This window comes from Nicotiana sylvestris, chromosome 3, assembly GCF_000393655.2.
Source record: "Nicotiana sylvestris chromosome 3, ASM39365v2, whole genome shotgun sequence".
Taxonomy (NCBI): domain Eukaryota; kingdom Viridiplantae; phylum Streptophyta; class Magnoliopsida; order Solanales; family Solanaceae; genus Nicotiana; species Nicotiana sylvestris.
Genome location: NC_091059.1, coordinates 170768390 through 170839391, shown reverse-complemented (window position 1 = coordinate 170839391; position 71002 = coordinate 170768390). Strand labels below are relative to the sequence as shown.

The following is a 71002-nucleotide window of genomic DNA, read 5'->3' as shown; positions in this document are numbered from 1 at the left end:
CTTATACTAATTTCGGATTCAAGAACAATCAAACAAAGTATGGACATAAATGAAAAGATTCAACAACAATAACAAGCAAGTTTTATTCAAATTCGAATTAAACTCGAATTAAGCTTAAACAAAACAAATAAACATATTCAAATCACTAAACTTCAAATAATCAATTGATCTTTTTAAATTAAATCCAACAAAATTATAACAAAGATACATTGAATCAAAAAACTAAAAACCAAAACATAACTTCACATTAAATCACTGAATTAAAAACGAACTTCAAACAAAATGCACACGAATTAAATCTATATTAAACAACAAATAACGGATTCAAGCGATTAAACCAACATATTTCTATATTACAACTAAATTCTTTTAAATGAATGACAACAAACCGCAAGAAGAAACAATTGTGAATTTCAACTTGAATCCAACAACATTAACAATTTCTGAAAAAATACATAACAACACATCAAACAAACTGAAGAAATAATTAATTAAATTTCAATTTGAATCTAACGACATTTAAACTAACAATTTCACATGAACAAACCGAAAAATTAACAAAACGACAAATACGAACAAAACAAGAATCAAACATTTACCGATTTTAGATTCGAGAATATCAAAACAAAATACGGACAAAAGTGAAACTCGAAACCACTAACCGGATCGAAACTACGAAGAACTTAGATGAAAACAAATCTGCCCAAAAACCTTGAAACCAACATAACTCGAATCTGCACGGCAAATATCTTGGCGAGCAGGAACGGGGTTTGTTTCGAATCAAATGCTTGACGAAGCAGCAATACAACAGAAACGATGGGGTTTGGTTTAGAACCAGCTGCTCGAGGAGGATGGATGCAGTAGGAGCAGCAGAAGCAGCTTGGTTTGGAGGAGGTCGACGAGGCAGGCTGTTTCGAGACAAAGTGAAGGTCGCCGGATTTAATGGGGGGGGTTGCCGGACTGGTTTACGTGAGGTAAAGCAGAAACAGTCGAGGCAGTTGGAGGCAGCAACAAAGACGACGAGGCAGGCAGCATCAGGGTGTGTTTGGACGTAGCAGGAGACGCAACAACGCAACAGCACGACGGAGCAGCAGTGAAGGACGTGAAGGTGAGGAAGAAGACGCAGTAGCGAGGGGACAGCCATGGCAGCTTGAGCTCGAGCTCGACGCAGCTGAAACGAAGAGGAAGAAACAGCTGGCAAGGTCGTTTGGGACGAAGGCGAAGAAGAAGCAGCAGCCAGGAACGGCTGATGCGTGCACTGTGTGTGTGAGTGTTTTGTTGTGTGTGTGAGAGTGTATGTGTTGATGTGTGTGTATGTGGGGGGGTCGTGGGGATGAGGGGGTAGGGCAGCAACCATGGTTGCTTGGGGTGTTTGGGAGCCATGGTTGCTTGGGGTGTTTGGGATTTTGGAGAAGAAGAAGAGGGAGGGGGCAGGTAGTTTTAGGTGTTAGGGTTTTTTGGAGTGGAAAATGAAAAATGGGAAGATGGGGGTGGGTCTTTGGGGTTACGGACTGGGTTGACCCGGTTTGAAATGGACCGGGTCATAGGGAAGGTTGGGTATTTTTTGGGCATGTGGCTTGAATTTGAAGAAGAGCCCAATTCCGATTTTCTTTATATTTTTTGCTCTATTTTCTTCTACTTTCTAATTAATAAAACTAAAATTCTAAATTAAGTTATAAACTAAATTAACTTATCAAAAAAATACTAATTAATTCCAAATAACTATTATCGCATATTTAAATAGCAATTAACGATAAAATCGCACAATTTAGACGTTAAATGCTAAAATGCAACGTACATTATTTTTTTTAATGATTTTCTCATTTTTGCAAAACAAAATTAAATAAATACTAAACGAAAATGCGACATATTTTATATTTTTATTAATTTAAACAAATAAACATGCACAGAAAAAAATACAAATAATTATACAAAAATACCACAAAAATTCAAAAATTGCACACCAAGGAAAAATCGTTTTATTTTGATTTTTTTGGGAGTAATTCTTTCATAGGGCAAAAATCACGTGCTTACAGCTGCCCCCCTCTTTGCCCGAAGACACGAAGGGTTTTCGTGCAAAGATAAAGTGAGCGATTTTTGTCCATCCGAGTACTCCGTGTGAAGCATTTTTTTTTGAAAGCTTTGATCGAACCTTTGCTTCAGAGGTTTCCTACATATCCTGGGCTAAACAAGAATCAGGTCAATGTAGTTCGGGAAGTTTTGGTAGCTGGGACTACCGTGGGACTGCAATGTTGCTGCTGTTGCATGCTACTTTTACTGTTTGTTGACCTCCTTATTATACCATGCTTAAAAGAAAAATCAAGAAGTTAGGCTAGACTACGGATTACAAGATCCCATCTATCTTCCATTTGTTCTTGATGCCTTGCTTTCTTGTCGGCTCGCGTCGATTCCGGTGCTTCTTTCTTCCGAGAACTGACGGGGGTGACACCGACCTTTTGCTACTCTGAATACCAATTCTCACTGTCTGGTTCGGTCCGCTGGAGATATGACTTTCTTCATTAAGCTTTGTTATGCTGGGCATACAATGTTCATAGGCCGCTTCTTTCAAGATGCGTCTTTTCTCCCTTTTGACTCATGCGCTTGATTTTACGCTGGGATCTCTTGTTGCAACTTTCCGCTTTCCGGTGCTGGGGATTTTTATTATTTCCCGCTGGGGATTCCTGTTGGATTCTTCTGCTTTACTAACTTCCAATGTATTCCTCTATTATATGGGTGGGCTCCTAACTTCAACCAACAACTTTGAAAATAAATTCGCCATTCCTCTCTTCAGGCGGGCTCCTGACTTCATCAACAACTTTGAAAATAAATTCGCCATTCCTCTCTTCAGGCGGGCTCCTGACTTCATCAACAACTTTGAAAAATAAAACGTCTTTCCTTTCTTCAGGCGGGCTCCTGACCTCAACAACAACTTTAAAAATAAAATGTCATTCCTTTCTTTAGGCTGGCGAGATTTCAAAAATAAAACGCCTTTCCTCTCTTCAGGCGGGCTCCTGACTTCAATAACAACTTTGAAAATAAAATGTCATTCCTTTCTTTAGGCTGACGAGATTTCAAAAACTTTTAAATATAAAACGTCTTTCCTTTCTTCAGGCGGACTCCTGACCTCAACAACAACTTTGAAAATAAAATGCCATTCCTTTCTTTAGGCTGGCGAGATTTCAACAACTTTTAAAAATAAAACGTCTTTCCTTTCTTCAGGCGGGCTCCTGACTTCAACAACAACTTTGAAAATAAAATGTCATTCCTCTCTTCAGGCGGGCTCCTGACCTCAACAACAACTTTGAAAATAAAATGCCATTCCTTTCTTTAGGCTGGCGAGATTTCAATAACTTTTAAAAATAAAACGCCTTTCCTTTCTTCAGGTGGGCTCCTGACTTCAACAACAACTTTGAAAATAAAATGTCATTCCTTTCTTTAGGCTGGCGAGATTTCAACAACTTTTAAAAATAAAACGCCTTTCCTTTCTTCAGGCGGGCACCTGACCTCAACAACAACTTTGAAATTAAAATGCCTTTCCTTTCTTCAGGTGGGCTCCTGACTTCAACAACAACTTTGAAAATAAAATGTCATTCCTTTCTTTAGGCTGGCGAGATTTCAAAAACTTTTAAATATAAAACGTCTTTCCTTTCTTCAGGCGGGCTCCTGACTTCAACAACAACTTTGAAAATAAAATGCCATTCCTTTCTTTAGGCTGACGAGATTTCAAAAACTTTTAAATATAAAACGTCTTTCCTTTCTTCAGGCGGGCTCCTGACTTCAACAACAACTTTGAAAACAAAATGCCATTCCTTTCTTTAGGCTGACGAGATTTCAATAACTTTTAAAAATAAAACGCCTTTCCTTTCTTCAGGCGGGCACCTAACTTCTTCAACTTAAAATTTTAGCACCTCTATTCTCCAGGCGGGCTCCTGACTTCTTCAACTTAAAATTTTAACGCCTCCATTCTCCAGGCGGGCTCCTGACTTCAACAACTTCTTAAAATTTTAACGCCTCCATTCTCCACGCGGGCTCCTGACTTCAACAACTTCTTAAAATTTTAACACCTCCATTCTCCAGGCGGGCTCCTGACTTCAACAACTTCTTAAAATTTTAGCACCTCCATTCTCCAGGCGGGCTCCTGACTTCAACTCTAATACTTTAAAAATAAATCAAGCTCCTTTCGAGCTTTGGAGAAAGATTCATCGGACTAAGATTTGATATCTCAGGAGAAAATTTCATCAGACTAGGACTTTTATCCTAGGAGGAAAATGTAAAGATCAAAGGTTTAAGAAACTTACCTTTGTAATTCCTTCTTTTCTTTTCTTTTTCCCTTGCGCTGCTTTGTTCCTGTTTCAACTCTCAAGCAAAGAAAATTTTATCAGTTTTTTTTATGGTGGCCGATTTGTGGCCTTGCTGGGGGATGGTTATCTCTTTTAAAAGCTCGTGTTGTCTTTCCCCGAGACTGTTGGAGATAACACTGTTGGGGAATTATTTACTTACCTGTTGGGGAATAATATTATTGGGGAGTCTCCTTTCTTCCCCTTTTCTCCAAAGCTACTTCCTTCAAAACTTTTCTCTCTCAACATTGCTGGGGATAAAATGTTATCAGCCGGGGATAACGCTGTTGAAGATAACACTGCTGGGGGATTTTGATTCCTTCAAAACTAGTGCTTTACTCTTCTGAAGGCTGCTGTGAATGATACTGGCCTTTTGCTTTTTCTGAGCACAAGTTTCATCCTTTTGTTTTGTCCGCTGGGGAACAACTTCCTTTATTAAAACTTGTTATGCTGGGGGTAAAACTGGTTCAAAGACCACTTCCCTTGAGACTGGTTCTATCTTTATTCTTCCCCGAATGGGTATCTGACTTCCAGAAAATTTTCTAAATGAAAGGAAAATTTTCTGCCCCAGTTTGATAATCTTCCTTACGGTATGCCTTTCCGCCATCAATCCCATTTCCTTTTAAGATTCGACTGTGGTGGTTGGTTGTGATACTCCTACTGGGGATGGCTTTTCCCTTTCTCCTTCCCTGCTCTGCGTTCCAAAAATTTGTTGGGAACGATATTATTTGCTGGGAATGATCCCTTTCTGCTGGGGATATCCCTCTTCTTTTGTGGCATAGTTCGGAAACTGTCATTTTCCCGACCTTTTAGTCTCGCATGAATTTCCCAAATCATGCTCATTGCTCTTCTTGATTTGTCCACGGGCCTTGGCCTTGAGGTTTAATAACCTTTGATTTTGGCAAGGATATCCCTCTTGACACTCGTCAATCCTTTTGTCAATCTCCTTTTGCTGGGGATATCTTTCTTGACACTGGCCTCGCGCTTGTTCCTTCCTGACTTAGACCATTTGGATCTTCTAATCAGATCTGGTCTTGCCTAATTGGAAAGCTGATGGCAGATTTTGAAGTCATTTCTCACTTGTTCTGACCAAACAGACTCTACTGGGGAATTTTTCTATGAAAGGAGAAAGATAAACAAAAAGGGAACCGAATAAAAGACAAAGGAAAAAGATGACTCTTTAACAAGAGAAACTATAAATAAAAACCTACCAAATGCAGATACCGACTCTAATGGTCATGACATGCGCATGTGGCCTATCCTCTACCGTCAATCATCTTTCAAGATCTTCATTTGGCGATTCCCCATCTGATTCTCAATCTTATTCGACTTGTAGTGCCCGAAGGGTTTTCACTATCAAACCTCTCTCATTTTTTTTTTCTCAGCTTTCATCTCCTTATGGTGTCCGTGAAGATTTTCACCGATAAGACTCTCTCATTTGTATCACTTTCCAGTTAGGGATTTGGAGTGTTGCCGGTATGATTCTCTCTGCTGGGGATTAGAGTCCCTTCTGCTGTGGAACAGAGTGTTATGTTCACCGGTAAGACTCTCATTTGTCTGACTTGGCGTCTTTTGCAGACAGATCAGAAGGTCTTTCTTTGGACCGTAATGTGGGTTTTTGGATAGGCTAGAAAGAAAGGGTATTAAAGGCTCAAAAACAAATCAATTTGAGGTTCAATATTACAACCTTTGGAACCATATTTGTTTACAACAAGCGCAACCCTTGCCCCAATTTCTTGCTTGGGGATTATTTTTTTATTTTTTTAAATTTTTATTACACCATGACCGAGCCGTGAGGCGCCTACGTATCCTCTTTGAGGAATTAGGTCGAACGTAGTTCCCAATTCCTCTGTTTTCTTCTGACTTTCTTTTGTTTTTTTTGTTATCATTTTTCTTTTCTTTTTTTTTCATTTTTCTTTTGTCGTTTTGTTGATTCTTTTTTTTCTTTTTCTTTTTGTGTTTTTTTTTCTTTTTCTTTTCTTATCTTTTTTTATGTTTGTGTTTCTACTCTTTGCTACTGATTCCGAAAGAGGGGTATGAAAGAAAACAAATAAGGTTCAAAGGGTTAACGAAGGAGAAAGTGTTTAGATAGCAGAATAAAATGCCTTCGTCATTCCAATCTTCAAAACACGCCAAGCACAAACAACACCATTAAATATTCACCACATCTTCTGATTGTGCCGGACTTGATAACCATATGCATACATTTGCCTTTTTCTTTTGTCATTTTTAAAGCACCATTGGGCAATACTCTCACTTGATTTTATGGTTTTTCTTTATGTTTTATTTGCCCCAGTTTCAGATGGCTCGGGTTTCACATAATCTCAAACCGTTCTTATTTCCTTTAAACGTTCTGATCACCTTTCCGGGGTTTTATGATTAACTTTTAAGATTAGGCCCAAACTGTGTGCGCATGTCATGTCACGATAATCGGCACTAAACAAAAATGATAAAAGGATAAAACAAAAAGATGATTGGAAATAATAAAAGACCGGATTTTGCATTAGAATACCGGTGAAATGGTAAAAACAAACCAGAACAAAATCCTAAAACAACCTGGACAAAACTTAAACAAACCGCTATGACAAAATGGAAAGATAAGAAAGTTTGACACAAGACAACATCCGAATTACAACCCTAACAATCCGGACAACAGAAATGACAACAAAATAAGCCACCAAAAGCTTCTATCTTGCTAACCAAGGAACGGAGCGTCCTCCCACTTTATCAAAACTGGCATCTTAGCCACTGAGCTTTGCATCAATACTGCCAAGACCATTACCAGCTTCAACATCATCAACCTCCGTCAACAAGTTCTCGATAGGGTTCGAGTGCTCCATGTCACTGTTATTGATCACAATCCGCCCTTTTTGGATCATTTTTTCTACTTCCCTTTTCAGATTACGACAGCTCTCAATGTTGTGCCCTCTGATATTGGAGTGGTATGCGCATCGTGTTGCCGGATCAAAGTTTCTTGCACGTGGATCTGGAGTATATGCGGGGAGCGGCTCAATCAAGCCAGCATGCCTTAGCCTTTCAAACAGACTTGCATAAGATACTCCGATAGGGGTGAGAGCCTTTCCTCGTTTCAGCAACCTCTTGTTCTTAAATGCTTGATTGGGCCGGAAACCTGATCCAGGGGGCTTCCGGTAGGCTTGTGAGGGTGGATAGTCCTTCTGTAAAGCTGGGTATTTGGAAAGTGAAGCATGTCTTTGGGAGTCTCATGGAGAGAAGTAGTGTCGAGGAGGGGAGTAGCGTTGACGAGTGATGGAGCTACTCGGGTAGCTGGGAAAGCTGCCATAAGCGGGTTGGGAGGGAGAGTATGGGGGATCTTCCGTTATGGTATTGGGCGCTTGGGTAATGACAGAGTTCAAGAAGCTTGGCGGTGGAGGGGGTGGTGCTTTCCCAGTCATCCATGCCTGATACATGTCTTCCACATGCTGTCTCAGCATTTTCACTTCTTCTACCAACCCGTTGTTCCGTTCGACCAGTTGTTGTCGGTCATCAGTACCGACCCACTTGGTTCTGAGGTTCTGAGTCATTGTCTTTTGACTTTGCTTTGTAGGGAGGAGTTACCACAACCAACCACTTTTTGATATGAACACAGCAAAGTGAAGCCATCACATTAGTGTTAGGGCATTTGACAGATAATCATATATCAGAGATACAGTGCACCTAAGCAGTTAAAACGTTCTATCATGCCTTCACTTCAGTTAAGTGCGTCGTTCCGGCTTCTTGTAATTGTGCCCCTTTGAAAATCTCCCACACTTTCCTTTATTTATTTATTTATTTATTTTTCAATGGTGGTCGAATCTTATGGAGATTGCCTACGTATCATGACCCCGCATGAATCAGACCTTGCATAGTTCGGACAAAATGAAAGGTAACAACAATGAGACATTTTTTTTCTTTATCGATTTTCATAATAAAACAAACTGGGTTTCAAAGGTTGAAAGATGACCAACAAACTCAAAAATCAAACAACCCACATATTCTAGTCAAAAGATTTACAACCTCAAAACAAAAGGCCAGCTCCCTTTCTCCGTTTGACAAATGCAACCAAACGGTTATTTTTTGTAAATGTGACCCCTTTCAAATTTCACATGAATTTTGAGGCCGGGGAGGATTATTTTATGACACTTTACAAACTTGTCTGTTCTTTTACGAAAATAGCTTTTCGACAACTGAAAGATACTCTAAGGCTATTTCGGCAAGAACGATTTAAGACACTGCCAAAGTTGGCTCGACTTATTGTGACCAAAAGCCCAAACGGTATTCACCTGATCGCTGACCCTTTGTTTTTTTTTTTCAAATTACAATAAAACCTGGTTTGCAAACACGACCCTTTTAACGCCTCGGGGACGAAGATTTTAAGGCTGTGGGGGTCAACTGGACCAAATCTTAAACATGACCCAAAAAGTGGCTGTTTATGCAAGGTTAGCCTTCCTGCGTCCCTTTCGGGAACATTCGGCTATTTTTGACAAAACAACATCACTTGACTTATTTATGACAAAATTAAAATTTTGACATGTTTTTTTATTATTATTTATTATTTGTTTTTGGCTATTTTAGCAAAATGGGAGGTTGGACCCGATGAGGGTTGCCTACGTATCTCACATCCGGTGAGAATCAAACCCGCGTAGTTTGGGACATCACGAATAAAGTAAATAAACTTTTTTTATTTTTTTTATTATTATTATTTATTTTTTGAAGGAAAGACTTATAAAGAAGAAATGGAGCATTTTTTCAAAGAAGGATTTCTAAAGGAAATTTTTTTTTGAATTTTAAAAGAGAAACTTCTAAAGAAGAAAGAAAATATTTTTGGAATTTTACTTTCGATGAAAGAAATGCTTCTAAAAAATATTTTTGAATTTTGACTTTTCTTTTCAATTTTGAAAGAAGAATGAAAATATTTTTGGATTTTTTTGGAAGAAATTAAAAGAAAATATTTTTATTTTTTTTAAAAATTTTTTTAAAACAATTAAAAAGACATCAATAATGAAAAATATTTTTGGATTTTTTCTTAAAAATTGGGGGTCTAAAAAAAACTTTTATAGAAAGGAAATAAAGAAAAATACTTTTTGGATTTATATATATATATATATATATATATATATATATATATATATTGCAACAAATAATAAAACCACGTTCAACGCAAGACTCTTTTCATTTTCATTTTTGGCATTTTTATAAACAAATAAATAAATAAAAACTATTTTAAAAACAACTCTTTTTTCATTTTCATTTTTCATGGCAAGACAAACTGTTTCAACAAAATGACCAACCTATTCTTCAACCTAAAAATAAGAGACTCTTTTCTAATTTTTTTTCTTTTGCTTTTTGAGCGAAACAAACTATATATAAAAAATATTTTTCTTTTCTTTTCATTTTTCCCAAAATTTCGGTAGAATTTCGCCAATATTTGGACATTGTTATTTTTTCAAAACAGAAGAGTAACCCGATACACTACTATTTTCCTTTCTTTCTCTTCTTTTTTTTAAAATTTTCCCAATATTCAAAACCGGTCATCATGCAAGTCCAAAGCAAATAAATGCACAAGCAGTGAGTAGGATGCATCAGGATGGTCTTTTCTGTTTCAGGTTGCTATTCCTAGACGGACCCAACCCCTGTGTTGAGTCCCCTAAGTCAAAAATGCACATGATGCAGATAAGCGTTCCTACTAGGGATCCGACATGAAGTTGAGTTATTCTAGGTTCAGAACCTGGGTGTTTGTTCTAGACCTGGCTTACCCGAGCGGACAGCTCGAGCCGAGGGGGGCAGCGTACCGGGAATACAGAAGCTTCACCGGCTTAGCAACTTGTCCGAACCTCGTTCTAAATTGGGATTTGACACTATACAGAAAAGAAGTCGTACGAAGTACACCCTTCTTCATGATTCAGAAGACTCAGAGAGGAGATGGGTTTCGGCACAGTTTATATACAGTTCACATAATATCAAAGCGGTAAAAGGCAACCAATTAGCACATTGAGCCCAAACATGTAACAAAATCAGATAAAACCAAATATAACAATTTATATAAGCTCGAATTTCTAACCCTGAACCAGTGGTTCTGGGTCAAATCCCCAGCAGAGTCGCCAGAGCTGTCACACCTCCTTTTTCGCCCGCGCCGCCTCAAAAGGGCGCGGAAGGGAGTTTTTTTCCAATTAAAGGACAATCGAAACGGGATTTATTTATTTATTTCAGAGTCGCCACTTGGGAGATTTAGGGTGTCCCAAGTCACCAATTTTAATCCCGAATCGAGGAAAAGAATGACTCTGTATTACAGTCCGCGAACCAGAAATCCGGATAAGGAATTCTGTTAACCCGGGAGAAGGTGTTAGGCATTCCCGAGTTCCGTGGTTCTAGCACGGTCGCTCAACTGTTATATTCGGCTTGATTATCTGATATAATACATATTATAAACTTATGTGCAAATTTTATCCTTTAGCCGCTTTTATTATTTTTATTTATTGTTATTATTTTACGGAGAATTGCAACATTGTGAAAACGTATTTCAAACCTCGTCGCAATCAATGCACCCGTGGTTATCGACACATTTCGACTCCGTTGAGATTTGGATTTGGGTTACATAAATGTACACCCATATTTAAGAAAATAATTTGTTAAAGACGCGCCTAGAGCGACTAGCGTATTGTTGTTTTGGGAAAGGCCGTAAAATTTTACTAGACGGCCAACTTCGATGTTCTAAATAATTAATGCATACATTTGTGAGGGCCCCACAATCTGCATATTTTACTAGGAGGGGCTCGTCTCATTTATTTTAAATGGACAAATCTTAAAGCGACTACATTTTTTCTATTAAAATTAGTCTGTAAAATAAAGAAAGAAAATCCTAATTAATTACGAGCTTTTTTATTTATTTATTTAAATAAGAAAGCATGACATACTAATTGCTAGATTAATACAAATATTGATGAAAAGGAATTTTACTCAAAAATTCGAAATTATAAATAAAATAAAAATTCGACAACTAATATTCAAAAGAATCAAATATAGCTAGATTAAAACTCGCATTGTTATAAAAAAAACTATTGAGATTAATTATTCACAACCATTTGAAACTAGATTTAACCATAATTACTAATGCTTATTAGAAAGTTTATTAAACTTAAACGTTCTTCTCATCTTGTTTGAACTCAAATCGTGCATTAATGCCTAATTCACGAAATTCAGTTTAAATTCATACCTTAGCTAAATTTAGCTACTTGTTCACGATTAACCTACTGTTGATAATCTTAAAACCTTCATAACTAGTGAATTAACCCGTTTTGCCAAACTGATTCATTACAGACTAACTTATGTTATTTTCTCTTATTTCAATTATTATTCAGTAATACATGAAATAGCCTAAATACAATCAAATAAAAGGAACAAAGAAAAGCGACATTAAAACTTCAAAATTCAATTCTTCATATGTATTCATGCTTCCACATTATTAGTTTGCAATAGCTAGTATTACAGTGGTGTACCTGATATTGGAAGCAAAAGAAAAGGAAGATCAGCAGAAATTCAGTAGCATACAATAACAGCAACCCCAACAACCATTAACAACCAGCAACGAGAAACCAGTGACAGATTTTAAAATCAAGATGAAAATCCAAAAAACACCGACAACAATCAACGGACAGAAGCCAAAGGAATCTTTTCAGATTTGAAAGACTAATTAATGTTCAATCCTTAATTTTTGAATCCGTATATCAGAATATTTAAATTGTATATCGGGTGTATGCTACTCTCTCTTTTGATTTCCAGAATGTTTTTATTTTTATTTTTGGAGTCTTAGTATTTTCGGAATTTTTCTCTCTCTTAAAATTCAGCTCCTTTTTTTTCTCTCTCCCTATCTTCCTCTTCTTTCTGTCTTTTTTTCTGTCTCTCTTTTACTTATTTCCCATCCCAAACCCTTTAATCAATTAATAAAACAACCACTTTCTCCTACCAAACCCACTACTAGTTAAAAAATACAATTATTATTTATTTAAACAACTTTTCTTGAGCCCCACAATCCCACTATGTCTTGTTCCCCATGCTTACATTAAACAAATACATTATTCCCCACCATTATATCTAGTCCCCCCATTATTGATTATTTTAATATTATTTTAATCCTAATTGACAGAGCACTCAAAATAAATAATTGTTCAGAATTTTAATTCCAAAAATACCCCTCTAACCTTACTGAAATTACCATTTTACCCCTGAACGTACTGCAAATTACCAAACTACCCCCATCAGCTATAACCAATTCACCTAATTAATTTCAACCAAAATACAGCAAATATGACCAATTTCTAAACAATTTTCAACAACAAATTCAAACTAAATGATGAACAACAAAGAAACAACTAAAATTATTTTGATTGAACAATATTTTTTAACAACAAACAAACCTACTTTCAGATTCAACAACAACAACAACAAACAAGTATATTCAGATTTCTAAATTCAATAATCATTTGAACTTAAAATTAAATCTAACAACATTACAACCAACAATTTCTATATTAAAACTAAACAAGATCATGAAACAAACTGAAGAAATAATCAAAAATGATAATCAACAAACAAGAAGATCAAACTTATACTAATTTCGGATTCAAGAACAATCAAACAAAGTATGGACATAAATGAAAAGATTCAACAACAATAACAAGCAAGTTTTATTCAAATTCGAATTAAACTCGAATTAAGCTTAAACAAAACAAATAAACATATTCAAATCACTAAACTTCAAATAATCAATTGATCTTTTTAAATTAAATCCAACAAAATTATAACAAAGATACATTGAATCAAAAAACTAAAAACCAAAACATAACTTCACATTAAATCACTGAATTAAAAGCGAACTTCAAACAAAATGAACACGAATTAAATCTATATTAAACAACAAATAACGGATTCAAGCGATTAAACCAACATATTTCTTTTAAATGAATGACAACAAACCGCAAGAAGAAACAATTGTGAATTTCAACTTGAATCCAACAACATTAACAATTTCTGAAAAAATACATAACAACACATCAAACAAACTGAAGAAATAATTAATTAAATTTCAATTTGAATCTAACGACATTTAAACTAACAATTTCACATGAACAAACCGAAAAATTAACAAAACGACAAATACGAACAAAACAAGAATCAAACATTTATCGATTTTAGATTCGAGAATATCAAAACAAAATACAGACAAAAGTGAAACTCGAAACCACTAACCGGATCGAAACTACGAAGAACTTGGATGAAAACAAATCTGCCCAAAAACCTTGAAACCAACATAACTCGAATCTGCCCGGCAAATATCTTGGCGAGCAGGAACCGGGTTTGTTTCGAATCAAATGCTTGACGAAGCAACAATACAGCAGAAACGATGGGGTTTGGTTTAGAACCAGCTTCTCGAGGAGGCTGGATGCAGTAGGAGCAGCAGAAGCAGCTTGGTTTAGAGGAGGTCGACGAGGCAGGCTGTTTCGAGACAAAGTGAAGGTCGCCGGATTTAATGGGGGGGAGAGTTGCCGGACTGGTTTACGTGAGGTAAAACAGAAACAGTCGAGGCAGCTGGAGGCAGCAACAAAGACGACGAGGCAGGCAACATCAGGGTGTGTTTGGACGTAGCAGGAGACGCAGCAACGCAACAGCACGACGGAGCAGCAGCGAAGGACGTGAAGGTGAGGAAGAAGACGCAGTAGCGAGGGGACAACCATGGAAGCTTGAGCTCGAGATCGACGCAGCTGAAACGAAGAGGAAGAAACAACTGGCAAGGTCGTTTGGGACGAAGGCGAAGAAGAAGCAGCAGCCATGAACGACTGCTGCGTACACTATGTGTGTGAGTGTTTTGTTGTGTGTGTGTGAGAGTGTATGTGTTGATGTGTGTGTATGTGAGGGGGGTGGTCGTGGGGATGAGGGGGTAGGGCAGCAGCCATGGTTTCCTGGGGTGTTTGGGAGCCATGGTTGCTTGGGGTGTTTGGGATTTTGGAGAAGAAGAAGAGGGAGGGGCGGGTAGTTTTAGGTGTTAGGGTTTTTTGGAGTGGAAAATGAAAAATGGGAAGATGGGGGTGGGTCTTTGGGGTTATGGACTGGGTTGACCCGGTTTGAAATGAACCGGGTCGTAGGGAAGGTTGGGTATTTTTTGGGCCTGTGGCTTGAATTTGAAGAAGAGCCCAATTCCGATTTTCTTTATATTTTTTGCTCTATTTTCTTCTACTTTCTAATTAATAAAACTAAAATTCTAAATTAAGTTATAAACTAAATTAACTTATCAAAAAAATACTAATTAATTCCAAATAACTATTATCGCATATTTAAATAGCAATTAACGATAAAATCGCACAATTTAGACGTTAAATGCTAAAAATGCAACGTACATTATTTTTTTATGATTTTCTCATTTTTGTAAAACAAACTTAAATAAATACTAAATGAAAATGCGACATATTTTATATTTTTATTAATTTAAACAAATAAACATGCACAGACAAAAATACAAATAATTATACAAAAATACCACAAAAATTCAAAAATTGCACACCAAGGAAAAATCGTTTTATTTTGAATTTTTTGGGAGTAATTCTTTCATAGGGCAAAAATCACATGCTTACACCTCTCACACCTCCTGACCGGAGTGTCTATGTCTCCTCTTCACATGACCCAACCATCTTAGCCTCGACTCCCACAATTTGTCCTCCACAGATGCCACTCCTACCTTGTTCCTAATAACTTCATTCCTGATCCTGTCCTTCCTGGTATGACCACACATCCATCTCAGCATCCTCATCTCAGCTACTATCATTTTCTGGACATGAGACTTCTTGACGGGCCAACACTCAACCCCACACAATATAGGCGATCTAACCACCACTCTGTAGAACTTGCCCTTAAGTTTAGGTGGCACACTCTTATCATACAAAACCCTTGAGGCGAGCCTCCACCTCATCCACCCCGCTTCAATACGATGGGTAACATCCTCGTCAATCTCTCTGTTGCCTTGAATAATCGACCCAAGATACTTGAAACTATCTCTTTTAGGGACGACTTGAGTACCATTTTTCACTTCTACTCTTTCTTCGTGCATCCCATCACTGAACTTGCACTCCAAGTACTCAGTTTTCGGCCTACTCAACTTAAAACCCTTAGACTCCAGCGTCTCTCTCCAAACTTCCAACCTAGCTTAACTCCATCACGCGTCTTATCAATCAGGACTATGTTGTCGGCGAATAGCATACACCATGGCACCTCCCCTTGTATGTGTCGCGCCAGCACCTCTAACGCTAAGGCAAACAAAAATGGGCTAAGAGTCGATCCCTGATGCAACCCCATCTCCACTAGAAAATGATCCGAGTCTCATCTCGCAGTCCTCGCCCGAGTCTTCGCTCCATCGTACATGTCCTTAATCACCCTAATATACGCCACTGGGACACCGCTAGCCTCCATACATCTCTATAGGACCTCTCTCGAGACTTTATCATAAGCTTTCTCCAGCTCTATGAATATCATATGTAAGTTCTTCTTCCTTTCCCTATACTGCTCCACCAATCTCTCCGGGGGAATGTTAGTATGTATACCAATTTTTTTTAATAGACGATCGTGTCTGAATTATGATTCAACTACTTAGCCCAAACGAAGAAGATGAAAAGGATAAAAATTCATGATTCCGCTACTATAGCCCAACCAAGATGGAATAAAACAAAAAGGAAGATAAAGAATGTGAGAATGCATTGACTCAAGATAAGAAGTTGCAACCACTGAGGATGTGGTGCAGTGAAGTGGATGAGACTACTCTTCCCTTAATCAGAGGTCTCGAGTTCGAACTTTGAATATGAAAAATTCTTGGTAGGGAGCGCTTACTCCCGAGTGGGGCCCTACGCAATGCGAATCCAAATATAGTCGGACTCTAATGCGCGTACTGGAAATCGGGTAGGAAACAAAAAAAATAAGAAGTTGCAAACTTGCAATATATGTAATATTCTTCAATTGACATGCTTTAGAGGAAATATTACTAAAAAGAAGATAAAAAGAAATAAAGAAGAAAATAAAACGGAAGCTAAAAATAATAATAATATCCTGTGGTATGAGGTAAATATCTCAAATAAAAAAGCTTGAGACAGTTGGACGTTATTAGGAGGGGGTTGGGGGTGGCAGCTGAGGCTAAAATCCCAAAAGATCTAAAAATCTAATTCCATATCCGGTATTGTTTGGTTTTAACATAAATTGCCCCTTAATAAACCCATTGAACAGTTCGCCTGAAATCAACTAATTTTAAATAATGGATTCTGTAATGCCATTGAGAACCACTACGGCAACGGCGGCAACTGTAGCGGCGACGGTAAGACCCCGGTTCTCGATTCAACCCCTTGCCAATCCCAGACCCAACAAACCCGCATTCTCCTTGTCAGTTCCGACATCTATTTCCATGTCCCACCGAGCTCGCAATCTGCCCCAATGTTCACCCGTTCGAGCTCAACAGGTAGCCTCAGTCATTGATTTAATTTTGCTATATATATTCTGTTTTAATTTTGCAAATTGCGTATTGAAGTTTGGGCTTGCTAAAATTTGTAAAAATAAGATGTCCTTTTATCATTATAGAATGATGTCTACATAGAGTTTACCTCAAATTAATGTGTTCGCACATGCCTCTTTTTATTTACTTAAAAGTTTGGAATATCAAAATTTCATTCTGATAGAGAGTTAACCTTTTATAAGACTTCCATTGGTCAATTTTTATTTGCAATTTTTGGTAGCATTACAAGGATATATGAGACAAGCCTTTCTTGTAAAGATCATTCTACTAAGATAAGGTTTAATTGATTTGACTTGAAGGACGGATCATCAGCGGTTTCAGAACCCACCATTCCTGAAGGAGATGCTCTTAAAATCAAGGAGTGGGAAGCAGAAAGATTCAAAGATGAAATTGCTACAAGTGAGGGTATAAGAATTAGAAGGAGGCCGCCATCAGGACCTCCTTTGCACTACGTTGGCCCTTTTGAATTTCGGCTGCAGAATGAAGGCAATACTCCACGTAACATACTTGAAGAAATTGTCTGGAACAAGGACAAGGAAGTCACACAGGTATCTCTTCGAATAGAGTCTCAAATTCCGCCTGAGGGTATATATGATATCATGTTCCTGTTTCATTTTATATTCTATGAACTAAAAGGCAATTTTTTTTGGCCAGATGAAAGAGAAGAAACCTCTTATTGTATTGAAAAAACTGCTTAGCAGTGCTCCGCCTACCAGAGATTTTCTAGGAGCTCTGAAAGAATCATATTCAAGAACTGGATTGCCTGGTCTTATTGCTGAAGTGAAGAAGGCTTCTCCAAGTAGAGGTGTTCTTCGTGAAGATTTTAATCCAGTATGTGCGTCATTTCCCTTTCATGTCAATTGAGTGCTTTAGATCTTTTTCAACCATTCTAGTTTGACATTACTTAGTTTCTCATACCTTCTACATTGAGCTAAGAAATATCAATATGTTATCTTTTTGCTCTTTTCCTCTGAAGTAGTGTTGATTGGTTTTACTTCTGTTGAATTATACAAGGACTCTTATGTTTAATAATTGCATTTTACGGAACTATATGCAGTTTCTAGGAAATGTGTTAATGATTTTAAAGGGACTTGAAGTGATATAAAGTTATGAACTAGATCAACAGGAAAAGCAAACTTCCAATATTCTTCTCAAATAAAAGTGATAGTCATATTTAGGGCAATTTCTGATCTTTCTTGGCTGTCTACCAGCAGCCAAGCAAATGAGAAGAAGATGACATTGTAAGACATGTATTCTAGAGCTACATTTAATTGAAAGGTTTCATTTAAATTGGTATTTCTTTCAATGGATGAAAATCTGGAAAAAGAAATGAAAGATGAAGAAGTTAATATCAAATTATCTACCATTTTGATATAATTATGCTGCTTGCTTTATGCAATGGGTTGTTTACTACCACAATATTTATCATTAGAGTTTATCATGTACTTTTAAAACAGCTGAAATGAAGGTAGTTTGCATACTGACCTACCACTTCTAAGTGATATGCAACTGTATGGTGACGGATAAATAAGCCTTTTCATCGTTGACTGGATTGGTTTTGTAGTGTATTTATAAATAACAAACAACTAGGCACTAAGACAGTGCTTGTGAATTACAAGAGTTGAGGTCCCGCTATACAAAAAAGATGAAGGGATCCTATCTGATTACAAAAAGAAGCTCTTTTCCTGTAATGAGCTAATGAACTCAAACAAGCTGTCTTCATCATTTACATCTTGAATGTTGCACCAGAAAGCCAAAAACCACAAACATCTGTACTTTAATAACTGTACCGGTTGTCTTTCCCTTAGTTGACTGGCTTAGTTCAAGATCATCTCTAGTTGTGTGATAGTGTAACTTCTGCATAATATGCTTGCTGATTCCTTTATTTCAAGCTCTTAGCACTTCAATGATCTAACAGATTCCTAAATCTTTATAGTGGCAACTAGCAAGTTTAACTCTCAGTCAGCTAGGTTCTTCTGTGTCATTTTAGTGGGGGTGACGGTAGTTTTTTTTTTTTTGGGGTGGGGGTGGGGGTGGGGGGTGGGGGGTGGGGAGACAAAGAAAACTGATTATACATCTCCGTGCATTTACATCTGAAGGAAAAGACACTACTATTACTGAGTGTCCAATCAAAACTATCTGCACTTGTTTTATGTTTCTACTTCTTTACTCTGAAGAAATCGAACATCGTATCCCTTCTTTCTTGGTCAGCACTGTAAAAGTTGAAAAGGATGTGACAGCATCATTTATCAAATTAATACATCATGTGGGCTACCTTTTTTAAAAATAATTTCCCATTTGTATAAAATTACAAAACTTAAGCGCCCTACAACAAATTATCGAGAAAAAAGTGGGATGCATACATAATTAATTTCCATTTCAGCATTATGCAAATATGCTCTTGCTTGTTCCTCTAAGTTGTGAAAAGTTGCAGTATAATTATATTGACCAAAGTGAATCGTTCTTCGTTTAGAGATTTGGTCTTCATCTGGGACTATGTGTCTTCAAGATTAGAACAGTTAGCTCGGAGAAAAGAGGGGGCTAATTTTGTTCGATGCAGCCCCAGGGCATTGGTTCAGTAGCAAAGTTTTACACGGATGTGCGGTAAGCGCTAATCACGAGTTTGAGTCTTACCATGAACCAAACCTCATATTTAAGTGGAGAAGGGTAGAGGAGCGGGTCCACTATAAAACAACAGATTTCCGGTTATTAAAAATTTAGTAAAATGCAGTTCTCTGTACATGAGATTATTTTCTTCTTCCACCATATATAGGGTTTCAGATTGGCTCTCCTTTAGACAATAATCTATAAAGATCTCCGTGCATTTACATCTGAAGGAAAAGACACTACTATTACTGAGTGTCCAATCAAAACTGTCTTCACTTGTTTTATGTTTCTACTTCTTTACTCCGAAGAAATCGAACATCGTATCCCTTCTTTCTTGGTCAGCACTGTAAAAGTTGAAAAGGATGTGACAGCATCATTTATCAAATTAATACATCATGTGGGCTACCTTTTTTAAAAATAATTTCCCATTTGTATAAAAATTACAAAGCTTAAGCGCCCTACAACAAATTATCGAGAAAAAAGTGAGATGCATACATAATCAATTTCCATTTCAGCATTATGCAAATATGCTCTTGCTTGTTCCTCTAAGTTGTGAAAAGTTGCAGTATAATTATATTGACCAAAGTGAATCGTTCTTCGTTTAGAGATTTGGTCTTCATCTGGGACTATGTGTCTTCAAGATTAGAACAGTTAGCTCGGAGAAAAGAGGGGGCTAATTTTGTTCAATGCAGCCCCAGGGCATTGGTTCAGTGGCAAAGTTTTACACGGATGTGTGGTAAGCGCTCATCACGAGTTTGAGTCTTACTATGAACCAAACCTCGTATTTAAGTGGAGAAGGGTAGAGGAGCGGGTCCACTATAAAACAACAGATTTCCGGTTATTAAAAATTTAGTAAAATGCAGTTCTCTGTACATGAGATTATTTTCTTCTTCCACCATATATAGGGTTTCAGATTGGCTCTCCTTTAGACAATAATCTATAAAGATCTTAATTAATAAAAATCTCTGCAGGCCTTTGTTCAACTATGAAATTGCATTTTATTCATGGACTCACACCTAGCTCAATCCATAGACAAAGAAACCCATCCATTGAATCAAACCCATTAAAGCGAGTTCAAATATTTCAGTTGTAACTTTTTGAGTAGGAAAAAATTGCAACTGAAACGTTTGAACTCTTGTTGTAACTTACCCTTGTTAAAATGTTTGAAATTGAGGATTAACCTTTCAATGTTTTTGCATTACAGGTTGAGATCGCCAAAGCTTATGAAAGAGGTGGAGCAGCTTGCCTTAGTGTTTTAACAGATCAGAAATATTTTCAGGTAAAGGTTCAAATTGCCAATACGGATAATGTTCTTTCTAGTACTTAATGGCTTTTGGGGATAGCAAAATTACTATCTAGTAACCACTATCAGAGTCAGTTACTATCAGTAACTAAATTTCATAATGTAAATGCAATGGCCAAAATAAGGTGAAGGCATGATCACTCTTAAGATAACAATGTTGAGATTAGTTTCTTCCTATGATTTTCTGGTAGGAATCTTAAATTGTAGTTGAAGTATTTGGCAAAGTTGCAAGCATTTTGTTACTTCTGATGCAAAGGGAATCTAATCAGGAATGTTGAAAGATTTGTATCCTTTTTCACCAATTGAAAAAAAATATTTGTATCCTTTTCCTAATAGGGCCTTAAATTGGAATTGAAGTGTTTGAAAAAACTTGTGAATATGATATGTTTATGTTACAGATTTCTGTTCTGATAAAAAAGGATAAACCAACCATCCCATTTAAGTGAATGACTAAACACCTGATTAGCAGTTATGGAGGTAGGTACTTTCTTATTAGTCACCCAAGAATTGGGATGTATAATGGAGTTGTTTAGGAAGTTGCATCAACTGTGAGAATTAGCCTATATACTATACTAAGTCTTGGTATATTATGGAAGTGCTTAGATGCAGATTGTCAAATGATTTTCCAATTGTTGATTATGATTCTCTTTCTTTTTGTGAATTAGGGAAGCTTTGAAAATCTAGAGGCCATAAGAAATGCTGGAGTAGAGGTATGCAGGTTCCCTCATAGTTTTTTGTACAACCTATAATATTTCATAATTGAGTCATTAACAGTTTTTCATTGAACTCCAACTTTGCAGTGCCCTTTGTTGTGTAAAGAATTCGTTATAGAAGCTTGGCAACTCTACTATGCTCGGGTTAAAGGTGCCGATGCAGTTCTGTTAATTGCTGCTGTTCTACCAGATCTTGACATCAAATATATGATTAAGATCTGCAAATTACTTGGATTGACAGCACTAGTTGAGGTAAATTGTTACTATATCCACTCCTACTTTTGACCATTCCACGAACTGAAAGGCAAATAATTCAAAATCTATGCATCGGTATTTTTACAAAAATTTGTCTTTATCTTTCATTGACGAAAAGGAAATGTCAGCTTCCATTTGTTCGAGGCAGTTATTATGTTTCATGGATATGAAAGATATTTGGTATAAGTTATTTTCTTCATGAAAGAGTGTTTTCAATCTGCATATATTGGTTTTTGGATTTCTATTTATTCTTATTATAAACTACAATCCTTTATTGATGCTGATATCTTTCTGTCATTGCAAGGATTCTCACTTTTCCAAGAGAAACAAGCTTCCTTTCTGTATCTCTGTTTTATTTCTTTTCCTTATAATAACCATTTCAACTTCTTGTCCTTCTTCTAGGTGCATGATGAGAGGGAAATGGATCGTGTCCTCGGAATTGACGGGGTTGAGCTTATTGGCATCAATAATAGAGACCTTGGTAATTTGCATAATGAATTCTATACCACCAATCTACTCGTTTCTCGATGCAATACATGCTGTTACCTACTATAAGGAGACAAATTTAACACCAAAGGCTAACATGACCCTCTTGGGTTTGGGTTGTCTTTGTGTGTGGGGGGGGGGAGGAGGGGGGTGTAAGATGTAAACTAACTTTATAAGGAAATTAAACAAAATAAACTCTGGATAAAAGGATCAAGGTTCCTACATTAAGTAAGAGATTCTAAATCCCTGTTCTTTTCCATAGAAAGTCATGCTTTCTGGCTACATATAGGGCAGCTAGGGATAAATGTACAAACATAATAAATAAAGTTATAAGCAACATGTTTGATCATTGTACTCTTCAATTGTCTAGGACTTGCCAACTAAATAAACTTCTTCTGTTACCAGGAACTTTCAAGGTGGACATTAGCAATACAAAAAAGCTTCTTGAAGGAGAGCGTGGAGAAAGGATCCGTGAGAAGGGCATAATTGTATGATCTTCAATACATCATGTTAAGCTGTTATTTTAGTATTTTCTCTCTCTATAAGTTGTGATGTTAATTTCTATTTTAATTCTTCAGGTGGTTGGGGAGTCTGGACTATTTACTCCAGCTGATATTGCTTATGTACAAGAAGCCGGTGTCAAAGCGGTAAGCTGCCATAATAATTTTGATATTCATAATAACGGCTGTATATAACTATATTAAAACGGATAGAGGATAGTAGTGCTATTTCCCCGAATATGATTTTGCCTAGATCCTTCTGTCTTCATTTGAAAATTATGTTTATCACCATCTAGCATGATACATTCATTTTGATCAATACAATATTTTGATTTATATCCTTTGTCTTTGTCAATCATATATGATGATAGCGTTTTTTTCGCATCTCTGTAGGTTCTAGTTGGAGAGTCACTTGTAAAACAGCCAGATCCTACTAAAGGAATAAGTGAACTTTTTGGTAAAGACATCTCCTGCTAAGATCCAGCCAGTTGACTTGGTTACTGTTATTTCCGGAGTTAATCTTGTTGAGATTCTTCACCTCAATTTTGTAATCTCTCACTATTTTGTATTGTTCGTCACCTGGTGGCACCTCTGTAAGATGTAACATATAGGTATCTCTCACCATTTCCTACTTGCTTTTTTGAAGATGTAACATATAGATAGCAGTCTGAATGGAAATGCTCATGTTTCAGGATTCCTATTTCCACACATTTATCTTTCTATTTGATTATTTGATATTATTACATTTAGAATTCAGAGTTTGAACAGGTTGTAAGATTTATGTTTTATTTGTAAGTTTAATGATAGGCATTGTGATCAAGCGTGTCATCCAAAATCTTTATTCTTAGGCCTGCAATTAGTTTTGCATCATAGTGCTACTTCGTCTTATATTCGCTGCTCCAACATCATCATATATTATATTATTAGTGGGAAGCCCCTTAGTGTGAAGTTGATTTACGAAAATACCCATAAAATTTTAATTGACTATTTTGGCCTTCTTCAAAAAAAAAATTCTATTAAATGAATAAATACAATTAAGAATACAAGGTAATTAAGAATTTTTACATCTTCTACTATTTATTGAGTGTTAATTTTTGCCCTTCTAACTTCCACTACTAAAACCATCAGTTTACTACTCATAATTAAATATTGTAAAGTCTGTTCCACTACTCTAAATCTATTTCCTTTTCTTCACCTTCGCTGCTCCACACTATGTACCATGAAGCCTTTTGCTAAACCAAATCCTCATCACAGCAAAATAACTGAATGGTAACATGCCTTATCATTTGGATTTTAAATTACATTATATATGTATTCTTATTATTGTTGATTAATTTTTTATGAGAGAGCCACTAGTTCTGTGTGTTGGTATGAAGGACAGTCAAATGACTATGATCAAGCATGCTCGTTGTTAGTTGGACCCATGATATTGCTAAAAAATCATGGGGCGTGAAGCATGAGGCTATCACCAGATGGTCAATTTTATGGAGCGTTTAATATCTGTTTTATACTTTACTTTTATTTTCATTTAATTTTTTAGGGCATTTCATATCAGCCTTTTATTTTAGTTTTCTTTTTTCTTCCTTCCCACTGACAATTTTGTTTTTGGTTTTTGCTATTGTTATTACTGTATTTCTTGCTTTTGTTATTTAGTAAAAATGTTTCCTCTTGCAGTCACTTCATCTGCAGCAATTTTGTCCCTTGAGTGCAAGGGATGAGGTATAAATTATAGGTTCAAAATGCATCTTGAGTTGTCCTTTTGACAATTTCTTTTGCACGGGATCATGACCATTACTAAAATCATATTTCTCTTTTTTATTTTGGTAAGTAACGGTATATTTCTTCTTCTTTTTTTAACAGTTATTTACTGCTTCTTTCTATTTATCATTATTTATTCTTGAAGGAATTCTACAAAGATATTCCCTCATTTTTTCTTGATACAAAAATTAGGGGAAAAGTTATTTTTTTTTTCAATGTAATTTACTTCTAGGTATATCTGGCCTTGCGGGAAGAAATGAAACCGTAATGTTATTGTTTGATAATGTTTCTTGTAGATGCATTTTGGAAGAAATTTAAAGTTATTATTTATGCCAATATATACATTATGGTTTACCAATATTTGTTATACTTTATTGATATAAGAGTGTTCTTCTCCAGCTTTCTATACTTCTTGTAAAAAAAAAAAAGAATCATCACAAAATATATACCATCTTGAAATATTTGTACCAATTAGCATGGGATACACGTGCAAGGCACGTGTCCAGAAACTAGTATAATGATAAGATGGTAGCAAATATAAATTCCTTTTTCAAGCGAGATGCAAAGTTCTTCACGCTGTGACAGTAAATGGGTAAAATAGACATTGAATTTATTCTTCTGTTGAATCTCCAAAAAATTAATGATAAGAAGGTAGCAAATATAAATATTATACTTTTGGAACGTCCACCTCACTAATTTCATTTGGCATATCTCCTGCATACTATGGCAATAGACAATTGAAAGTCCAACGTCTCTTCTTTTTTTTGTTCTTTCTTTTTTCTGTTTTGATTTTAGGGTAACATGAGACATGTGATTAATTATTTAGTGATAATTCTTGTAAGGATCTATCAAGAATCTATCCATCAAGGTCAGCAGATGATAATAATGATTAACTTCAGTTTCAGCGCTTATGGTGGAGAATAGTTTGAACTGCTTAGATTTTAGAGTCACATGTACATGTAATGTTTCATAAGGAAAATAAAATAATTTCTCGCATAAAAATAATATTTCAGTGACGTTTGACCATAGTGAGTCCAAAAGATGAAGCTAATTGTAATTTGTAACCCTCTGTAAAAAGAACCTAAAATATTGCATTTGGTGATGGGATTGGACAACCTAGTTTCAATTCTCTTGGCTGCTAAACTCATGGATTGCTTGATTTTATCGAATGGTTGGTAATTATAGGGGAAATAACCTTCGATGATGACTCATACCCATGTCAATCCCACTTGGGTTGGTCCCAAATCATTATCTAAAAAAAAATAAAAAAATCTGCTGTTTCTTCCAACATCAATCGCTTTCACAAAATTGTCCAATGGCATGTTTTTGTCCTTTCCTTGCTTCCCTTGGCTTTGATATTTTTCTCCTGAATCACCCTTATAAATCAGTAGAGCTCCCAGTTAATATCTTTATCTCGATAGTTTCAGTTTCTTGAATTATCAGCTACAACCATCCACTTTACATCTAGAGGGGCTGCTTAGAATTTTGGCATTGTCATTTTCGATAGCATTAAACTAGGCCTTTTGAATATACATATTCTTCAACTTTTGCTACTTGGATTTGTGTATCTTATTAGTAAAGCTTCAGTATATACAAAAGTTCTGCAGCTTTTCTAGTAGAGCAACAATTAGCAAGCATGACAATAACAGGTGATCCAATAATTAAAGATGGATGTCTCATGGTTCGTGGCAAGGTTGTCTTAACTAGGATGCCGGAAAATGTTGTTATTACATCAGCAAGCTCTGGTTCTGCATTTCTGGGAGCTAAATCAACGACAAGTGGTTCTCATCACGTCTTTAACCTTGGTGTTCTTGAGTAAGTATCTGGAAATTTGGAAATATTTATAATAGAATTAGGGATTTGATCTGCCATTGTTATTTTATTTTCCAGCAGCATTAAGAGTTTCAACTCTTGAGGAATAACTTTTGCAGGGATTACAAATTCTTATGCCTCTTTATTGTGAAGATTTGGTGGATGATTCCCCGTGTAGGAAAATCAGGAAGTGAAGTTCCAATGGAAACTCAGATGCTTCTCCTAGAAGCCGGAGAAGAATCTGCTGTTTTGGATGAGGAACCTTCTGCAGATCCTGCTGCTGAAAATAAATTTTATATTCTGTTATTACCTGTTCTGGAAGGGCCATTTCGATCAAGTTTGCAAGGAACTTCATCGAATGAGCTCCAGTTCTGTGTTGAAAGTGGTAAGTTTAGCTTCTTTAAACATCATAATATGCTGAAATTATTGCTCCTCAGTTTCTTGCATTGCAATTATAGTAACTCGTTCCAGAATCTGCTGATTTAAGGTGATCCGGATGTCCAAACTTCACTATCATATGAAGCAGTTTTTGTTAATTCAGGAGACAATCCATATGAACTTATGAAAGATTCCATCAAGTGAGTTATCTATCCACTTATAATTGGAGAAGTTCTTCTTATTCTGTTAGTAGACGCTTAAATTCTGTTGTCTCAGGATTCTGGAAAAGCACAAGGGTACATTCAGTCACATCGAGAACAAAAAGGTAACATGAATTGGAAGGATAATTAGTATGTAAGCTTTGTTAATTTAGTTAAATGGCTTTCAACTGAACTTGTCTTCTGTTCTAAATTCAGATCCCGGCCCACTTAGATTGGTTCGGATGGTGCACGTGGGATGCTTTCTATAAAGAAGTTAATCCAGCTGGTATCAAAGCAGGTCTTCAAAGGTTTGATTATTCACTGCGCTTATGAATTATCTCGCTCTTCAAATGGAATATGCTGCAAATTTCCTCTCTCAATAATAGAATTTTGATTTCTGTTTTTTGAAGTTTCTTAGAAGGAGGATGTTCACCAAAATTCCTGATCATAGATGATGGATGGCAAGATGCAGTCAATGAATTTCAAAAAGAAGGCGAACCACTTATTGAAGAAACACAGTATGTTCTTTTCTATTCTTGTTCTTGAAAAACCTTCAAGCTTCTTGAATACGCAAAAAGTACTCAATGCCTATTTCTTTGGTTATAGGTTTTGTTTAACCCAAAAAATAGTTTTTAAGGTCAAAGCAATAATTTTATATGACGGGCCACAAGCAACCGATTCAATTCGAAAGATATAAAATTTCGTTAATACAACGTGATAGAGAAGTGAGAAATAAATTCAATGACATATAATATAATAAAAATAAAGCAGAGAAGAAAAAATTCTTATTGAATGATCCTTGATAGGATAATGAGTCGAACAAAGTTTGAAGGGCCGAACTATGGCTAACTTGGGAGCAAGATGCTATGAATTACAATGTATAGAATTGTAGAGAAGAAAATTAGATTCCCCTGATGGTGATAAAAGTATGTCTATTTATAGGGCTAAATCTAAGTAACTAGTCTCCTTGGATTATGGGTCCATTATGAGCATTTACTCAATCCATCCATTACTTTTGGAAGACTTGTAACAGCTGTGTAAATGCTGGAATTCCGTAACTGATGAGTTAATTCCATAACTGATGAGTTAATTCCGTAATTAATGAGTCAATCGCGTGCCTATTGAGTCAATCGCGTGTCTGTTGAGTCAATCTCGTGCCTGTTGAATCAATCTCGTGCCTGTTGAGTCAATCTCGTAATTGATTGCCTTGTTCTGACCGTTACAATCATTTATTGCATTTATTAATAATTGATTTGTAACTGATGGTGTAATGATGGTAAATCCCATATAATCTGGAATTAATTTATTCCTTTCTCATTTGTAATTATGAGATATTCTCCCGCACCTGATCTGGGCTATTTCATGATGATCAGTTTCGGGGCTAACAGGCACGGTATGAGTATGTTCGGTCCCAGGGGTGTTTCACATATCATCTTTACATGTCATTCTTCACTTTTCTTCAAACTTTACTGACACGTGTCGCCATTTAATAGACCCACATGTCAAGTCTAATTTTCACTAATACAGATAGTCCCCCCAATTTCCGGTTACTCACTATGATGTGACCGGGAAGTGAGATTTTATCCTTTTCATCCTTGCCTCTGCCTCATTAAAACCTTGCCAGAAAAACCCAATAGGGACAAAAACCGGACGAAGGAAAAAAGAGTGTAGAACTTAGATATTCAGATGATAACTCCGTCGCTTATGTTCTTTTCGTCAATAATCGGTTGGTTTACCCCTGTCTTGTTTCGGGGTTTGAAGACAAATCTTTGCCTTATGTTTGCAAAGTTTGATATATATATTTCGGCTTTATTTTTTGCCTATTTTAATGTTTGGGTTTTTGTTTTACCCTTTAACTTTGCATTAAAAATGCTTCAATGCTCCGTGACTTTTTTGAATAAGCACGAATTATAAAAGAGGGCCCTTTTATGAACGACACTTAATGAAGAAGACGTCTCAACTTCATAATGGTGTAAATATACAAAAGAGAGATAGGAATTTTCACATGTTTTTCTTTAACAATGTTTTGAAGAAAGTTTTTACATTTAACTTTCATAACATTTCACATGTGTTTGTGTATCGTCTATAACTCATTTTGCAACTGTTTTTTCTTTTAACAGATTCGATATAAGCTTGCACTCGTAACTGTTTTTCTTTTGCAATAGTTTTTTTTGAATTAGTACAAGAAGATAACTATTTTTGTTTACAACAGTTTTAAATATAAGGGTATGAATTTTTACCCATAAATATTTTTATTGATAACAGTTTTCAAATGAATACAAGGGTAATGCTTTTTCATCCGTAATTGTTTTCAGTTACAACAGTTTTTGAGTAAGTACAAAGATGTGCATTTTTACCCGTAACTAATATTCTGCCTTTAACCTTTTTTGAAACATTCGTTTATATTTACGAATATGTTTTCAAAGGTTTTCGAGTCATGCTTGTGTTTTTGGCTCGTGATTTTGCTCTTAACTTTCGATTTATTGGGTAGACCTTAGGCTTGACTTGAATTTTGATTTTTCTAGTCTTCTTTGCCTTCCATATATATAGTCCCCAAGTGTTAGAGCTTTGAAGTATGAAATCTCGAGCATTTGATTATTCCTTCCACGTGGTCCATTTCCTGAAAAGGAAAAACATACGGGACTCAGAGGTATATATTTAGATGATGACTGCTTAACCCCCTATTTTTTTACCAAAAGGGTTGTAACCTAGACCGGGATTAATACAGTGTTCCTCGTGTCTTTCGGGACTAATATCATCATTTGGTATTTTAGAGAATTTATCCGAGTACTAATTTTTCTTGGCACTTTAAAAATTATTTGAGTGCTCATACTTAGTCTTTTGGACTTAAAATATATATTTGTATGCATCGTTACATGTGCGATGTCTTAATGTTGCACCTTTGGGTGTCTAACTTTTATATGAAAGATGGCTCTTTTATATACTTTAAACGCTATGAAGAGGACGTCTCCTTTTTATTCAGGCGTAAAATAGGATCGATTGATCCGAGTAGACTTTTAGTCTGAGGGAATATTAATCCCGGTAGGATTTACAAGAGTATTGACCCTATTAAAATTTATGGGAGTATTGACCCCGGTAAGACATTGAGTTTGAGGGAGTATTGATCCCAAATAAATATATATCTTAGTAGATTTGTCCTGAAGAGACATTTAATCTGATTGGATTTTGAATCTAAATTGGAGTATATGAACATACTTCCAAGTAGAGAGGGACACATGTCCGAAATAATATTTGAGATTTACGGGATAATCGATCCGAGTCATAATACAATTAGCCATTAAGAAAGGCTTAGATATTTAGCTTGAATGGTCGTTGTTGGACCGAATATAAATCGCGTGTTTGTTCAAAGTGAACTTTATTCTGGTGGCTTATTTGCATACATTTATCTTGACTTAGATGTAACACTCTCGTTTTTTATCGTGGGATTCTTGACTCTGACATGGAGTTCTTGATCCTTTTTGTGTACGTGTAGTATATGTATTTTTGAAGAACTCATTCAACACTGTTTGAAGTGTTTATGCTTGATATGAGTAATACAACTAACTGAGTTGAGCTGGTAAATAATGTCAGGTCAAATTGACTAATCTTCAAGTATGAGTAATTTCCCTAGTTTTGAGTTTTGAGATATGAGAACTCAAACATTGGAATCATAATTTGACAGTTCGCGGTCTAATAGTCCCCAGTAGGTTAGTTAGTTTCGATATTGATGGACTTTCAAATGGTCTAGTTCCAACATAGGGACGGTACCGAAGCTCTTTTTATCAAATATTTTGTACTCTGGCTGGGAACTACGGAGGTTCCAAATGTTGTCGAGGATCATGCCATATCTTGATTTGAGCTATTTATAGTGACTTTGATGCGTTTTTTATTTGAAACCTTATTACCGGAGTAATTTTCACTGCTTTCTTTATAAATTTCTCGCATCATATATTTTGTTTGTTTGGTCCATGTGGCATTTTAGCTTTTGGAGCCTTGAATATTCTCAAATATAATTCTCTTCTAACAAGGCAGGTAGTACGGGATGAGACGCACTCAGAGTTATCGAGAGCATGCTTATCTTTGGGTAAAGTCCCATTCTGCAAGTAATAAATGAATTTATTATGCCAATTCCAAATTAAATTAGTCAGGCTTACCTCATTTTCATTCTAATTGATGATAGATCAGGAATCGCCTAAATAAGAGATGGCTTGATCCCGAGACTGTTTGATCCGGAAATGATATTTCTCAATAAGTGCCCGGAGTTGCTTTCTAAGCCAGTGATATCAGCAGTAGATCTGAGACTAACACATCCGGCTCGATTTTCTTGGGCTGCATAGTTTTCTTGGATTTGATCAATCGTTAAATCAATATTTTTGCTCTGAGTCCCCAAGCTAATTTAAGCCCTGTAGCATATGCTTCATACTCGGCTTTGTTGTTAGTAATAAAATAACTTTTATGAATTATCTAACTACTTTCCCTGACAGGCATTAAGCATTGCCCCTAACTCGGGAAGTTTAGTACTTGTGGACCTAATTGTGTAGAAGGTCCAGATCCCGAGAATTATCCCAGAAATAACATGTTCGGGTAATATGTTCAAGCTAAAATTAATCATGAAATCTACTAAATTTGTGATTTTATAGTCGTACGTGGCTGATAAACAATATCATATTCACTTAGTTCGACTACTCATTTAGCTAGCCTTCCTGGCAGTTCATGTTTATGCAAAATATTGCATAATGAAAATATAGTGACTACGGGAATTGAATGACATTGAAAATAAGGCCTTAGATTTAGGGAAACTACAATTAATGTCAACTTATCAAAATGTAGATATGTAGTTTCCGTATCTAAGAGCATTTTATAATAGATAGGAGAATGTGTACCTTTATCTTCTTGAATTAAAATTGCATTTACCGAGACATCCGAGACAATTTAGTGTACCGGCAATCATCTTTCTCCTCGGAATTTTGAAAGTAATGATGCGTTGTTGTTAGATAGCAAGTTCGAATGATTCGACTTTTCGGACTAAACCGATCTTTCGAAGATTTGTAACTTTATCTTTTATGATTTGACTCTAGTTTCTTCTTTTGCTTGGCCGGATTATACCGCGGGTCAATTGTTACAACCCATATCCACATGTGTTAGTTCATGCCATATATTAGTTAACATAAATCCAAGAAGGAATTATCTTTGAGATGATAAGAAGTCAATCCTATTGGTCTTAAGAGATACAAGAGTGTATAAGGGTGATTAACCAGTATTAGAAGTTAAACGAATCAAGGATGTTGTAACTCGTATTTTCAGGTAATCTAGCGGTGCTTAATACACTCAAGAGGTCATTTATTAAGGTATTTTAATCATATAATATCCGTATCATAAGTCTTGAAGTCAAACGAGTTATGAAACAAAAGTCGACAAAAGTTGTCGCAACTTAGGTTCATAATTTTACTTAAACATTAGGTCAAATGTTTCTAATCTTTTCTCATAATTTACAAGGAATTACGGGGTGATCTACCCACAAAATTAAATATCTATGAGTCTAGTTTCCAACGCATTAAACCGTTCATCGATACGATCTCGGAGTAGAGAGATATTCGCGTTTTCGCGAGACTGCGCCAAGCACCTCTCTATGGGGCCCACTAAGTCGGTTTAAGATATTTGGACCTATATAGGATGACTCCAACCCGTTTTAAATCATTTCTTTTCACTATTTTCAGACCTTAGAACCCTAGGAACATCCTCTCAAGGTTCTCTCAAGATTCAAGACCCAAAAAGGGGCAAACAACACAAATCAAGTGTCGGGAATTCCGTGGCGCTAGTAAGTTTCTTGTTCTTCTTGTTGTTGCTCATTTTTGTGTCGTTCCAGCCCGTGTGGGAGGTTGTTTTAAAGGGTTTATGTTCTGTAAATACTCCCTCATGTTCTTAATATCAATCCTAGGTGATTTCAAGCCTTCTAAAGTGATTCTAGTGCCGAAAAACACTAATTGATCGCTAGTTTCGCTCTTTTGTTGTTGTGGCAGCATTGGAGGGATATTTCATGGAAATTTAAGGTCAAATTGGAGTTGTTCTTTCTGTATAAAGGTAAGGAACCTCTTACTCTATATGTATTTAAGATTATCCAAGTTGCGGCTAAGCCATTGAAGCTAGAACTTGTGAGATATATATCGAAAGGTTTGGTAGTAGTGTTATTGTTTTGTGGACTGTTTTGCGTTGTTGTTGGGCTGCGTATTTTACTACTATCTTGTGGAGTTTTGGAGGAGGAAGGGTGTGGATAAACACCATATATATGTAGGGTTATGGGCTGATAGTTATTCGTAACATTTCCAGGTTGTTTGACACGACTACGGTGGTCGTCGTATGTATGGAGTGATTAGGCTGTGTGTGGACTATTTTGGGAGGCTCAATATGTTTATTATTGATGTTGTTTGGGCTGTTTGGTGACTGTTTTGAATAGTGTGAGGTCATATATATAGGGGAGGTGCTGTCCGTTTCATCGTAAAATAGGTTGTGGTCGATACATAATAGTTATGACGCTTAAATGATAACGATAGTATCGTTTCTCTTATTGTAGACTAAGGAGTTTTGACAATTGCATAGCTTGAGATTGGGGAAGTATATACAAGGTATGTGAGGCTATCCCTTTCCTTCTTTTGCACGACTCCGATTGTACATAATGTAATGAACGAGCTTCCAAGATACTCTACTCTTAGAAGCTAGCAGTACTTACATTGTTTTCCCTCTTATGGAACGATTGATGTTAATGTTGCTTCTCTTATTCTTATGTTATCAATGTTGTTCGTACTTCCTAAATCTTATAAGGTTCATAGTGAAGAGTTAGTCCTAATAACGCGTACAGAGGATACCGACCTTACGTCACTCCGAAAGGTTTAGAATGTGATTCCATGAGTCGAGCATGCATTATATATATGTATCTATTTTACTCTACCGAGCCACGCTATAGTTGGCCGGGTACGGCACCTATTGTGCAACCACTGATCAGTTGGGTTTTACCGAGCTCCACGTGGCCGGGTACGATTCTACCGAGCCTATTATGGCCGGGTACGATATGATGATGATGATGCCCACAGAGGCGAATGCTTTAAAGGTTTATGTATTTATACATATGTATCATGCATTTCATGTAAGTAGCCCTCAGAGGTACTAAGATGTTACAGGTGGTATATTCTTTATCCTTGCTTACATTACTGATCGTATTTATGGTTCCTTGCCTTACATACTCAGTACTTTATTCGTACTGACGTCCTTTTATTTGTGGACGCTGCATGTCGTGCTGCAGGTCCTGATAGACAGACAGGTGCAGCTCCCCCACCACAGTAGACTGTCCAGTTCAGCGGTGATTGGCGAGATCCCTTCTCCGGACTTGCCTTGGTCTTGGTATGCAATTTTTGTTATAGACATTATGGGTATGTCGGGGCCCTGTTCCGGCTATGTTGCAACACTTATGTTCTGTTAGAGGCTCATAGACAGGTGTCGTCTCATGTATAGTTTGGTATGCCTTGTCGGCTAGTTTTTGTTGTATAGTCTTTCATAGTAGCGAGGTAGCTCATATCTTATACGTAGTTTCTTGATTGTCTGGTCATCCCCTGCTATGTATGTTCATGCCGTCATATTTTATTGCTGGTTGTCCATGATCTAGGTCTACCATTTATATTGATCTCGTCAGCCTTAAAAGATAATAATGAAGGTTAGATGAAATGTACGTTGGTGCTCGGCAAGTGTGGTCGGGTGCTAGTCATGGCTCTTCAGTTTGGGTCGTGACATCAATATTGAGCATATAAACCTTTTCCTCCGGTGGTACACCTGCTATGTTAGCATGGAGGCAAGCAAAGCAATTTTTGTTAGCATGTAAAAGTTTAATCACCTTACCTTTAAATTCGGTGTCGAGTCTCGACCAACGTAAACCTTCCTATTTGGGAAGTCAATGATAATTTCTAGTTCTTCAGCATTTGACCTCGTGGCTTCTGATGCCTTAGGTTCAATGATTGCTTCCGAAAATATTTGTATAATTGTCCAAGGTTATTAATGAACCTTCCTTCCTCGTGTCTATTCCATCCAGCAGCTATCTCTTCTTTTTCAGTTGTTAGGTGTGGTATCTTTGTAAGCAATCTCGTGGGTGTTTTACCCATGTTCTTCCTAATCTCCATTCTTCTCATGTGAAATTTTATAATTTAGCAAGGTAATTCCTTGCTTGTTCAGGTAGAGCCGGATCTTTTCCAGCCCGTGAAGAAAATCTCGTATCTCTTTGCTCGGACCTGTTTTTTAGATTTTTGCATTTACATTCGAATCACCCAAGAATCACATCCACTTGATCTCCGGACCTGTTTTTGACTTTCAATTGAATGAACGTGTCTTCCTCTATTCGAAGCTTTGTATTATATCGAATGTAAGTTTTACTCCTCAGTTCCGGGAAGGTCCGACATTATTCTTCTGACTCCTTCAATCATATCCGGAATCACCTCGGTTTGGTTTTCGAACCTGTTTTTGGACACTTATTACTGTCGATTCGACTTACCGTGTCTTCTTCTGTTTAAATTTCGGTGCTGCAACGGTTATGCATATCATTCTCGCAGGATAGATAGGAATTCCCGAAGGTGTTCTATCCGCTCGTTCTGTTCCTTGATTTGTTTATGTAAGGTTAGAACTAAATTTTGCAAATTAAAATTACCTGGTATATCTGAACCTCCTGTTCCGGAACTGTTTCGTACAGATCCGTTATAATCAGCTCTGGTACAGATAGTTGCGGTACCAATATATCGATGTACATTCTCTATTTTTCTCTGCTTGTTACTTGCATATCATTATCATGACTATTTTTCCCTTTTTATTTTGCATGGTACGCCATCTCCAACTTGGTTGTCCTCAACTATGTTGATTGGTAAATTTCGGCCATGATGAAGGTTTAAACTGAAAACAAGCGAATATTAACAAAAATTGTTACTATCTTTGGATGAATAGCAAATTTGCTTGAGTTCCTGTCAACGGAACCAAACTGTTTAACCCAAAAATAGTTTTCAAGGTCAAAGCAATAATTTTATATGACGGGCCACAAGCAACCGATTCAATCCGAAAGATATAAAATTTCGTTAATACAACGTGATAGAGAAGTGAGAAATAAATTCAATGACAGATAATATAATAAAAATAAAACAGAGAAGAAAGAATTCTTATTGAATGATCCTTGATAGGATAATGAGCCGAACAAAGCTTGAAGGGCCGAACTATGGCTAACTTGGGAGCAAGATGCTATGAATTACAATGTATAGAATTGTAGAGAAGAAAATTAGATTCCCCTGATGGGGGTAAAAATATGTCTATTTATAGGGCTAAATCTAAGTAACTAGTCTCCTTGGATTATGGGTCCATTATGAGCATTTACTCAATCCATCCATTATTTTTGGAAGACTTGTAACAGCTGTGTAAATGCTAGAATTCTGTAACTGATGAGTTAATTCCATAACTGATGAGTTAGTTCCATAACTGATGAGTTAATTCCGTAATTAATGAATCAATCGCGTGCCTGTTGAGTCAATCCTGTGCCTGTTGAGTCAATCTCGTGCCTGTTGAGTAAATCTCGTGCCTGTTGAGTCAATCTCGTAATTGATTGCCTTGTTCTGACCGTTACAATCATTTATTGCATTTATTAATAATTGATTTGTAACTGATGGTGTAATGATGGTAAATCCCATATAATTCGGGATTAATTTATTCCTTCCTCATTTGTAATTATGAGATATTCTCCCGCGCCTGATCTGGGCTATTTCATGATGATCAATTTCGGGGCTAACAGGCACGACATGAGTATGTTCGGTCCCAGGGGTGTTTCACGTATCATCTTTACATGTCATTCTTCGCTTTTTTTTTCAAACTTTACTGACACGTTTCGCCATTTAATAGACCCACATGGCGAGTCTAATTTTCACTAATACAGGTTTGCCACTAGATTAGCTGATATTAAGGAAAACAGCAAATTCAAGAGCTTAGAGTCAGATGGCTTGTGCACAAATCTCAAAGAGCTCGTTGATACCATCAAACAGAAATATGGCCTGAAGTAAGATTTAGAAGCGAATGTAATTTTAGTTCTTGTTAGTCTTCTGATTTCTAACATTTGAAGTTACTGATTAATGCAGATACGTCTATATGTGGCATGCTTTAGCTGGTTACTGGGGAGGAGTTCTTCCTACATCTGAAACTCTGAAGAAGTACAATCCCAAGATAGTATATCCTGTTCAATCCCCTGGAAACTTGGGAAATATTAGAGATATTGCCTTGGACAGCTTAGAGAAATATGGAGTTGGAGTAATAGATCCTCAAAAAATCTATGATTTCTATAATGATCTCCACCGTTATCTTGCTAGTTGTGGAGTTGATGGCGTCAAGGTTGATGTCCAAAACTTGATAGAAACATTGGGTTCTGGATTTGGCTGACGAGTATCACTGACCAAGAAGTATCATGAAGCTCTTGATGAATCTATTGAGAAGAACTTCAAAGACAATAACCTGATTTGTTGCATGTCTCATAATTCAGACTCTATTTACAGGTTTACCTTCTACCCGACCTGTCTCAGTTTCAAATTTCATCAGCACCAAATTATGTCTTGAATGTGTTGGTGTATTTTTCAGTTCAAAGAAGAGTGCAACAGCTAGAGCATCAGAAGATTTCATGCCTAATGAGCCAACTTTCCAGACCTTACATGTTGCGACAGTGGCTTATAACAGCCTTCTACTTGGGGAAATACTAGTGCCAGACTGGGACATGTTCCACGTAAAAATTCCCGTGTTAATATCATTTACGTCATCTACAGCTGGAATTTATAAAATTTGAAGTAGAGTTCTCTGAAATGCTAATACTCGCTCTTTCTTGTTGTAGAGCAATCACAACACTACTGAGTTCCATGGTGCAGCAAGAGCATTAGGTGGTTGTGCAGTTTATGTGAGGTAAGTCACTTGTATGGTTCTCATTAAGATGTCGAGGACAAGAAAATTAAAAGGCCTAATGCACTTCATTTAACTTTTGATATATCGACTCTATTAAATTTCAGTGACAAGCCAGGGAAACATGACTTCAACATACTCAAGAAACTAGTTTTACCTGATGGATCCATCTTAAGAGCAAGATATGCTGGTCGACCAACTCGAGATAGCTTATTTGTTGATCCAGTCATGGATGGGAAAAGGTAAATCTCATATTGTTAATTACATCCATTGATCTAGTTAAACAAAGACAAAACCTTGATCAAGCTTATCTAACACAAAAACCAATCTTTTTGACCAATTAACAGCCTGCTTAAGATTTGGATTTTGAATAAGCGTACTGGGGTAATAGGTGTTTTCAACTGCCAAGGAGCTGGAAGTTGGCGACTGAAAGAAGCAGCTCCAAATGTACCTAACTCAACAGCAGCAGAAAACCCAATCACTGGCCATGTTAGCCCTATTGATGTTGAATTCTTTGAAGAAATTGCAGGACAAAACTGGAGCGAAAACTGTGCAGTATATGCGTTCAATTCGGGTAAGTGCCTCATTCGCCGTGTAAACTGCTTGGCAAAACACAAATGCTAATGCTCAGGCTATTTTGATTTTCAGGATCTCTATGCAAAGTACGAAACAGAAAAAGAATTGAAGTGTCGTTGGGTGTTCTAAAATGTGAAATATTTACTATCTCACCAATCAAGGTAATTGATAAAGCCACTTTTTTTGTTTCTTATTGCTCACTGTTTCTAAAGCAGCTCTGACATGAAATATTTGAATGTTTATATACCAACAGGTCTTGGGTGAAAATATTGAATTTGCTCCAATTGGTCTGATTGAAATGTATAACTCAGGAGGAGCGATTGAGGATGTAATGTACAGTTCCGATGATCTTCCAGATCGCTCAATAAACGTGAAAGCAAGAGGATGCGGTCAGTTTGGAGCATATTCAAGCTCAAAACCAAGTTCATGTAAAGTGGACATGAAAGAGAATGATTTCACTTACAATGCAGAAAATGGATTATTGGTGATAAACCTCGAGGGGGATTGCCATGTGCGAGATATTAAACTAGTCTACTAAGTTAATGTCCTCTCGTACGTGAAGAAACTGAAGAGCTTTTCCACACAGTAGCAGAGAGAAGTTTTAGGAGGTTGACAAAGGGAATGTGATTTGACTGCAGCTTCTCTAGTTTAGTCCTGGAAATGATCTTGTTATTATGTTAAGAGAAATACTGCACATTTTCATCCTTGTGATGGATTGGCTACTGGATTTGGTTTCTAACTTTCTATGCCAGTTTAGCTAGTTATTTATTTGCAGTTTAGCCAATTCAGTTGACTGTATGTAAGCAGATCATGTTAGCAGCATTTTATTATAAGCTCTTTTGTAATCGTTTCACCGATGTCAATACAATCCAATTTCTTACTATGTTCTTTTCGAGGTTCTTGATTCACCTTGTGACAGATCTTAATGCTGTATGTTTCCCTCGAAAACATTTCAACGCTGCAGCTCAAATGCTGAATCATTTTGTTCAATGATTCAACCTGTTGCATTAAGTTGAACCTTGACTTTCTCTTGGAAAAGGATAAAAATAAGATATGATTGCCTCTTTAGAAGTTAGAAGAGCGAGCCTCTTCCCATTTTCTCTATTGATTCATTTTTCTTGATTCTCCTTGCGCAATTCCGCTCAACCCCTTCTGCCCACTTAGCTCCGCCCCTTTAATGTCTACTTTTTACATTGTTAATTTTTTTGTTAAGATGCAACCAAAATTTAGATAATCAATAAAAAACTTTTAGTCTTATAGGTATAATTCATAATCGCAAAATACAAATCCAGCATTATGGGTTCCTAACAAGTTAATAAATCAGGAAATTACAACTCACAAATTAATAATTCATAACTAAAAAGTAGTTTTTGAATGTAATTATTTGGAAGCTGATACTCACTAACACTTAATAACTGAATAAACAAATCCCGTACCCCATCAAATTGCTTACGACAATATTGTTATTAAACGGATATTATCACTTTTAGCCCACGTCAGAAACTATTTACATTCACTAGCCGAAAAGTGTATAAAATTTATATAATTTTTGTATATAACATACATAATGTATATATACAAAAATATTTTTTTTTCGGCTATTATTTTGAGAGCAGCTATGCAGTGTCATTTTCCCGTTATTAAACGGTATAGAGTGTAAAATTTAATAGGGAAAAGACCGGAAATAGCCAGATTTATAATTGGTCCGTTTATTACTCCTTCCGTTCCAGTTTATGTGAACATATTTCCTTTTTGGTCCGTTTTAAAAAGAATGACCCCTTTCTAAATTTAGAAACAATTTAGCTTAATCTTACAATTCTACCAGAAGCTTTTATAACTATACAAATACTCTGTGCCCCTTTTTAACTTGTTTAGGACCACAAATTCAAAAAATCTCATTTTTTCTTAATTTTTGTGCCCAATCAAACATGTTCACATAAATTGCAATGAATGGAGTATTAAATTATATGACGAGTAAAACTGTGTCATCTAAATTAAAACGGAGGAAGTATATATAGAATGACTGTATATACTCTGTAAGTCTCAGCTTGAGATATATTTAGTAGTAGTGCTAGTGTTAGAAGTGAGTAGGCGTCGACGACATCATAACTGGCGCCGATAATGAAACTGAAGTTTATCGGATGAAGTGGGGTCCAGCGTACCCATTTCATTTCCATTGGTAATTGAAAATTGGAGACTCGCTTCCGGTGTTTTGTGTGACAAGAAAGTGCCACCGAAATTTAAGGGTAAGTTCTACAAAGTGGTGGTCAGACCAACGATGTTGTATGGAGTTGAGTGTTGGCCAGTCAAGATTGCTCATGTCCAAAAGGTGAAGGTAGCAGAGATGAGGATGTTGAGATGGATGTACGGGCACACCAGGTTAGATAAGATCAGAAATGAGGTTATTCGCGATAAGGTAGGGATGACCTCTATTGAGGACAAGATGCGGGAAGCGTGACTTATGTGGTTTGGTCATGTGAGGAGGAGGAGCAAAGACGCCCCGGTGAGGAGGCGTGAGAGGTTGATATTGGAGGGCCTACGGAGAGGTAGAGGTAGGCCAAAGAAGAGGTGGGGAGAAGTGATTAGGCAAGACATGACGCAACTTCAGCTGACCGAGGACATAACTCTTGATAGGAAAGTATGGAAGTCGAGAATTAGAGTAGTAGAAGTAGTGTAGAGTGTTCATAACTTTAGTATTGTCACGCAATCTCATTTTCTGTTGGTAGTAGATTTTTATGACTAACCATTGTTTTCTTTCATTGCTGATCACTTTACTGTTTTGTTGTTTTATTCTGCTTTTATATGACTTTTTGATATTGTCTCTTCTTGCCTATATTTTTATTAATGTGGTACTTATACTATCTTGAGCCGATGGTCTATTGAAAACAGTGTCTCTATCCTCACAAAGTAGGGGTAAGGTCTGCGTACACACTACCTTCCCCAGGCCTCACGGTGTGGGATAAATGCTGGGTATGTTATTATTATTGTTGTTGTTGTTATAATTTCAAAAGTGATTGAAATTTAGCGACTTTCATGTAAAGATAAAATTTGAACAAAAACGCCCTTAAAATTCGGAAAACTTCCAATATAATATACTGAAAGTTTATACACAGGAGCTCCATATTCCATCATATTATGCTGGAACTTTCCGTGTGCTGGAGTTCCAACATAATATGTTCAAAGTTTATACGCAGGAGCTCCATAATCCAGCATATTATGCTGGAACTTTCTGTGTTTTAGAAAAATAATGACTATTTTTACTATTTTTCAATTATCCGTCCGAAAACTGGCTAGTCCGTGCTATTTTCACAATTTAATATAAAATAAAAATTTAAAGAAAGGCCTACTGCGTACATACTGTGGAAAATCTTAGTAAAATCATCAAAAAAAGTCGGACCATCAGCCGGCTACAAAACCTCTGCTCTCTACTCCACCTTATCCTCTTTCCCCCTCATAAACCCTTTGCTTCATCCTCCCTCTTTACCACCAATGTCTTGCGCAATCAAACCCTTAACCAAGCCTTTATCCATGGCAACTAATGGCTGCCTTATCTCCCTCCCTCCTTTCTTCACCACCACCAAATCCATTTCTTCCTACCCTTTTCTCTCCACCCAATTAAAACCAATTTCACTCTCTTCCTCTTTACCCACTTTATTATCCCTTAATAAGAGAACTACCCAATTCCCAACTTTTGTTTCTGTATTATCTGAAGATGACAACACCCTTGTCCTTGATGACCAAGAACAAGGTGGGGATTTTCCTAGCTTTGTTGGTGAGGCAGGGGAGACTGAAGAATACCAAGAACCTTCGGAGGATGCTAAATTGTTTGTTGGGAATTTACCATATGATATAGATAGTGAGGGGCTTGCTCAACTTTTCCAACAGGCTGGTGTTGTTGAGATTGCTGAGGTAACTAACTTTAACAATGGGGCTAATTTCATTGACAAGTTTTGACCTTTTTAAAAAATACAAAAAAGATTTGAGCTTTACGTATCAGATGGAACTGAATTTTGGTTTTGCAGGTTATTTACAATAGGGAGACTGATCGGAGTCGTGGATTTGGGTTTGTGACGATGAGCACTGTGGAAGAAGCTGACAAAGCTGTGGAATTGTACAGTCAATATGTGAGTTACACTGGTTGTTCTTTTTTCTTTGATGCGAATTGAGATTGTAGTTTATTCTTTGATTGACTATCAAATGCAATGCTTGAAAGCATGTTAAAGAAAAGTTGTTGAATATGTGGATTTTTTTGTCAATTAAGTGGGGCTTGAAGATGGTTTCTATTATATTTGCAAGATTTTTATTCTTCTTGGTGCTTAAAAAATGCTGATAAGAACCTCCGCCGCACCCTTTTTGAGAAACTATATAGGTTAATTTTACAACAACAACGACCCAGTATAATCCCACAAGTGGGGTCTGGGGAGGGTAATATGTACGCAGACATTACCGGCAGAGAAGCTGTTTCCAGGAGACCCTCGGCTCAAGAAAGCAACAAGAGACGATATATTAGTACCATCAATAGACTCATAATAAAATAACAGCAATATAAGAGATACGAAATATGAAATACGAAATACGAAATAGATGGATGGTATAGTGATAACCAGCAGATAAAGCCCTGCATCAGTAGACGACTAGTAGCATCCTCAGACTAACTCCTAACTGGCTAGTCTCACTCTAGTGTTCTGTAGAAATATTCACAACTTTCCCCTAACCTACAACCTTAATGCTCGACCTCCACAATTCCCTGTCAAGGGCCATATCCTCAGTAATCCTAAGTCGCGCCATGTCCTGCCTGATCACCTCTCCCCAATATGTAGGTTAATTTTGTATTTGTAAATTCAATGGAGGCTCCAAGAGTCATTTTGCCTCTAAAGTCTAAATTGTTTAGATTTCCTAATATCATGTACAATGTGAGAAATTGCTCTTTTACTTTATCAAATTGTTTATAAAATCTCTGTGGAACTTAAATATCCAGGGCAAAGGTTAACGAAACAATTATTTGCAATAGTAGATGTCTTCGAATTTCTTATTTTATACCAGCCACCTATTTCGTATTTCGTATTTTGTATCCTGTATTTCATATTCCATATCTCTTATATATTGTTGTTGTTATTGTTGTTATTTTTATTACGCATTTTTTATGGTACTAATATATCGTCTCCTATTGTTTTTTTGAGCCGAGGGTCTCCTGGAAACAGTCTCTCTACCCTTCGGGGTAGGGGTAAGGTCTGCGTACATATTACCCTCCCCAGACCCCACTTGTGGGATTATACTGGGTCGTTGTTGTTGTTGTTGTAGTAGATGTCTTCGAAAGAAAGGATGATGTTTATATCCACCTGCTGATATTTGGCAGTGTAAGATTTTATGACGATTTCCGAGAGTGAAAAAATTCTTTCTGATAGATAACTTGTATATCTTAGATAACTTATAAGTATATCTTTTGGATACTTTTCAAAATTGCTAGCCTGCCAGGTATGAAGTAAAGGAACTATGTTTATAGTGCTGGATATGCTGTTGGTCAACTCTAGTGTACGGCAGTGTCTATTTAAGTAGCTTGTGTGTCATATGCTGGTAACTTTGCACTGAGAGTCTCACGCCTATTTTTTTTAAATTTTTTTTTTTTGACAGTGAGTCCCACGCCTAATATGGTAATGATCTTTCAGCTATGCTTAGACATTACTATCCAGGTCTCCCTGTTGCTTCTCTGGACAACCATGTGAAGTTTAATGGTAGTTCTCCATGTAGTTTTTGACTGAATATGCTGGTCACTTCAAGACGAGTTGGAGTAATAGAAAATCTGATGTTTGTCATGTGCTATGCCCTTGAACAGTCTCTTGAGAAGAGATCCATCATACAATTCAGTAATTTCTTGCTTATGATGTGTGACACATGGACACCTTGACATATTACTGGACTATCTCTAGAAACTCCTTTTAATTTTTTTTTTATTCGAGTAGGATCTCAATGGAAGGCTATTGACAGTCAACAAAGCTGCTCCAAGAGGATCACGGCCAGAACGTGCACCTCGAACATTTCAGCCTACTTACAGAATCTATGTTGGCAACATCCCGTGGGACATTGATGATGCACGCCTTGAGCAAGTCTTCAGTGAACATGGTAAAGTCGTAAGTGCTCGGGTGGTTTTTGACAGAGAGTCTGGACGGTCACGAGGCTTTGGTTTTGTGACGATGTCAAGTGAAGCTGAAATGAGTGAAGCAATCGCCAACCTTGACGGACAGGTGATTTGCACACAGATTATTACACTCTCATTGTTGCACGCACATATGCACACATGTAGTTGATAGTAGTTGATCATCTCCAAGGGTTGTGGTCCATCCATGAGTTTGATTCTAAGTGCTTTGACACCTTTAACTTTTAATCTGAAAAAGAAAAAGTTGATTCCTTTTCAAGATTTTTATGATAGATCAACCTTTTCACTTTAGAATTTAAGGGGTTTTCTCTTTTAAATTAAGTGACTGCAATCTAAATTTTGAACTAAAATAAATTAATCTCGAAGTTACTAGATATTAATCTTGATCTCTGACATCCCTATATTTTGAGTCCTATATGAGGACATTTGATCATGAAACCAAATTTAAACTTCGTAAATTTCTAACTCATTCATCCGTTAGTCATTGCATATAGTCTTTATCCACTTATTTAAATAATTGGCGGCGTACACGATTAATCAGACAAGTTTGACGTGTTAAAGTTTCGGAAAGAGGAGTTGCTTGCCTTACACACACCATTCACCTTAGCACTGGAACTTTTACCAATGGAAAGCTATATTATATATCTGATTCATTTTCTTTAGATGAGAAATTGTGGATCCCTTCTTAGTGAGGACAACCGGATTAGTGTACTCAAAATTTAATACGATTAACTTATTCGATAAGACTTGCAAATATGCAATGATAATCATTCACTTTAGTATAGTCTTAGTATTTAGATTCTCGATGATTTGTCCACGGACTAAATGCCCTCTATGTGTATTATTGGCAATACAGACGTTGAAAAGTTTGTTGCTTGGTTGGTGGTTACTTTCATTGATGGATTCTTGTTTTAAGATATGGTTTCTTTCAAAATCTTTGATCTTGGAGCTAAAATTTCTCATTCGGTGTATTTCAGACTCTGGATGGGAGGACTATCAGGGTTAATGCTGCTGAAGAAAGACCTCGGCGCAACACATACTGAATTTGATCATACATTTATTTGTTCGATTGACATAGCAGTCATGCCAGCTATGAGTAGTTAGATTTTCATTAGACGTCTTCGATTTAGCTCTCTACTTCTTTGTTTTTATTCCTTGATTGCTTATATATAGGTATGGGAACTTCTTCTTTCTTTTTGGCTCTTGCCCTTTGGAAATTCTGAATTGGAGGATTGAATGCATTAAAATTTTGACTGCTATCAACTATCTGTGGTGTACTGATTTGCCGTTACCTTAACCTAGATGTGCACTGGTTGCTTTCCTTAAATATCTTTGTGATTTCACGATTATTAACATGATAAATGCATAAGTAACTTTGCTGATTGTACTAGATTATGCAGCTGCTATCTGCTCTCCCGACTCGCATAGGTGGAAGGGGTTAGAAGTTCTCTAGGTTAGGGGCGGTAAAAATTATGGCATCGCTGGGCTGCAGTATTGTTTTTTCCAGAAGATGAGATACAACATACCCAATCTCTTACGTTGGGATTAAGATTAAGAATAGATAAATTCTCGTTGGGACATACCATTACGGTTGTTGAACACAGGCAAAACACAGCGAAATGAAACTTTTATCTTCTCAAATATCTAGTAGCAAAACATAACTTATTGACATTTTGGTGCAGAAACAAGAAAGTGCATTGAAAGCTTCGTTATCATCGAGGAACCACGGGAGAGAATTTGCATGGAGATTAAATACAAAATCATCTGGATTGTTCATTCTTTACAGGCCAAGAGGTGAAAACTGTACAAAGCATCAAAGGAAACTGCAAAGGAAACTGCAAAGGAAACAGAAGCTAGTTATAAATGGGTAACCAAGACTATCACCACCCGACATGACGGCGTTATGTGCCCTTTAACTGTGCTTCCCGACTAGTCAGTGGAACATAACGGACGGAAGTCTCACTTCGAACGCTTATTGAACCATCCAAATTCTTGTCTATAACCTTGAGATCTTGGAAAAAAGTTCCCACTGGAATCACCATCCTTCCCCCGGGCTTTAACTGGTCGATGAGATCCTGTGGAACATCAGCTGCAGCTGCTCCAACGTGAATAGCATCATATGGTGCATGCTCTGGCCAACCCTTCCTCCCGTCTGCAATGATGCAAAAGTCATCACGAAAAAACACTTATTTGTCAACATACTCAAAAAATCTCCCAATAAAACTTGTCCAAATGAGGGGCATGATAGGCAGCAAAACAAGAAATAAGATTAAGCAACCATCTACGAACACAAACTACTTTGGTTCGAATGTCTCCTAATGCTCTCTTTGGTGCAAGTTATTTGGTTGTGATCAGCAAACAGAGACGTATCCAATTAAATTACTTAAAACACGAATCTCTGTATGACCTAATCCATAAGTTCCTGAATAAACTACATGAAAAGTACAAAACCATACCACCAACATGCAATGAGAGAGACCCTTCTTTTAACAAAGGAGCTGCTGCACTTCTTTCAACATTCTTGGTCGACCATGCAACCAACTCTGGTATATGCTCCACACCAACAGCTCGACCTTGTGGTCCAACCATCAGAGCAAAACATGCTGTGAGATACCCAGTTCCTACACGAAACAAAGCTATTAGCTTTGACAAGAAAAGGTCATCCTTCATTCATTCAATCAATCAACTATTCTTTAATCCCTATAGATAGGATTTCATTGCTTACAACCCAACAAGAATAGATTCTAAAAGCTTGTCAGTATCTCCTGATGTGTTTCATAAGAGAAAATAAATATCTGTTAACAATGGCATGAAAGTTCCAAATCTTTTTCTTTTTCTTTTTCGAGACAAAGGCAAGTATGAAAGTTCCAAATTTTGCAAACCACACGTTTGATTAATTTATCAGTTCTCTCTCTAAAACTCCAAATAAGAGCTATGGTTACAGAAAACATTTCTACTAGTGAAATAAAAGCTACCTTGAAGAAAAATCTCGTCATTACGTAAAAATGACTTCTCAAAAGCTCATGGTAAATGAAACACTCACTTATAGTTAATACAGGAAGAACTTATCCATTAAAAAGAAAGTACAGAAAGACCAACTCTTCATTCAGAGCAACACAGAAACACCAAAAATCTTGCTTCAATCTATAAGTCAACATTATCCTCTTCCTCTAACCCAATCCTAGATTGATTCTTTCACTTCTGTCTAATTCCAACCCATCAAATACCCAATGATTTTCCTAACATAAAATAAATTTTTGATACCTACATAAGATATCTACACAAGCTATTAACTGTTCACCTGGACAGGCCAATCATGCAAAACGATTAACATTCTTCTGAAACTAGTATTTCCCCCATTGGATTGGAGGTTATTTTTTATTTTAAGATCCAAGGAGCTCATAGCACAAGTGTAGAGTTGATACTACACCGAACTGTAATGCTCTGCTAGATGGCATCCGTTTGACAAGCAACCACAATACAAGGAACTTAATGAGAGAAAAGTTGCGCAGCAAAAACTGGTCACATTTTCAATCCACTGATGGTGTTGATACATGCTCATACGTCACAAGCTATTGACCTAGGGAAACAAAAACAACCACGTCCAGAATATTGAGAACCAACAAGCTGCTAACAATCTCTCACTGAGTGCATAAAAACCACGCAAATTATGAGAATGTCCGTCCCCCCTTAGGGAGTTCTCTAAGTATCACATTTATTCCTGGGAGAGCACAATTCTATCATAACTTGGACAGCTGAATGTTTGACGGATAGAGTCAAAATATATCCTAAGGTCCCAAATTAGAGCAATGGAATTATGTCTTCTATGTTTAAAACTAATAAATATGTGCTCTTGAATTGTTCTCATATTTAAAATTAAATATCAGCTATCTACTATTTTGATTGAGTTATTACCAAGGAACCTCTTATTATTTGCGCAAAAGGAATGATATCTTAGGCTTCTGCTGTCTCTACCCGTGCATTTTGACACCTATATACTCGTTTTCAAAGAAATACTGATATCCCCCAATTAATTTGCAGAAACAAGTGAGCTCATTAGACAATTACCTGAACCGACATCCAGAGCATGCATGCCAGGCTGCAACCTGTCCTCCAATAATTCGAGACACATAGCATGCATATGAGGAGCTGAGATAGTGGCATTGTAACCTATACTCATGGGGCTATCAATGTAAGCGGGAGTACCCTCAGGTACAAACAAACCCCTATCAACAGTTTCCATTATTTCTGTTACTTTCTTTGATTTTATTACTCCATATCTTTGCAACTGCTCAATCATTCCCTTGTTTCTGTTAATGCCACTTCCACTCAGAAAATGCTGTTGACAAACATAAAACAAGATTGAAGTAAGAGATAACAAATATGCCCGTCTGTTGACCTGCTCAAGGTTGACCGGAAAACAGAAGAAAAAAATGCAGAGTTAAAACATTTGAATTATGTAACACAAAAATGGTAGGTGATGTAAGATTTTATTCATAGAGGCAGATCAGGTAATGTATCCGCAAAATTTGCTTCCTAGAAATTTCCATGGAAAATATACTTAGTTATCTAGGCACACCAATCTCCTCTTTCTGTTGAATTTCACATTGAAGCTTGAAAAGAAAGCTCAATTAGAAGAAATTCATAGCATTCTAACACACCTTTAGATTGTACCACCCATTAGGAATACTGATCCAGCCTAATATAATATACAAGCCTAAGAAAAGAAACAAAGGCTTGCCAAATTATTGAGTAACGTCTTTAAAATAAATTAAAAAAATATATTCCTCGCATGATCAAGCTTACCGAAATTAGAAATCATCCTATCCTCACAACTCCTTTTTTTATTTAGATTTTTTTAAGGGAAAAAGGAAAAACAATGTGCACCGAATATTAGCTAATTGGATGCTTTATTTGAACCTAGGACACTAACAATTTGAGACGGGTGGGGATTTGGGGAGGGGAGGGGGACAGCCTTTAACATTATGTACTTCGTAAAGACCACTTAGAACACAAGGGCATGGCTTACAATGTATCGCTGATTATAATCTCTAATAAACTTAGCTAATCAAAATAACACCAAGACCAGGTAATTATACTTCCACATCACAACAATTAGGAAAAAATTCGATAGCACTCAAAAAGTTTCCAGAAGATTCTAAAGAATTTTACCAAAGAGAAACTAATCATCCGAACGAGTTTCATTGCAGTTGTATAAACAAGTCCAGTCACCAAACTTTCTCCGTTACTAGTAATAATATTTTCTATTTACTGTTCGAAATCAAAACGTATCATTTCTAACCATTGAAGTAAAACAAAATTATTAGAAATATAAAATATACTTCCATAGATAGAATTAGTACCTCCATTCGGGAGAAGAGAGAATTCCCCGTGAAGAAATTGGGGTTAGGAACACGGCAAAAGGATGAAGAGAAGAGGGGGACGTTAGGAGGCTGAAGAGTATGGAGTTGGTGAGTGTAGAATAAACAAGTGTGCTTTAAAGGCGCACGGTAGCGGAAACCATACGCTATAGCTGACACAGAATGCAGCAAGGATATTGAAGACGGCATTATTTCAACTCTAGCTACTTCTCCATCCTTTAATTTAGCACGCATTTCTCCTTTTTCTTTCCTCACTCTTCTCTTCCCACGTGTCTTCTCCATCTTTTTTTTGTTCTAATTGGGCCTTCAAATTTCACTCTATAATGGGCCTCAGCTAAGTTGTAGTGTGGGTGGGCTTTGTCTGACCTATTTTGCGGACCCAAAGCCCATAAAAACCCCATGAGAAATTTTCATAAAGCACTATCTTTTAGTGGTAATTAGCTATCTATACATACCATTTGCTATATAATGGATTGTAGATATGTTTTTTGTTGTTATAAGATGTATTAGATGTATTTAAGCTACTGTATTCATGAATACAATAGCAAAAACAGGCGTGAATCATGGAAGTCCAGCTAATCAGTTGTTGTATTCGAGTGTATTCGACTGTATTCATGAGCGTGAAACGTGGGATTACAACTGAACATATTATTGTATTTGACTATATTCACGGCATGAAACAGGGGATTACACTATTTTTAAACGGAAAGTGAATCAATTAACATAATAAACTCCTAATATAACTCAACAAACTCAATTATAACGCACAAATTTTGTATTTCCTTGTATAAAAAAGATTCTCAACCGAAAAATACCCCAAAACATAGCAATCTTCAGATAAATTATATAATACATCTGAATACATAAATTATACTCCATCCGTTTCAATTTATGTGAACCTATTTCTTTTTTAGTCCGTGCCAAAAAGAATGACCCCTTTCCTTATTTAGAAACAATTTACCTTTACACAATGATTTATAGCCACACAAAATATATGTGCCTCATTTTACACAACAAGATCAAAAGTCTTCTCTCTTTTCTTAAACTCCGTGCCCAGTCAAATGAGTTCACATAAATTGAAACGGAGGGAGTATTAATTGAAAAAAACATATGAATACATTCATGGCATATAACGAGACAGTGAATACAATGAAATACATAGAATACAGTGAAATACATTGAAATACAATGAAAAAAAAAGATAGTGAATACAATAAAATACGTGGAATACAGCAAAATACATTGAATTACAATAAAAAAAAAAGACAATGAATACATTGAAATACATGAAAATACAGTGTGATACATTGAAAGTACATTAAAATATATTAACAGAAAATCAAATTGCTCAGCCCCAAATTTCGTCGTCTTTGTTCAAAAACAAACCCTAATTTCCGACAAATCCGCCGTCGAGCAAAAAGCCTGAATCTTACCAAAAAGGCCCTTCGTGCCCTTCGTATTTGATCAAATACGAAGGGCCCTTGGTAAAAGAAAATCAAGTTGCTTCTGACCCTTTATATTCAGTCAAGTGCCTTTGTTCTCTTTTGAGCAGAGTTAGCACAAATCCTTTTCACAACACAAATAAAGAATCTGCTATTGCAGCAAATCTCCTCTTTCCCTTTAGGCAAAATTACAACAACCCATTATCCTTTGTCCTCATTTCTCCTTACCTTTTTCATTACATCAATCGCACCATCATTTACCCAATTAACGTTGCCGGAAAATCAAGAATTACTCGCCGGAAAATCAAGAATCCTCCGCCGGCAAGTGGTTTTTCGGTGAGTATTGCGATGATGGCTTTTGTGTTTAATATATTGAACGCTTATGTACAAGCTAGATGAGTTTCTCATTATGCTGACTTTAATTCCAATGAGTGATTTTGGTCCTCAGTTGTGTTTTTAGGAAATGGGGGAGAGAATGACATGTATGAAAGTAGAGAGAGAAAGAAAATAGTGTAACTGAATAGCGTATTTAGTGGCTTAGGACTAGAAGGTAACCAAAATTAGATATTTTGCTATAAACATTAAAAGGTATCTATAGAATATAATTTTTTTAAATAATATTTATTTAAAATAAATAAGGTGTTAACCTTTGCTACAGGAGGTAAAAATTCCATAAAGTTTCTATTGACAAGGAACTCAGGGTAAGGGAAGCAAAAATGAAGGAATTGATAACGTCAAACAATAAACTTATAATATGTAAGGAGTTTATTTAAGTTTTATGAAACGGTAGTGTAAAAAATTATGTACACAATTAACTTACTTATTGGGTAATTATTGGTAAATCTTTTAGTTGATATTCTCTTAGAAATGATAAATAACCTATTGTTGTGATGTCAAAGTTTAAAACTCGTGTAAAAAATTACTTATGATGCGATACGTATATTTATATTACTTAAATCCACCTGGAAAAATATATATTGGTATATATGCATGACACGTGTCTTTTGCATAAAATTTATCATTCAACTACGGTAAATTCATATTTACATCTTTTATTGCACGCACCTAGTCCAAGCAAGTCTTCTTGAAGAAGAAAAGGTAGTTGGAGTTTGGTAACTCACTCTAGTATTGCTCCCCCTCTCTCATTCAATAGAAATCATGTAGATTTAAACGAACACATTATTATTATTTAAACGAAGTAACTTATCATTTAATCAATCAACTACATCTTGTTGCCAAAAAAAAAAAAAAAAAACACACTACAGCTCAAATCTAAATTATAGGGTCGACAATGTATATTTTGTTTTACTTGGGGCCGTTTCATTTTAATATTGCTAAGTCATTGAAGTGGAAAATAAATGAACAAACGTATTTGTGCCGAAGCTTAGACTGTGGTTTGTTGCAGGACTCAATAAAAATGATATACATGCATTTCTCAGCAAAAGTTGGAGGCATATCCAAAAATACAGATCCTATATAGATTGCGACAAAAATAATAGCTCGTTTCTTCTTTTTTTCTTTTACATTTATTAAAGCTAAATTTGAGGATTCATATTCAAAATCCCTTTAGAAAGCCAACATACCACACGAAACATGTTATTCGTACATATTTCTTACCGAACTTTTTAACCCAAGGGGAGGAGTCCTCATTGCACATTTTTTTCATATTCCAAGATGGATTAATTAGACAATCTTTTTGATTTCTCATCGGTATTCGTATTGTGATCAAACTAAATTTAAATTCGCATCGAAAACTTCTACATTAAAGGGTAAAACGCTCTTGAACAAAAATGACTTAATATTCAAAATTCGAACTCGAAACCTCAGATAAAGGATGAGTAATACGTACCATTCTACCAAACCCTTATTGGAAATCAGCAACTTACTTATATAGCTATGCCAATTTTTATATAGTTAGTGCCAAATTAAAGTTGTCACCAGTATTCTAATTAAATCCAGTTAAGACTACTTGGATCTAAACATCACACACAAAAATAATACCAGAAATATCAAAGATCCTCCCAACATTTTCTTATCTTCTTATCATAGTAGGCCAATATGCTCTCTTTAATCAACTAGCTTTTAGAGAATCAATTAGATTGAGTTACAATTAGGATTACAGTCAAACTTCTCTATAACAATAATTTATTCTAACAGTCAAGTTTGCTTGGAACTATATTTCATGTGATATTATAATATATAAATAAAATATATATATTTATGTATATTCTTTATAACAAAACTTCACTATAACAGCGAAAAAAGTATCAAATTAAATGAAATTATTATAAAGATGTTTACTTGTACTTGGATCTTAATTACTTCCTACAAGTGATGTAAATTAAGCAGGATAATTCTCTCATGATATTGCACTTTAGATGAATCTAAGATCGAAAATTTATTAATTTTTTAAAATTTATTTGGACAGAAGAGGACCCCTGAATTAGGGGTGTACAAAGGAAACCGACAAACCACACCAATCTGATAATCCGAGTCAAATCGAGAAAAAAAACCCGACTATGATTTGGTGTTGGAAAAAAAATCCGACCATAATTGGTTTGGTTTGGTTTTAACTAAAGAAAGTCAAACCGAAACCAAACTAACATGACATTACATATATAGAAATCTTAGATATATTTAATATATAAATATACTTATTGTGATGTAATTTATAAATATTTCTTAAAAGATTTCGTAATTTTATCTTTTGAGGTATTATTTCAAGGTTGGACTTAGAAATTTTGAATGTTCCAATAATAAGTTTTATAGCCATTAATATTAGTACATTAAATACTGCTAACAAAAGCCCAAACCAAAATCAAATCAATACTAATGCTAACAAAAGATATTCAATTCAATACTACGAACGAGAATGTATTGAATATCTATTTTTTGTTTTGCAATAATTTAGATAAAAATGCATAACCTATTTTTATTTTTTCTTTAGCGTTTAGTCATGTAATTAATACTCCCTTATTAGTCTACTTATTTTAGCATGACTTAGTACTTTTAGATTATGTTTATTTTTATTATGGCTTTTTAACTAGCAATATTTATATTACATAATTTTAGTGCCTTTATTGTTGAATATTTTAGGATAATGCCATGACATATCTCATATTTTGTATTATTTTCTTGGAAAATACTTTATATAGTTGTATCTTACTAGGACTAAAGAAACATTTTGAGCACAATTTATATGTTTATTAGAGATAGTGCTATTACTTGAAGGATTAGGCCACCTTTGTATTTATTTGTACTAGGCTAAGCCCAATTTGATTTCTTAATAAGTTGGTCGGTCAGTGGCCCAAGTAGTTGAGTGGACTACCAATTATACCCTTGTATATATATAGCTTTTAGCGTACAGTTGTAAGAACGATGGATATTTTTCTGAAAGACAATGAACAGAGGCTTCTCGATTCCTTTCTCACTCTCTTAAACCCTAGCTAGTTTTCTTCAAATTTTTCAATCTACAGATGTTTACATGATATCAGAGCGGTCGATCCTGATGAATTTCGTCATTCTCTATCGATCGATATTACCCTCGAGCTGTTTTGGTGGGGTTTTTCATGTGCATCGATTTCTCGGTATTGCCGACGTCCGAGCTTTTTGCCGGTGAAGCTTGATTTTCTTTGGATTTTTCACTAATCCTCTTAGTATTCCAGCAAGGAACGGTTATTTTTTTGGATTTTCCATCATCTACTGGTTCGAGAGTTTTCGTGTCTTTAATCTTCTTCAGAGCTAGGGATTCTATCAAAATGACGTATCTTTTGGCTATGAAGAATTTGGGTAACATCAATTTTCTTTCCTGCTCGTCTTCATCTTCATTGCATATATTGAACTGACGTAGGGTTATACAATATCGATTTTGGTTGTTTGAATTGTATTGGTATTAATTCACAAAAATGGGTGATACTACTAGTAATGAGTCTAAATTTACTCCTCGTGCTTCAAGTCATCTATTCCTTCATCCTAGTGATGTCCCTGGTACATCACTGGTTGGTGTTCTTTTCTCAGGTACTGGATTTGGAGGTTGGAAAAGGAGCATTATCGTGTCTCTTTCAGCTAGAAATAAGATAACTTTTATCGATGGAACTCTCCATAGGCCTCCTATTAATTCACCCGAGTGCAAACAATGGGATAGGGTGAACAACATGGTAATTTCCTGGTTGACAAGCTCACTCTCCCCTGAAATTGCAGAAAATGTTCAATATTCGGAGACTGTTGAGAGTATTTGGAGGCAATTAAATACTAGGTATGGAACAGTTAATGGAACTAAGAAATTCAAAATTAAGAGGTAGTTGGCTTTTACATGTCAAGGGGCTCTTGATATTGCATCTTATTTTCACAAGTTGAAGAAGCTTTGGGATGAACTGATAGTCATGTCTTCCAATCATGCAAAAAGTTGTAATTGTGCTGCTGAGCCTGGTCTAGAGTAGGAAGAAGAAGAGAATAGGGTGCATCAGTTTCTAATGGGGTTGAGCGAGACATATGTTAATGTTAGAAGCAACATTTTGCTCATGAATCCACTGCCTTCACTTCACAATATTTATAACATTCTCTTACAAGATGAAAAACAAAGACAAGTCATTCCTACCACTCATTTTAGTTCTGATATGGCTTCTTTCCACGCAAGTGCCAACAATAAACCTCCTTCTCAACTAAGTCTTAACAAACAATACAATCAGAGAATTAATTTTGATCACTCCAATCAAAGGATGAATCTTGGGCAGTATAAGGGATCTTTATTCTGCAAGTACTGCAAAAAGAATAACCATACCATTGAGACATGTCACAGGCTGCATGATTTTCCACATAACTTTAAATTCACAAAAGGCAGGAAGTATTGAACTGCTGCCAACATTGAATCTTCTGCTTCTGGAGTTCCTACTGCTCCTACTACTTCTGGATCTGTTGGTCAAGAATCTATGATACCTGGACTAACAAAAGAACAGTGCAGTCAACTATTGATTTTTCTGCAAAGTTTAACTTTGGACTCTGATTCTCAGACAAATCTTATGGGATCTGCAAATTTTGCTGGTAATGTTTCTACTCAACCTTTGCCTGATTGTGATAGCTTCACTGCTTGCATGTTGTCTAGTACTGTTAGGAGTGTTTGGATAGTAGATTCAGGAGCAACTGATCATATGACATCTAGTAAAGATTTTCTTTTTGACATTAAACCACTTCCTGTTCCCTATTTAGTTTCCTTGCCAAATGGTTACAAAGTGAAAGTAACATGCACTGGTTCACGTACTTTGTCTCCTTCCTTTGTTTTGCATCATATGCTCTATATTCCATCATTTCAATATAACCTCATATCTGTTTATAAGTTGATTCAACAGTTTCACAGTTTTGTCCTTTTCACATCTTTTTCATGTTATATACATGACCCTTCCATGAAGAAGCTTCTGAAACTTGGTAAAGTGCACCATGGTCTTTACAAGCTTCTTCCACTTACCACTTCTAGCTCTTCCACTTCTAGTCTTTCTACTGTTCTCCCTAAACTGAATTGTATCTCTATTTCAGATTTAGCTGCTAATGTACTCTCCATGCATTCATCCCCTGCCTTTTTCCTAAATGGTACTACATCAATTGTAAATAATTCATCTTTGAATAATAATGTCCCTGTTGTGTGTGACAATACTACTTCTACTTTTTCTTGTGTAAAGTCTGATGTTTCTTGTATGAATTCTGTGAATGCTGTAACCTTTTCTGATATTCTTTGGTATCATAGATTGGATCACATCCCATTTGCTAAAATGAAGGCCATTCCTGCTATTTCTCCTAATATTTCCTCTAAGCAATCCTTCATTTGCCCAATTTGTCCTCTGGCTAGACAATATATATTGTCTTTTCCAGATAGTACCTCTAGTCCCACTTCCTTGTTTCGACTAATTCATATTGATATTTGGGGACCATATCATATGCAAACATATACTGGTGCAAAATATTTTTTAACAATTGTAGATGATTATAGTAGAGCCACTTGGACTCATTTAATGCATGCCAAAAGTAATGCTTTTCCTCTTCTCAAGGCTTTCATTGCAATGGTCCAAACACAATTTAACCTCCATGTTAAATCTATTAGAAGTGACAATGCCCTAGAGCTTGGCTCTTCTCTTTTCATGTCTCAATTTTTTTCTGATAATGGGATCTTACACCAAACAAGTTGCCCCCATACACCTCAACAAAATGGTATGGTAGAGCGAAAACACAAACATCTTTTAGAAACTTCAAGGGCTCTTTTATTTTAGTCAAAACTTCCTACAAAATTCTGGGGAGATTGCGTATTAACTGCCACTTATCTTATAAATAGATTTCCCTCAACTGTAATATCTGTAAGCACGTGATTTTTGCCCTATATGAGAATTACTCCCAAAAAATTCAAAATCAAATGATTTTCCTTGGTGTGCAATTTTGTGAGATTTTGTGATATTTTTGGATAATTATTTGTATTTGTCTGTGCATGTTTATTTGTTAAATTAACAAAAAAATATAAAAATATGTCGCATTTTGCATGTAGGATTTAATGCTATAATTGTTACTAATTAAGTTTGTTTACAAAAAATAAAAATTACAAAAATAGGCATCTTTTGCATTTTTAGCATTTAATGTCCAAATATACAATTTTATGCTTAATTATTACTTAATTGTGCGTTAATTATTATTGGGAGTTAATTTGCGCTTTTATAACTTAATTTAGTTCTTAATAATAATTTAAGTACTTTTATAATTTAGTTTTAGAAAAATAAAAGAAGAAAAGAGAACAAAAATACAAAGAAAAATCGGATTGGGCCACTTCTTCAAATTTCAACCTCAGGCCCAAACAATTGTCCAACCTTCCCCATGACCCGTCCATTTCAAACCGGGTCGACCCAATCCATAACCCAAATACCCAACCCCTCTTCATTTTTCATTTTTTCCAACACAAAAACAAAAAAAAAAGAAAGGAAAACCCTAAAAACCTAAGGAAACCCATCCGCCCCCTCTCTCATTCTCTCCATCTGCTCCAAACCTTCCAAAATCCAAACCCCGCCTCCCATGGCTGCCCTTCACCAGCCCCATCGACGACCAACTCCCCATATCCGCCGGACCTTCCTTTTTCTTCAATATAAAAACCAAACACAAACCTTAACCTTCTTCCTCATGAATCAAACAACAATGGAACAAGTTGAAACCTAACCATCGTTGCTGCTTTTTCTTCTTCATCTCCGCTGCGTCGACGTCAAGTTCAACCATTCCGTCGACCTCCTCGTCGACCACTTGTCAGCGACATGAGGCAGTCAGTCGACTCCTTTCTTCATCTTCGCCTTGCGTCGTCCAGTTCGTCACTCCAAAAGACCAGCCCGTCGTTGCTACTCCATTCCAGCTGCCTCGTCGAGCTGCTATTACTTCACTACTCCAGCAGTGTTACCGCTGCTTGCTCCGTCGAGCTCCACCATGAAAGCCCAGTCCACTGTTGAGCTCCCAAGGTCGAAAATCTCACATTTTTGCTTCTGCTCGCTACGTCGACCAGTTGCTTCTGCTTGCTGCGTCGACCAGTCCACTGCTTGCTCCTTCTGTTGTTCGAAGCCCCCCGTCGCCGCTGCTTCATCATCAACCAAGCAGGCCACGCTGCTGTGGCTGCTTTCATCTTCTTCGTACAAACGAACCAATCGCACCCCAGCTGCTTCTGTAACATGGCCGCTGCTGCGTCGAACTGCTTCACATGTGTTTCATCGTCCCTTCAGTGGCTTCTTAGGCTCGTGTTCATCGTCGTTTGTTCGAGTTTTGGTCGAGGTTTGTCGAAACAGTCCATACATATTTCGTTTCGATCCGGTTAGTAGATTTTGAGTTTTATTTTGTCCGTATTCCGTTTTGATATTCTCGAATCTAAAATCGGCAAATGTTTGTTTTGTTCATTATTTTGTGAATTTTTCAGTTTGTTTCATGTTTGTTTTATTATTCTTGTTTATTATTTAGGTAAAATTTGTTAGTTTAATGTTTGTTAGATTCAAATTGAAATTTAATTAATTATTTCTTCAATTTGTTTCATGTGTTATGTATTTTCCAGAAATTATTAATGTTGTTTGAGTCATTTAACCCGTCATGTTTGTTGTTTAAAAATAGATTTAGTTCATGTTCATCGTTGTTTGAAGTTCATTTTTAATCCAGTAATTTAATGTGAGTTCATGTTTTTGATTTGTTGATTTAGTTTGAATCATGTATTTTGTTGTTTGTAATGTTGTCTCTTTGCTCATTCATTTTTGGTCTAAGTTAACCAGGATTGGTTCCCAATATGGTTAATTTATTTCCATTAATTTGAATTTGTTGTTCATCGTGTTCATGTGATTTGTTGTTCGAAGATTGTTGAGAAATTGGTCATCTTGGCTATATTTTGGTTAAGTTATGATTAATTGATTGTTTAGAGCCGATGGGGGTAGTTTGGTAAATTGCAGTATCGTTCAGGGGTAAAATGGTAATTGCAATAAGGTCGGAGGGGTAGTTTGGTAATTGAACATTATTGTAATTCTTTATGTTAAGCATGGGGGACAAAATATAATGGGGGTGATGTTTGATATAATTGTTTAACATAATGGGGGACAAGACATAATGTAGTGGGGGAATATTGTATTTGTTTATGTTAGGCATGTGGGACAAATTATAATGGGTTGGGGTTGATGTATTTATTTAATGTAGGCATGGGGGACAAGGTTTAAAATAAAGAAAACATTAAGTAGTGGGGACAAAACATGCTCTTGGGGGAATAATTCCGGGTTGGGGATTCAAGACAAAGGTCTTGCTATATATATAGGGTCATTTGACACTTTTTGAAAAAAAAAATGATGATTGGGGGGAGATTATTAGGAGGACTTGAACACTGGACAGACTGGAAACATTTTGAGAGTAAAAGAGAAATGCAATTTGAACTTTCACTTGAATAATTTCCGTTTGCCTTTCTCGAGTGTTATTCAAAATCAGTAAACTACTGCATCTTGTATCCGTCTCTCTTCTGCTTTGACTATGATTGCACTTTGGTATTGCTGAGTTTTCAATCTGTTACTGGGTTATTCTACTGGTCATTACTGGTTTTGCGGTGTTGCTGAATCTGCTGTTGCTGTGGTATTATTGCTGCTGACTCCTACTTCTTTTCTTCTTGTACTGCCATTTCCAGGTACACATTTGTACACTCTCGGCTTGAAGCGAAATGAAATATTAATCAGGCTTCGTTCCTGTTGAATCCCTCCTGTTTAGATTTGTGTTTGAATATAATTTTCCTTTCTTGGTATAAAAATGTAGTCGATTTATTAATGAGTAATGGGGTTGCATATGTATAACTTCTTCATCCAATAATGTTAGTTTAAATTAATCAAATACTAGTTAATTTGTTTTGATATTATGGTGTGTCAATCTCATGTTTTAGTATTATTGAATAACAGAATATAGAATGAAAGCAGTTTTTCTTTGTACAAACTCGATCGCAATTTTCCATTCGCATTAGCCGTAAACTAATAACTAATAGGTTACATTTTTTAGCATGTAATTAATCAAGAGATTTTCTTTTATTTTAGAGACAAACTTAATAAAAAAAATGTAGTCACTGTAGGTTTATCCTTTTAAATAAAAATGAGACGAGCCTCGACAAACAAAAATGCATAGGCTGCGGGGCCCTCTAAATGTATATATTAAAATACTTAGAATTCGGGACATGCCGTTTAGCGAATTTTACGGCCTTCCCAAAATAACAATACGCTAGTTGCTTTAGGCGCACCTTTAATAATTTAACCTTCCTAAACACGGGTGCACATTTATGTGACCCAAATCCAAATCTCAACGGAGTCGAAATGTGTCTCTAATCACGGGTACATTGATTGTGACGTGGTTCGAGATGTGTGTCCATGACGTTGCAAATTCTTTTCAAAAAATAAGAATGATATGAGCCTCGCCAAATCAAAATACAAAACTGTGGGGCCCTCAGTAAATATTTGCTTTAAAATTGTTTAGACTTCGGGATGGACCGTTTAGTAAAATTTCACGGCCCTACCTAAAGTAAATGATACGCTAGTCACTTTAGGCGCGTATTTAATAATGTTACTTTCTTAAGCTTGGGTGTGAATTTCATGCGACCCAAATCCAAATCCCAAAACATCAAATAAAATGTGTTCCGGATTGTGGGTGCATTTCATGTGACGCAGTCCAAAGACGTGTTTTAAGCGATGTTCACATTCTTTTAAAAAATAATAATAATAAAGTGGTAAAAAGTTAAAATTGGCACATCGGTTCATAATTGTATTAAAATCAGATAAATAAGCCGAATATGACAGTTGAGCGACCGTGCTAGAACCACGGAACTCGGGAATGCCTAACACCTTCTCCCGGGTTAACAGAATTCCTTATCCGGATTTCTGGTTCGCAGACTGTAATATGGAGTCATTCTTTTCCTCGATTCGGGATTAAAATTGGTGACTTGGGACACCCTAAATATCCCAAGTGGCGACTCTGAAATAAATAAATAAATCCCGTTTCGATTGTCCTTTAATTGGAAAAAACTCCTTGTACCCTCGCTGGGGCGGAAAAAGGAGGTGTGACAATATCAAACAAAACTCCTTTTGAACTTTTATTTGATGTTGTACCATCCTATAACCATTTGAAACCTTTTGGCTGCCTTTGCTATGCTTCAGTTCCCAAGTGTCAAAAGGATAAATTTCAGCCAAGGGCTGTCCTTTGTGTGTTCATTGGTTACCCTTTTGGGAAGAAGGGCTATAAGCTTTACAATTTGCAAAATAAGTCTGTACTTATTTCTAGAGATGTCCATTTTCATGAAGTTGTTTTTCCATTTCATCTCTCAGACTCTCCTTATTCTATACCTTCTCCTTTACCTCCTTCTCCATCTACAATCATTTCCAACCCTTCTGGTCCTTCAGCTGTTGATGTTTCTCTTCCTCCTTCCTTTACCCCTTTTTCACCTATTTCTACTTCTTTACCCATTTCCACTCCTGCTTCTCCTCCTTCCAGTTTTTCTTTTTCTCTCCATTCTGATTCATCTCCAGCTCAATCCTCTCCTTCACCTATTTCTTCCAGTCCTACTGCTCCTAGGAAATCAACCAGAACTCACAATATTCCTTCTCACCTTCAGGATTATGTCGTATCCCTTCCTCCCTCTTTATGCTCCTCTACTACCATCATTACTGCTGCACTAACAGCTGCAGTTGAGCCTCATTCTTACCATCAAGCTGCTATAAGTCCTGCTTGGCAAGAGGCCATGACAAAAGAGTTTGAGGCTTTGGAGGCTAATCACACATTGGACATTGTTGACTTGCCTCCAGGTAAGAAGCCAATTGGGTGCAAATAGGTTTACAAAATTAAGTATAGGGCTGATGGTTCTGTTGAGAGGTATAAAGCAAAGCTAGTAGCTAGAGGTGACACTCAAGTAGAGGGTGTAGATTTTGCTGAAACATTTTCACCTGTTGTAAAGATGTGTACTGTTAGATGCCTCATTGCTTTTGCTGTCAAACATAATTGGTCATTGTTTCAATTGGATGTGAATAACGCATTTTTTCATGGGGACTTAGATGAAGAAGTCTACCTGAGATTGCCACAGGGTCTTTCTGTTGGTTCTTCTCTTCCTTCTTCTTCTTCTTCTTCTTCTTCTTGCAAATTAAAGAAATCCTTGTATGGTTTGAAACAAGCTTATCGGCAATGGTATGTAAAGTTATCTCAGTCTCTTTGTTCTAGAGGGTACACTCATTCTTTGAATGACTATTCATTATTTTTCAAAAGAACTGATGCTTCCTTTGTTTTCATTGCTGTCTATGTGGGTGATATCATCCTCACTGGCAATGATATAGCTGAAATTACTGCCTTAAAGAGTTTTTTGGATGCTGAATTCAAGATAAAGGATTTGGGCCACCTTAACTATTTTCTTGGCATTGAGGTGCTTTATCATTCCTCAGGGGTTCTTCTACACCAAAGAAAATTTATCTCTGATCTATTGACTGAGTTTAAGTGCTCAGATGTCTCTCCTGTTGTGTGCCCTCTTGCTTTGTCCACCAAGTTACATTCTGAGGCTGGGGATGTCTTGCCTAGGCCTGATGCTTATCGAAGCTTAATTGGTAAACTCAATTTTCTCACTCATACTAGGCCCGACTTATGTTTTGCTGTGCAACATCTTAGTCAATTTCTTAAGACCCCTCGAGTCCCTCATATGGAAGCTGCATTACATGTTTTAAGGTACTTAAAGGGTACTCCCGATGTTGGTATTTTTTGAACAATTCTTCTGATCTTTCTCTCCATGGCTACTGTGATAGTGACTGGACATCCTGCCTTTAGATTCGCAAATCTGTTACTGGTTTCTGTGTTTCTTTTGGAGGTAGTTTAATAAGCTGGAAGTCTAAGAAACAACAGGTGATGTCTCTCTCTTCTGCTGAATCAGAATACAGGGCCCTAAGCAACGTTGTGGCTGAATTGTCTTGGTTGGCTCGTTTGTTTTCTGATCTAGGTATGCCTCTCTTAGCACCTATACCTGTTTTTTGTGACAGTATGGCTGCGATTCATATTGCTAAGAATCTGGTATTCCACGAGCGCACCAAACACATTGAGCTCGATTGCCATTTCATCCGCACTAAGTTGACTGATGGTTTGATATCTTTGAGTCACATTAATACTGCTTCCCAGCCAGCTGATGTATTCACTAAGTCTCTTACAGGTGCTTCTCATCATTTTTTGCTTGGCAAGTTGGGCGTGTGCACACCCTCCAACTTGACGGGGTATTAGAGATAGTGCTATTACTTGAAGGATTGGACCACCTTTGTATTTATTTGTACTGGGCTAAGCCCAATTGTTGATTTCTTAATAAGTTGGTTGGGTAGTGGCCCAAGTAGTTGAGTGGACTACCAATTATACCCTTGTATATATATAGCTTTTATCATACAGATGTAAGATCGATGGATATTTTTCTGAAAGACAATGAACAGAGGCTTCTCGATTCCTCTCTCACTTTCTCTTAAACCCTAGCTATTTTTCTTCAAATTTTTCGATCTACAGATGTTTACAATATTTTGTTCTATGAAGATTTTACCGGAAAAAAACCCTGAAAAAATCCGAATAACCTGAAAACCCGAGAAAAATCGAGAGTGAAAAACCCGAGCTTTATTGGTCTTTAGATTTAGTAACCCGACACAATTGGTTTGGTTTGGTAATTGTAAAATCCGAACCAACCCGACCTATGTACACCCCTACCCAGAATTATTAGAAAAGAGGAAGATACTGGTAAAAATTGAATTTAAGTTTTCAGAATGGAAACATGGTTGAACATTTTTCTAAATTTTTTTTAATGACAAAGTGAATATTAGTCCATGAAACCGACTTTTGCAGGAAAACAAATGTACTGAGGACTTGTGCTCTTTGCGTCTTCCCTGAGACTTTTTGCACTGTTCTTACTTTGGAGTCTCGAGAGTTTGAATTGCTTTCTCTATAGAATTTAGAAAATTAGTATAGCTAGGTCTTTTACTTTATACAACATGACGTACCATTTCATCCTCTTTCCTATCGTCACATTAATTACGTCCAAACTTCCAAGTTTAAGGCACTCCCCTAATCTTAAAATTTACTGTTTATAGAAAATTAATAAATGAAAATCTCTTATCCAGTCAAGTCTCTCTATAACAATCTCGTTTGTTCTAATATTTTTTGGCTGTTATAGTAAATTATTGTTATAGAGGACATACATTATGACATAACATAAAAATAGGTTTCGGAAAAATATAGATTTTATAGTGACGGGTTGTTATACAGAGATGCGGTATAGAAAGATCTGACCGTACACGCACTCATCACTTAACTAATTTTTAAATGATATTTTTGCTATTATTTTTATTTATTGAGGTTAAATTGATTTGTTTGGACTTTGGTATAAACACTTAGAGTAATTATTTACTTTTTTTCTTTCGTTCAAATGGAATACATTTCAATTACGTTTAGAAAATGGACTCAAGAAAAATAGACAAAAAGAATCTTGGAAAACAGTATTCCATTTTTTTTTAAAACTTTCCTATCTTTAGGTAAGTTTATTAAAGATAAATAGATAATAATCGAGGAATCCTCGTATTCCAAAATCCCCTTGGAAATTAAGCAATCTTAGCACATGAAACATGCTCGTTGTTCCCAAATTTTCACTTAACTTTATTAACACAAAAGAAGAAACAAAAAGAAGAAAAACCTATACACAAGAGGCTCATTGCAAATATTTTAATATTCCAAGTTTATGATCCGTTACTTGGAGTGGACAACTTACAATTTGGATAAGACCTAGCTAGGAGTATAAAGTAATGACACAAGTTAAAGTTTCAAAGTGGTTGTTTTTTAAAAATTGGGATGTCCCCTAAAGGGACAAGTGGTAGTCTAACTAATTCTAGTCTAGCTAGGAACCCCTCACTAAGTGGGGTAAGTGTGGGACAATACAAACAAGAGTGTTTTTTTTTTTTTTCAAGTTATAGATAAAATTACATTATTATGTCTAACCAAAGAATATTTACAAGTAAGCCTTCTTACAATATGATTTTTTTAATGTTGAAAATAAAATAGATTACCTGCTAAAACAGGTAAAAATGATATGATAGTGTAAAATCCTTATATTGACCATGTACTCTATCCGTTCACTTTTACTTGTCCACAATAGACTTAATACGCCCCTTAAAAAATGATAACTAAAGTACATATTTTACCATAATACCCATAAAAATAATAGCATTTTAAAAAGTCTTGTGAAATACTTTGGGAATGAGTAGTTAATAATAAGGGTAAAACAGGAAAAGAATTTTAGTTTTCTTTTGATTTTCTAAAATAGATAAGTAAAAGCGAAAATGCATTTTTAGGAGGAAAAATGACATTGTATAGTTGCTCTCAAAATAATAGCCGAAAAATATATGTATATATATATATATATATATAATATTATATACAAAAATTATACAAATTTTATATACTTTTTTGACTATCGAATGTAAATAATTTATGTCGCGGGTTAAAAATAAAAAAAAATCATTTTTAATATAGTGGATAAGCAAAAATAAACGGAAGAAATATGTAACATAAACTACAAACAAATAGACGTAACATAAAAGAGTGAAGGTCCACCTACACCTTCCGATCTTCTACGTAGTCAATAGTCATTTATATAATAGGCTAAAATGCTTTCTTTGATGCACGAGTTTGGAGAATCAAATTAGATTAATCAAAACACTCTTTCAACGGAATTATTTTAGTACGCTCTTTTTCTTTTTTCAATTCCAATTGCTAAGAAAATTATTCGTGTAAGAATGTGAGTTATAACATAACAAGAAGATTGTTAAAAGCTTTTTGTAACTGTTTACCGAAAAAACGGTACAGTTAAATTTCTAACATGGTTTATAAATACATGAATTAAATTGATCCGATAAGATAAAGTAATGAAGAAGAAAGCGATCAAAATAAGGATAATTAAAGAAGAGACAAGCCTGAGCTTCAGAATATTCCTACCGGGATAACATAATTGATTCGAGCACACTTATATAAAGCTTAAAAGAATGAAAGAAAGAATATTAGTCTTTTGTTTTTAGTATATCTTCCCCTTACAGTAGAATGAAGGCCTCTATTTATACTAGAGCTATGATTACAAATCATAGCCCTCGTAACTACCAACATTAATGCTATAATAAAAGGTAATTAAGAGGTGATAAAGAATGCTAAAGGGTAATAAAGTCTAATAAAAGCTAATATAGGCCGGAGAAATCTTGGAGTCTTCTGTAGCGTTTCCATAATGATCATATTTTGAATTGCTTCTTATCCGGTCAAAGGTTCGTATCCGATATTACCATGGTTGAGTCACTGCCAACTGGTCATCCTTGACACATATCGCTTCCCAAATCACTCAGTCCCTCCACTCCCTTTTGCTTGTCTACTATTCTAAAAATAGATTTTCACTTTTACTTGTCACTTTTAGTATTTCAAAAGAAGACAATTTCTTTTTTCCTGTTATACCTACAATATTAATTACCCATTTCAAATCATTTTCTCAAATCCATTAAAAATATGCATCAATTAATATGAGTATCATGTTAAATTATGCATTTTATTTATTATTTCTTAAGGGATGCGCAAAGTCAAAAGTGAACAATTAAAAATAAACAAGAGGGAGTAATTCTTGAGACCGATTTTTACGGTATACAACAACTGATATAACTTAAATTCGGATATTACCCTCATCACGATAAGGCAAGATAAACTTATATCAGAGAACTATTCATGATTTGTCTGTTTGAAACGAAAACGTTGAAGACCTTTTCTTTTTCTCCTTTCTAAAATGGGAAAATGTGCAAATTTGTCCCTATACTACTAAAAATTGCTCAATTTTATCCTCAATTATAATTTTGGTCCATTCACACCCTTCCCCTTTGCAACTTTTCTCGTATTGCGCTTGCATTAATGGAGCTTTAGTTTGAAATTGGTAGTCCTTTGCTCAAATTCTTCAAGAAAAAGATTCAAATTGATCATTTAACTTTTGACTACGATTTAAAATTACCTCATATTAGACAGTTGGAGCTCAATTAGGGGTCAAGAATATATATATAAAAAAGACTTTTTCGAATGACACAATAATATTAGACCAAAAGTTTAATAAAGGTTAAAATTGGCCCGATTTTGGTAGTACAATTCTTAATTACTCCGCAAACTGACTTTTGAGAAGAAGAAAAAAAACAGGTAGAATGAGGATTTATGTTCTTTGCCTCTTCCCTCAAGCCTTTAACCTGTAATATCAGGTTGGTAATCTAATTATGCAATAGAGGAGTAGCCTAATTAAAGACCAAAATCAATTTTAAGGGGACTCCTAAATAATGACTTCTCATTTAGAAGAAAAAAGTTAGTGATAGCTCTACTTCAAGATCAACAATAGAGAACAATCCTTCCAATCTAACATCAAAATCTAGGACTTGTACAACTTGTAATAATCAAATCAAAAAGTATTATATGCTTTAACCCTGTAAAGAAAATTTCAAAGGGACCACCATATGTAGTGTAATAATTACTACCTTATCAAATTCGGAAATGCTTTAGCATATTACACCCTCTTTACAAGCAAGGTACTCGATTCATTTACATTTTCCCTCCCCCTTAATTTATTCCCGTCTTTCTCCTCACTATATATACCTTGCATGCATGCTTCAGTTAACATCATCAAACCAAATCCAGTACTCTTTTCTTTTTCAAAGGCCAAATTAAAAAGCCCAAGAAAATGGCAAGTCGTGCTTTGGTGCCAGCTGCTCATCATGGTAAGCCTGCGCAGCCAATGGCGAGGCGAGAACGCCCAGTATTCTCAATGTCTGATGATCATGCCATGTCCAAGAAAATTCTTGATACTCACAATCCTGATGGTCGCGAAGTTGATGTTAAAATCATCCTCCATGTCGTCGAGGAGATTTTTCAACATGCTTACCCTGCTCGCATTGATGGCATGCTACATGTAACATTTACTTTTTCTTTGGCTTGATTACATGATATATAATCTAATTTTCTGAACACATTTCTTGTCAAAAGAACGGCGTTTTGTTTTCTTAACTTTTGTTTGCAATGCTATATGTTTTCAGGGCACTACTGATCAGCACCATGAAGCCAACATTGAAGCATTGAAGTTAGAAGAAAAGGCATCACTTGCCTTTGATGGCATACTCGAAGGATTGGCTTATATCATACACAAAGTCTCTTGCGAGGTTGATTAATATAACTTGTGTCCCATTTTCTAACACACTTTTCTTTTTAGTCTGTCCTTTTGTAATCCCCACGAATCTATGACATATATGATACCATAAAATAAGAATTGGTCTGTTTATTTGATTATTCTTTTATGGCTATAACACGTTTGTCTTTACAAAATGTAATTGCAGTTGACATGCAAGTGCTCAGGTGGAGGGGATACTCATTCGACAACAATGGCAATTTTAGCTATGCTCTCTGGCTACCAATGGGACGCAAAACTCGTGCTATCCTTAGCAGCATTTGCCATTACCTATGGTGAATTCTGGCTGGTGGCTCAGATGTTTGCTACTCATCCCTTGGCAAAATCTGTGGCTCTCTTGAAACAGCTACCAGATACTATGGAACACCATGCTTCCCTCAAGTCGCGATTTGATGCCATCAACGAACTTATCAAGGCCATTTTGGAAGTAACCAAACGCATAATTGAATTCAAGAGGCTTCCTTCTCAGTACATCTCTGAAGATCAACCACCTCTGTCTATTGCTATTTCCCACATTCCTACGGCTGTTTATTGGACCATTAAAAGTATTGTTGCTTGTGCCTCTCAACTTACTAGCCTTCTTGGAATGAACTATGAGTAAGCCCCTCCGTTTAACGACAATATTTCTTCTTCTTCTTCTTCTTCTTTTTTTTTTTTTTTTTTTTTTTTTTTGTAATTTGGTTCAAATGGAAGTAACATTATTACATGCAAACAAATGGAATATGCAGGATGATAGCAGCTACTACATCAGACACATGGGAAATGTCAAGCTCCACTCACAAGCTGAGAAACATAAGCGATCACCTCAAAGCTGAATTAGAGCGTTGCTATCATCATATTCGTGAGTATATTTAATCATCGAATCATAAATATACAAGAAAATGGAAGAGAAGTGACAGATTAAGATAAGAAATAAGTATCTTAGCGAAATTGAAACTTCAAAATCCTTCACAAGGAGTCAAGAAATCATCATAAAGTAACAAAACCATGATTTATACTAGAACTGAAATTTTCTAAAGGGCTTAATTATATCTATTCCATGCAGAGGAGAAGATGCACGTTGAGTACTATCAGATGCTGGTGCACCTCTTTGAGACAACTCAATTCGACAACATGAAGATAAACAGGGGAATGATTTATATCAAGGATGATTTACTCCCACTTGAAGTAGGAACCACTCGCACGAGGGTACGTTCAAATTTTACTTGTTTTAACCTGAAAGAAAGATAATGTTTTTTCCTGTGTTAAAGATTATGTTTTCCTTGACTTCAGGCTAGTATTGAGGTGCTTAGAAGAAAGACTGTTCTGCTTCTGCTGTCAGATCTTGACGCCAGCCCTGAAGAGCTGTTAGTACTGTCTCATATATACACTGAATCAAGGGCAAGGCCAGAACTTCAATACGAAATAGTGTGGCTTCCAATTGTGGATAGATCAAGGGGATGGAATGAAGAGCAGGAAATGAAATTTAAGGAGCTGCAAGCAATTATGCCGTGGTACACATTGCACCATCCTTCTTTGTTAGAGCCAGCAATCGTCAAGTTTGTCAAAGAAAGGTGGCATTTCTCTAAGAAAATGATGCTTGTAACCTTGGATCCACAACAGGGTAAAGTGGCCTGTCCAAATGCTATTCACATGGCTTGGATTTGGGGAAATTTGGCCTATCCCTTCACTATTTCCAAAGAGGAAGCTTTGTGGAGCGTTGAATCTTGGCGTCTTGAGCTAGTCGTCGATGGCATTGATCAGAATTTAATTGAATGGGTAAATTTACAACAAAATCCTTTGCTATTTTTATACTCACATCCTTGTACTAATGGTAATAAAAATCTTGCTTTTATAATGTGGCAATCAGATGAC

The 71002-nt window shown here is 36.1% G+C and overlaps 6 protein-coding genes across 9 annotated transcripts in view; 5 read left to right on the top strand and 1 right to left on the bottom strand.

Annotated features, from left to right (window-relative positions):
* Positions 1-16439: 16439 nt before the first annotated feature.
* LOC104242580 (indole-3-glycerol phosphate synthase, chloroplastic-like) lies at positions 16440-23562 on the top strand. The gene is made up of 10 exons (XM_009797657.2): positions 16440-16824; positions 17178-17426; positions 17533-17709; positions 20690-20764; positions 21454-21498; positions 21589-21753; positions 22159-22237; positions 22648-22730; positions 22821-22889; positions 23136-23562. Exons 1-10 carry the CDS (start codon positions 16624-16626, stop codon positions 23217-23219), a joined length of 1227 nt encoding a protein of 408 aa, XP_009795959.1. The 5' UTR covers positions 16440-16623; the 3' UTR covers positions 23220-23562.
* Positions 23563-25584: 2022 nt separating this feature from the next.
* On the top strand, positions 25585-39300 carry LOC104242581 (probable galactinol--sucrose galactosyltransferase 2). Of its 4 annotated transcripts, XM_070171180.1 has the most exons (10): positions 25589-26315; positions 26432-26697; positions 26800-26890; positions 26967-27015; positions 27107-27198; positions 27301-27408; positions 30919-30974; positions 32608-32708; positions 32911-32971; positions 33462-33513. In XM_070171180.1, the coding sequence occupies exons 1-10, from the start codon at positions 26137-26139 to the stop codon at positions 33464-33466; spliced, it is 1008 nt and encodes a 335-aa protein (XP_070027281.1). In that variant the 5' UTR covers positions 25589-26136; the 3' UTR covers positions 33467-33513. The 4 variants fall into 4 exon arrangements, with proteins under 4 accessions (XP_070027279.1, XP_070027281.1, XP_070027278.1 ...); XM_070171177.1 differs by lacking the exons at positions 30919-30974; positions 32608-32708; positions 32911-32971; positions 33462-33513 and adding exons at positions 36840-36959; positions 37039-37449; positions 37532-37666 and having other exon boundaries at positions 25601-26315; XM_070171178.1 differs by lacking the exons at positions 32911-32971; positions 33462-33513 and having other exon boundaries at positions 25585-26315; positions 32608-32866.
* A 2530-nt stretch (positions 39301-41830) lies between these two features.
* On the top strand, positions 41831-45832 carry LOC104242583 (28 kDa ribonucleoprotein, chloroplastic). Its single transcript, NM_001425496.1, has 4 exons — positions 41831-42328; positions 42442-42543; positions 44380-44661; positions 45551-45832. Exons 1-4 carry the CDS (start codon positions 41909-41911, stop codon positions 45614-45616), a joined length of 870 nt encoding a protein of 289 aa, NP_001412425.1. The 5' UTR covers positions 41831-41908; the 3' UTR covers positions 45617-45832.
* Positions 45833-46266: 434 nt separating this feature from the next.
* LOC104242584 (protein-L-isoaspartate O-methyltransferase 1-like) lies at positions 46267-50201 on the bottom strand. The gene is made up of 4 exons (XM_009797659.2): positions 49937-50201; positions 48642-48912; positions 47030-47194; positions 46267-46725 (listed from the first exon to the last, which is right to left on the bottom strand). Exons 1-4 carry the CDS (start codon positions 50186-50188, stop codon positions 46475-46477), a joined length of 939 nt encoding a protein of 312 aa, XP_009795961.2. The 5' UTR covers positions 50189-50201; the 3' UTR covers positions 46267-46474.
* A 5100-nt stretch (positions 50202-55301) lies between these two features.
* On the top strand, positions 55302-55835 carry LOC138888351 (uncharacterized). The gene is made up of 2 exons (XM_070170202.1): positions 55302-55626; positions 55717-55835. Exons 1-2 carry the CDS (start codon positions 55302-55304, stop codon positions 55833-55835), a joined length of 444 nt encoding a protein of 147 aa, XP_070026303.1.
* A 12750-nt stretch (positions 55836-68585) lies between these two features.
* LOC104220433 (protein SIEVE ELEMENT OCCLUSION B-like) overlaps positions 68586-71002 on the top strand; it is a 3281-nt gene continuing 864 nt past the window's right edge. The window contains exons 1-7 of the mRNA XM_009771305.1: positions 68586-68875; positions 69000-69122; positions 69297-69745; positions 69877-69989; positions 70194-70336; positions 70421-70906; positions 70998-71002. The exon at positions 70998-71002 is cut by the window's right edge and continues 864 nt beyond it. Coding sequence (XP_009769607.1) covers positions 68648-68875; positions 69000-69122; positions 69297-69745; positions 69877-69989; positions 70194-70336; positions 70421-70906; positions 70998-71002 — 1547 coding nt within the window. The 5' untranslated portion in view covers positions 68586-68647. The remainder of the gene's footprint in view (positions 68876-68999; positions 69123-69296; positions 69746-69876; positions 69990-70193; positions 70337-70420; positions 70907-70997) is intronic.

Coding starts and splice junctions, on each gene's coding strand:
- LOC104242580 (XM_009797657.2), top strand. CDS start 16,624: ATGGATTCTGTAATGCCATTGAGAACCACTACGGCAACGGCGGCAACT. Junction 17,427..17,532: donor AGGACAAGGAAGTCACACAG/GTATCTCTTCGA, acceptor TTTTTTGGCCAG/ATGAAAGAGAAGAAACCTCT. Junction 21,754..22,158: donor GATTGACAGCACTAGTTGAG/GTAAATTGTTAC, acceptor TCCTTCTTCTAG/GTGCATGATGAGAGGGAAAT.
- LOC138888351 (XM_070170202.1), top strand. CDS start 55,302: ATGGGTGATACTACTAGTAATGAGTCTAAATTTACTCCTCGTGCTTCA. Junction 55,627..55,716: donor ATATTCGGAGACTGTTGAGA/GTATTTGGAGGC, acceptor TTACATGTCAAG/GGGCTCTTGATATTGCATCT.
- LOC104242581 (XM_070171177.1), top strand. CDS start 26,137: ATGACAATAACAGGTGATCCAATAATTAAAGATGGATGTCTCATGGTT. Junction 26,891..26,966: donor CTTATGAAAGATTCCATCAA/GTGAGTTATCTA, acceptor CTGTTGTCTCAG/GATTCTGGAAAAGCACAAGG. Junction 27,016..27,106: donor GTCACATCGAGAACAAAAAG/GTAACATGAATT, acceptor TTCTAAATTCAG/ATCCCGGCCCACTTAGATTG.
- LOC104242584 (XM_009797659.2), bottom strand. CDS start 50,188: ATGCGTGCTAAATTAAAGGATGGAGAAGTAGCTAGAGTTGAAATAATG. Junction 48,913..49,936: donor CTCTCTTCTCCCGAATGGAG/GTACTAATTCTA, acceptor GTTTGTCAACAG/CATTTTCTGAGTGGAAGTGG. Junction 47,195..48,641: donor TGCTCTGGATGTCGGTTCAG/GTAATTGTCTAA, acceptor TGTTTCGTGTAG/GAACTGGGTATCTCACAGCA.
- LOC104242583 (NM_001425496.1), top strand. CDS start 41,909: ATGTCTTGCGCAATCAAACCCTTAACCAAGCCTTTATCCATGGCAACT. Junction 42,329..42,441: donor GTGTTGTTGAGATTGCTGAG/GTAACTAACTTT, acceptor TTGGTTTTGCAG/GTTATTTACAATAGGGAGAC. Junction 44,662..45,550: donor TCGCCAACCTTGACGGACAG/GTGATTTGCACA, acceptor GGTGTATTTCAG/ACTCTGGATGGGAGGACTAT.